We start from the raw sequence: 60,948 nt of genomic DNA on the forward strand, positions 1-60,948 counted from the left end.
AAACAGGCAAGAAACCAAAATAATTGTATTTCCCAAAATGTTAAAACTATTTCTGTAAGAGACTTTTCTAAAACTCCAGTTCACAACATGATGTCAAAGGAGGGTTAGGGTTAGGGTTACTTCTACGAGGGGAAACATGACTGAAAGATGACAGGACACTAAAGAACCGCATGACTGCTACAAGTCAACTGTTAAATCCTCTGGGGAGTACAACAATAAAGCATCTCTCCCAGATTATTGTTGGTCACAAAATTCACAAACTCAAGTTATCCAGTTACCAGCTACCAGCAACTGTTGTTGCCAGCATGGATTATTAAGAGAGCCAGACAGCTAGCCTGGCTGCCATCTTGTCCCAGTGACCAATGGTGGAACAAAAGAACTGCGACCCAAAAAGCATTTTTGCCTAAGATTGCCATTATAAAAGGCATGCCTGTAAAACAGTTGACATCTCCAACGGTAAAACAAGGTCAATTACTCTTTGTATTATGACCTTTTAAACCAGAAGCAAACCAGAAATCGGTAAGCTACAAGAAGAACCACTTCATTTATATGTGGAGGGTGAAATCAAAGAGCATACTAGAGAGATCAGACAGGCCACTTGTACTCTTTAACCGGACATATTATACACACCCACACGGAATATGTTCTCTTTGCAGGACCCTCGGGAGGTGCACTCTGGAGGAAACCTATTATCAGGTCAGGAGCAAACACACACACACACCACCACCACCACAGAAATAAGGCTTTCATCATTCTATTTAAAGCTCTGATACAGCTGAATGAACTAGAGCGGAGCAGAAAAACAGGCAAACACACACACACACACACACACACATCATTACACAACCTCACAGCCGATCCCCATGGAGTTGTGTACGTGTGTGTGTGTGTGTGTGTGTGTGTGTGTTCATGTGTCATAGCACAGATGGTACAATCAGCCGCTGCAGGTGTGAGCCATGGCAGCACGCTGATGATGTCATATATGAGCCCAGCATAGACTGTATATAAAGATGGCCGACGCATCTCCGCCACAGACTGTATATAAAGATGGCCGACGCGTCTCCACTTCCTCCCACTGTACAAACATGAAGCCAAACTCTCCTGGATACGGCCGCTGCCATTTAGCGCTGGTGACGTCATTTGGAGCCAGAGTCTGCGCAGTGGTGATCAGGGGATGGAGTCACTGTGTCAAGGTCCCGCCCATACACCCGCACAACCCAATCACGAGCACACCACAGTCAATCATGACGTCTTTTCTAATTAAAACTAAACTTATTAGAAAAATGAACACTTGAACAAACATCAGTGTGATAAGAACTACCTGAAATGACAGAAACCATCTTTGGGAAAAATTTGATTTGTACTTTTTTTTTAGTTTGGCCCATGTCCCATCCGCTAACATGGAGGGGGCGGGGCTTATGACCTATACTGCAGCCAGCCACCAGGGGGTGATCGAGACGTTTTGGCTTCACTTTTGGGGAGCTATCATGTCGTCCCTCTTTATATACAGTCTATGATATATACACATAGATACCGCATTGGCCGCTGCTGTTCATTATAGCGATGCCATATTGGTATGAGGAGGCTGCCCCTCCTAATGTATGTCTATCAAGGCCGAAGGTTCCTTGGTTTGTTACAAATACCAGAGATGTATGATACAGGACACTAAAAAAATTAAAATGCGTTTTACGCAAAATACCATATTTTGTAACAGTATATAATATATAATTAAAATTTCAATGTGGTGGTGGCAGTAGATGAAAAGTCAGAGGATCACCAAAGTTATTAGGAAAGATGAATGTCTGTACCAAATTCAGTGGTGATTCTTTCAATATTTGTCGAGATATTTCAGTCTAGATCAAAGTTGTGGATTGATTAACATCATCATCCCTTGGTCCACGCCTTTAGCATAGCTGAAAATATAAATCAGACTACCAAAAAAACAATTCCACAGCTGTAATTCAGTGGTTATCAATATTTTAGAATAATATAAATTTAGTTTTACTACAGCGGAATTCAATGGCAGTTCTCCAAATAGGAGAATGTTAGAATTACTACTGTAATCATACATTTCACTCTTCATTGTGTCCTTTCAGACAGCTACACACAAAGAAATCTACAGCAGCTGAAATCTGGACTAAATGTGATAAAACAGATCTGTCTGGGACATGAAAACGTTTAAGAAGCATGCAGTAATGGGGGAATTGTCATTACAATTTGTCACTCCCACCTGACATGCTGGTCTTTTTTGCCCCCCCCCCCCCCCCCCTTCAGTCAGGTCCGGTGCTGGGATGTTGATTACAAGCCCAGAAGTAAGAATAGCACGCAATGCTTTTGTGTCTCACTTCATATTGTTTCTGGCGTGTGTTTGTGCCTCTATGGTTTGAACTCAATAACAAACTTGATCACATTTAAAAAGAATTATCAAACAACCACAAAGCAAGATATTATTGTATGATTACTGTATATAGTAAGAGTGTGTTGAGTATCTTTAAAATGTTGGAAATGTGTGTATGTCCTTAAAACTAAACTCACACACTTGTATTTCTATTGTTATGAAAGTGGTAGGCTACAATGCAGTTTGTTTGTCTGTATACACCATTGGTAAGGCTTTCCACACTAGCACTGGTTGTTTGTTCATTTTAACACTGATGTTGTCCTAACTAGGACCTCCTGTGACCATGTTCTAGTTATGTGATTATGTTGTTTACATCTCATTTTTTTGAATGTCACATTTAATTGTCACTGTAAATGTTTTCTCCCGCAGGTACTGTCACCTGACAACTTTCATCTCAATACTTCATTCATGGTTATGTAGCTGACCTGTCTCCACACTTGAGAGAAAGGTCTGGCTCAACCCATTGTCATTTTGGGATGGGGTTGGAAAAATGTCTTTTTAGGCTTCAAGTCTATTTTACTCTGTTTTGTGCTCTTAACTTGTTGTGTATTGGACTCCGAGCGCTTCCAAAACATGAGTGTACGCACAGGAGTACCATGTCTGAACACATCCTATGGAGACGACCTGCTTCCACTTTGGCACCTGTGTAAACAAGGAGTAAGCGTCTGTTCAGCCACCCACAGTCAATATAGGTGTATTTTAAACATGTCCCAATCTTTCTCTAACCTTAACTCAGTAGATTTAGCTGCCTAAATGTAACCAAACATTAACTATGGTCGTGGCAGATCAGAAAAACAATATTTTCTTCTTTTCTTTCTGCAGGAAATGCAAATTTTCTAGTCTGTCTGGTTTCGGAAGGCACTGACAAATGATGTCATCCTGATAGGGGTGACAGATCAGAAAATACTCATATGGGTTGTTCTGGAAGACAATTACAAATGAATTGTTTTGTTGTTTAGGCTGGGAAACTTGTTGTCATTTGGAGGCCTTTAACTTGAATTGGTTCTAACATGTAAATAGTAAATGATCTCACTTATATCGCTTTTCAACCTTCGCGGTTCCCAAAGTGCTTTACAGCTAAGTGTCATTCACCCATTCACACACACATTCACACACCAATGGCAACCGAGCTGCCAATGCTTTTCAGAGTGCTCCACCTTCAGATGCATAGGATTTTTACAGAAACACAGAATTTTTGAATTCATACAAACATATGTACTATCTGTACAAATTAACAAGTCCAAACATGCTGTTGGTTTCAACCTAACAAAAGTGCCTATCCAAACACTCAAAACTGCCCTCGGTCCAACTTCCCTCTTATCGTCTTTGTTTCCTTTGTCATTCTGCCCGTCCCTCGGCTGGATGAGTCTGTGAGGGCAATGTACTCAATGAAATCCACATGCAAGGGCACACACTGGCCATTAGAGCACGAGTGACCAGTGTGGTGTAATTGAGAAAAGATATAAATGAGAAGTCCTTGGAGAGGCCTGGAGGCCTTCAGACGGCAGAGCTGCTGAGCTGGACTCACTGCAGAGGACATGTCACCTCAGTCTGAGTCACTTCAGTGAGTCATACAGTGAAGCTCATGTTGACCAAACCACACAAAGCCCTTTCCGCTGTTTCACGTAGAATACAGGATATGTATTTTTAAACCTTTATCTAGGGAGGGTTAAAGCATGCTTGCTCTTTTTCAGCTTTGCTACAGTTCAAACTGCAGTTTGACACGCGAGTTTTCTGAAGACTGATACTGATGGTTTTGGATCAATGGTGCTTTTATTTTAGAGCAATAATTAATACAGTTATATTTTCATGCTAAATAGAACAGTCAAACTGTTTCCATCAATGAGAGTAAAGTGAAACAGTAAATGGGGATTTGCCATCTTAGTAATTCATGCCCATGCTTAAATTCTTGAATAAATTGGCCAGTAGTCAATATTTTATGCCAATATTCAATACCAATACATTTTAAAAAGTAAACAGTTAAAGAAAAGCTCAAAATCGATGCATCTGGCGCCTACATTTACCACAATGCAACGCAAACCACCGACAGTGTGGACAGAGATTCAGGTGTGTGACGCTTGTAGCCTCAAGCAGAGATGAGACGTCATACTTTTTTCACATATGAAGCTATTAGTGTAAGTTCAAGCAGGAAGCCAACTGTCTTTCATCATCATCACACAACTACTATCCAATTATTTCACTGGGTTCTGTGTATGGGATTTCCTATCATTGGCTGCTCTTTATGGGGCTCTATTCCTACATTTCTCTCATAGGGTGATGCAGGGATGACATATTTTTTCTATGAGATTTTGGATTATTGCAAAAAAAAAACTCTGTAGCAAACAAAAGTTTATGATACTTACATGTTTTGTTCAGCAAGATAATATCCACTAATGAACACCACTTTTATGATTTCAGATTTCAGACTATGAATGAACTACAGCACGGTTGCAGTACTTCAACGTCACCACCACTAAGCTTCATTTTGAAGAGAATATAGATAGATATAGATATATAGATAGATAGATATAGAGTATAAACACAACAAGGCTGTAAAGGCGGACTAGTGAGTAGATGACTTTCCATGTTCGGCATGAAGACATTAATGTCCGCGACAACCTCTGTAGTCTCATTTAGCCACTTGTTAGCAACCGCCTTTTTTATGACACATAAAAGCTTCCAAATTCCCGAGTGGGGTATCTACTGACGTATTTTATGTCGTAGAACAAAACGTGGAAATCTCTTCAGCTTGTGTTAACCACAGATCTTATTTCAGGCATCTAACCAAAAAACCCATTGACCTCCAGACGAGGGAACCGGGTTTTAGGACTCCGGACTTTGTGCAGCACTCTATTGATGTGTGAAAGAGTTCCCCTTTAACACACAGACATGAGATTGATATCGATTTGATCATCTCACTTTTGGAAAGAAAGCAAATGACTGTCCTTTCTAAAATATTGAACTACTCCTTTAATACAACTTCTACTTGTATTTTGTCTTTTGTATTTACATGGAATCAGATCAATATATGTCATTAAAAGTTCAGTTCAGGTTAATGTCTCCCCATAGTCAACCAGTAATGAATATTCCAGCAGCCAAATGTGCATTACATGACTCATATTGTAATAAAAGTTTAATAATAATATCACTTGCTATCACTATCATTGGTATTAGTCCAGTCCCACCTGAAGACCTGTGTTTGTTTCACATATTGTTGGAAAGTTCATCAGTTTGAACTTGTCTGCTATTTGTTCCAGTAAACGTGTTTGTCTGTCCACAAGAGCAAGAGCAGGATATCCTGACGTTTCCACACACATACACACAAATGCACAACCTCCAAAAACACAATGCACCTTTCAGACTCCGGCCGACTACATAGTTTCTCCATTATCCTGCCGGACAGACTGAACTGTTCCACCCTAACAAACTCAATGCCTGCTCTATCTTAAAGGATACACTGTCGTCTATATCCACACACAATTAAGACCTTCCCATGCACTCTTTTTCTTACTGTCTGTCACCAAGTATGAAAAGACCAATCTCTGTCTCACAGTCTGCATAACACAGACAGAATACACAGCATCACTTGAGCCGACTGGCTAAAAATACACAACCTTCCTTTCTCTCAGAGCGATGCCCTCTCCCTCATAGCCCAAAATACTTGCCTCTTCATTTCACTGGGTTTTCTTTTGCACAAGTTACACTGCAGCCCCTCCCCTGAAAGCCCCCAAAATTACACTCCACCCTCTCCCCTATAAATTTTATGTGTCTTTGAAGCTCTTCTTCCTTTTACCCCCCAAAAAAACCTCTTTGGATGTATTTTTAACCCCCCCAAAAAATAAAACTACACTAAGTGTAATATGAAAATGCAGGGAAGCTAAGAAAGCAAGAACTTTTTGGCAGCGACTGTCAATGTTGGTACTGTGACTTGGTAATATCTAGTTTGTTATAGCATTTAAATTCCAACAACCTAACACTCATTTGTGATTTCTATTATTATTCAGCGACAGCGATGTGATAATCAAAATAGCGACTACTGCGGCCCTTGTGTTTCTCTCTTGAGAATGAGACCCTGTGTCTCAATGAGATTACCTGTTTAAATAAAGGTTAAATTTAAAAAAATTTAAAAAAATTACATTTCCTTACACAAAAAGTTTTGAGGTTTCAAATTTCAGTGCAACTTCGAGGCTCTTTAGCATTTGGTGTGCTTTAGAGGTTGAGATTGCCAAGTAAATTTGAAATGAATCGAATGACCACAAAGACAGTGACAGTCTGGAGGGCCTTTGGGGCCTGAGGATCTTGCACCCTGCCCACTTTTGTCCACTTGGTAATCCACATTACATTATTTTTGAGTAATGATGTACTCAGAAATTTAAAGATCGTGGATTGCCAGAGTGCTGCATCGCAATTATTTTTTCAAGCACTTTATTCCATTTACACCATGATTATGGTGTGGTTGTACAGACATTAAACCGACTGGGAAACAGATCGCTCACATTTTAGCTTTCTTCTGTTGATGCACTCACTTTGAGTTGTTCTGCATAAGAGCTGCAGGGATGCCTGTGCGTTGAAGTGAAATAACTCCAAAGGCTTTACTTTAGGAGTGTTTACACCTCTGTCACACACTAGATACAAAGAAAGGACAAGGGGCATGTTTTGGTCTGAGTGTGTGTTGATTGTATTCCAAACACGCCTGTTTGCTTGTGCACTCAAATACATGTTGGTGTGTGTGTGTGTGTGTGTGTGTGCCTCTCCTCACCTGGGCCATGGTGTTCAGTAGGACTTCAGCTGGCTCCTGGTCCTCAGCATGGCTTGTGAAACCTCAGGTTGGTCCTCGGTAGATGATGCTGGTTTTGTTTTGATGATGATGATGAGGTGGGGGGAGTTCACTTCACACACATACCTCGGTGTATCACTCGTGCCACTGGTGTGTTGCAAACCCACACGCTCACACACACACACCTCCTCCTCCTCCTCTGTGACAGCGCCGTCCTCTGAAGCGATTGCTCGTGGAAATACTGTACTCCTCTTCTTTCTTTTTTCTTCCCCTGCTTCTCACTATTCTTCCCTCTTCCTGGCCACAACTTGCATGTAATCCCCTCTTTTTTATTTTCAACTGACACAGAAGGAGAGAATATGTCTCAAGAGCTTGTATCCCTTAATGTCTGTCCTCCATGCTCCCGTCCTCCCTGCTTCAGTATCTGGTTGGTTGTAATCTGGGCTCACACCGCTCACCGCCTCTCCTTTCCCTCCTCCTCTTGCTTGCTCGGCTCTCTCTCTCCCTCTCAGCTGCCCCCCCCCCCCCTTCCCCCTCCTCCTCCTTCCTCTAAAACCCTCCCGCTTTTTCCCCTCCCTCAATGTACACAGCATTAGTGAAAGACAGAAGGGGAGGGGAGGGGTGGAGGATCAGAGGGATAGAGTATGTGTTTCTGTGTGTACCATGTGACCTTATGGTAGGATTCCTCCAGCAGCTGTCGCACTCATTCCTTCGTAGTGTTTCTCTGTGAGCTTTATACACATATTGATGACCAGTGTTGGTAAACTGTCAATGAAGCAGGGATACTTAAAACCAGCTGAGTTCCTGCTGCAAAGTGAAGCATAGAGAGAGCTCTATTGTTGTATACTCTAGGTCCCACCCTGACAAACTAATATGTCGAACAGACAAAGTTGCACTAAATCACTACATGTAATCAGAATCAGAATCAGAAATACTTTATTGATCCAAGGGGGGAAATTGTACAGTACCGGTGCTCCCATTCAAGAGTAGAAAGCAGCATAAATTTAGAAGTAAAAGTATGTACAAAATATAAAAATAAGAAATAGAAAATAAAAGTATGCACATTTACAATATTTAAGTGAAAGTAAAAGTGAAGTAAAAAATATACACAATAACAATGTATATGTATAGATATATATATATCTATACATAGATATGTAAGTATTGTACTGTTGTGTATGACTATATATGTATTGCACTGAAACGTTTAAATAATAAATAATAGTGAGGTAGTATGTGTTGTAGTAATGTGAAAGGTGACGCTGATAGTTACCAACTCACAAAGAATTATCACTAATAATCCTAACCCTAACTCAGTGCAGCCAGATATATCCCCCTGGGCGTTGTTGGAGACCAAATGAGCAAACATAATTTAAAGGTCCCATATCATGCTCATTTCAACCCTAAATTTTTATTCTGGGACTCCACTAGAGTAGCTTTGCATGATTCAGACTGAGTGGGCGGGTGGATGAGCGTCCCTGTACTTGGTGCGTGGTGCTGTGCCTGGATCAGATGACCTGCTGGGGGTGTGGCTGACTGCGGTGACTGTATAGTTGTGACATCACAACCTTACAGGAAGTCCCGACGGCTCGTTTAAAGGCACAGTGTCTGAATACGGGCTGTGTGCATTTCTCCGTGGACTGAGCGTTTTGATCCTTTCACAGTATTTATACAGCACCTAGAGCTGCTTTAGAATCAAACAAGACATGGAAACCTCACTTTCTACTATATGGGACCGTTAAATTACATTTGTTAGGTGACAGACTCATAAACAGACAGACAGACTTTAAATGAATGCTAATGTTGCTATGTGTCTGCTGGAACTTTGCCAACGTTTTATAAGGCAATGATATAATTTTGCGTTTACAGATTGTTCCACTGCCCCCACAATTCATTACAGCTGCTTTAAGTGTGCCAAAACTATCATGTAAAAGAATAATGAAGGTTTATTATAGCATGGGTCTTAATTTGTAGTTTTATTAACCTTGATCAACATTGAAGCAATAGAATAAGTTTGGCATCTTATTTTGTGAATTGTATGTGTCGTCATTCACAGGCAGAGGTCACCCTTAACAACAAAAGTTACCAGATAAAGATCAATGACAAGAGGAGTCAGTGAAACACATCCTCACCAAGATTTGATGAACCCAAACTTTCTTTCACTAGTAATATTAGTACTGCTGCAAATGCATCATAGGCATTTACCCTCGCGTGAAAACTGATTTAAAAGTTGTATCACAAAATCCTGTTTAAGGGCATCCTTTAGACAACTGACAAGTGCAGTATTGATCATTTGTACAATAACTATGTGATCAATCAGACTATATTATATCAAATATAGACCAGGTAATACTGACTGGATTAGATCTGGTTTTTGATACAGAGTGTGAACTTTAGGTTTAGGTTCAGGTCATAGTTCCATATTCAGGAGGCCCATTTGATGCATCACTGCAACAAAAGAAAAGCAACTGACAGAAATCACAGAATATTGACACATTTGAAACATGTGACCCATTTTGTTATTTAATAGAAACACAGTAACACACGTACACAGAGTCATTCCATCCTTGAGGAATGAGGAAAAGGACATCCTGTGGTGCTTCCCCTGAGCTGTACAGCTGGAAACTCCCAGCCCACAACAACAAGGACGGGCAGGCTGGCCTGCCACAGCGGCCCACTGTTCCCCACTTCACAAATCACTCTTCTTACTACTGTTTGCACAGTAGTTTAGTGCTCACAGGCACATGGCCTGGAAAATAAACGTCCACCAGACTTATTTAATTCATGGCTTTTCTCCTGATTAATTATTGCTACTAGACACTATAGCTCTGAAAACATTATTAACATTATTCGGTTTACTTGGGATGTATTTAAACAACCTGCGAGTTCACCAGTTAGTTGTTGGGGTGAAACACCCAAAATAATCTGCGATGCTTTGGGTGTGAAAATGTTACTCAGAGTAGAAACTATGAAAGGTGAATGGCTCCATCTGGTGCACAATACACGTACAAGGACTTGAATGCACATAGATTCCATGAACTTAGAGTCAACAAATGTTCATTATTATTAGTATTGTGAACGCAGTTCTAAAGGTCACCAGGCGTTAAATAAACGCCATAGAAAAAAAACGCACTTTTACACTTGCCAAAAAGTGACTGCAGCTCCTACCTCGTAACTGAAAGGTTGTTTCTGCCTCAGAATAACTTGATGTCATTCATGAGGGTTATATGTGACAGATTAAACTGGATGCTATTCAATACTATTAGCAATATTTTGTCATACAACGAACTGTCACTGTCTCCTCAGTTTATAACGTGAATCATGATGTGAAACATATCTCAGTATGTTGATGCTGTTGAGGATTCAGCACGCATTCAACATTCAGAAATACTGGAGGTGGGCAGTAGATGACGGTGATGTTATTGGTGCGGCAACCGAAGAAGAAGAAGAAGAAGGAGCTGCTGGAGCGTCTGTAAACGTTTTTAGCATTATGACATGTCAGCATGACCCCGGACACTGTACAACATAAAGCTGGATAGTTTGCCGTGGAGCTTTTAATGATTGGCAAGCCGACTGCACCCTCTGAAAGTACAAAATAGCGGTCCTCTGCTTGTGCTCTGTAGTTTGTTGTTCTCACAAGCTCTTATTTGTATGAACTGGTAGCTCAGCCAGCTAGCCTTCCTTAGCCAAAGCTAACTCTGCTAATTCAACAGTAGTTGAAAGGAAAAGGAGTGACACTGTCAGCAAGGTAAGTGTATTGTGGTTGATAGAAGATGGGAACAGCCCAATGTTAGTTCAGGTTATGTTAGGTTAGCTGTTTGGCTAAGCTAAATGATCTCTGACAGGTGTAGCTAGCTATACAGGTCATGAGAACAGCTAACTACGCCAAACTTCATTAAAAGTCCCGAACATGTATGAAAAATCTGATTAGACGGTAGCAGTTAAAGTATTTGATGTATTATTCAGTATTTTATGAAACAACAACCTGAAAACCTTGATAATTTCCCCCCAGTAAGTCTTAACCCACAGTAGATTTAGTTAATGTGTAGTAATCTGTATTAAAACCTGTCAGTGTATTTGGGAATAAGAGAATTAGTAAAATCATGTGCATTGTTACAGCAGCATACAGGATAGTGCAATAGCAAGAGACATAAGCAGGGTAATAGCAGGTTCTCTCTGTGAATGGATAATTGTTTTGTTTTTTCATGAATATTGTAAACAATACTTCTCTGATTATTAAGTGGAGACTTCAACTTGAGTCAAACCATGTTATAAAGTATTCAGTCCCAGTTTTTAATAGAATAACAGCAGCATTCAGGATTTTAGACTCAAAAATAACTGAGTCGACATGGTCACTGAACTGCCTCATATTTTAGGCTTTGCATACTAAAGCTCTATAGCCATCACTCATCATCATTCGAGGCTTTTTACACAATCCCACTCATTTCTTTTAATATGTTGCCGAAATGCAGACAGACACACAGAATAATGTAGTACAACAAACTGCAAGCGTGTGTTGTGGGGTTTTGTTTTGTGCACATTTTTTGCACCACGTCTCCAACAATTATTTTCGATATCGCTAGATCTGCAATTTCTTGTCTCAAATTTTTCTTGTCTGAAAAATGCCCATGTCAGTTGCCCAGAGCCCAAAGTAATTCAAATAGCTTGTTTCATCTGAGTAACAGTCCTAAACCCAAAGATGTTCACTTTACTATCATCTATCTTACTATCAAAGACCAGCAAAACTAGCAGAAATGAACATTTAAGAAGATAGAACCATATTAATTGGAGCATTTTTGCTTGATTTTCAAAATCGTTGCCAATACATTTTCTGTTGATCAACTAATCAATGAATCAACAAATCGTTTCAGCTTTACACCATACACCACCAAAAAGATCAGCTTAAAAAAATCTTCCTAATATATATTGTTTGACTGCCCAGTATTATTTAAAACATGTTATAAGGTACAGGAGCTCCTTTGCCTCGTTTATAAATGAGTAAAAACAGGAAGTTTTACTGGTTTTACTAGGAATAAACATTTCCAACCTTAAATCCTATCTCGCTGTGCATTTATCAGTTCCTCTACTTTGTGTTTAGGCCTTTTGTACACATTTCCATGAAGGCTTCAAATACACCTTACATGCTGTAGATGTATTTATTTCCTTCGAAATGATCAAAAAAGATCCAGAATCTTTCATATTGCTGCTTATTTGTGTAATTAATTCAAAAATTCAACAGTAAACCCACTTGGCAATAAACCAAATTCTGATTCAAATGTACCTCATTTGAAATAGACACTAAATCAAAGCCACTTGTGAAAGCTTTATTCATTTATTCTTATACAATTCTCACCCTCAGATCTGAATGAGCTTTCTTTCATCTGAATAAACCGTAACATTACTGTCGAATGTCTTTCAGTTCATTCTCCCGATTCTTGCAACTGAATCAGAAGTTGTCTACTGCCAGTAGAACAGTATGTTGTGTTTGCCAAGGTGGGATCTGAGGACCAGTGTTGGGAATAACGCGTTACAAAGTAAGTCACTTTTGGCAGTAATTAGTACTGTAACACATCATTTTTTCAATGAAGTAACTAATTAACTAAAGTAATTACCGTTACTGAAAGGCTCTTTATTTTTTATGTAGCTAACATTTAGGTAAGCTAATTCATTTTGGCCAGCTGCATGGATGTGTAGTCTACACTTCCTGTTTTATGCAACATGCCTGCACAAAGAAAGTGGCTAAAGACGCGGGCATATCTGAAGTCATTCAAGTAACTCCACCCAGGCAACATTCGGCTCAGATGTTATTCCATACTGCAACAACAGTACTGTAATAAAAGCTATAGGCACATGACCAATGGCAGCATTTCAAAGTAGACATTAAAAAGGAACCAACTAAAAATTACTTATCACAGTAACAAGTAACTTTTTGGTGGTAATCAGTAATGTAGATACTTTTTAATGAGCTAACTAGTAACTGTAACTAATGACTATTTTTCAGTAACTAGCACAACACTGCTGAGGACACAGAGAGTTCCTGATCAGAAGTGACAAGGGGGCTCAAGGGCTCATGTCTAATTTATAAGCAACTCGCATCCCGCAACTCTCGCTGTGGAACACATCAGCATGGTGAAGACAGCAAAGATGGAGCTACTGAGAGCGCTCGTCAGTGAGTGTTTGTCTGCCGCCGCCGAGGAGATCTTCAAGATTGTACAGAGAACCATCATAGAGTATGAAGAGGAAATGTCCTGTTCAAAGTGGGTGGTGGACAGCCACCGCAGACTGCTGGATGTTGCCAAGTCACATAGTGAAGGTCAGTTTATCAGAAGCTTGCTTTCTATGAAGGAAATCATGACATGGATCAAGTTCAAAAACACAGAAATGTCTGACGTTTGAAGTTTTCTCCAGGATACAGGCATGCAAACCTTTCAACTTTTCCAGCAGAGAGGGTTTTTTTGGTTGACAGAATGCTTTACTTGTTGCTAAAGTAATCGCTAACTACTGCTAATTGTAGCTGCCGTTAGCTAGTCAGCTCAGTTAGCAGTTCAGTTAGCAGTGCAGCTAGCAACCCTATTTGCTTGCTGACTCTGCCTGCCTGGGAGCTCAGAGTCAGGGCCTGAAAACCTCCTCCTCCCGGGAGACCATAGCTCCAGTGCTAGCGGTGAAAAACACCAACACCCCGGTGCTCCGAGCTCCCAGTCTGGGCAGAGTCAGCTAAGCTAACGGGGCAGGTAGCTGAACGACTGACTAGCTAATGGCAGCTACAGTTAGTAGCAGTCAGTGGTTAGTTTAAAGCTATCAGGAAACTCCATAAATCACAGAGAGTTGAGGCAGAGCAACCACAGGACATCAGAGGGAAAACCAGGAACTTCATAAAATATGATCCAGTTTCAACAAAATCAGCAAACAAAAAAATCAAACGGCCACTGAGACAGCTAAGGAACAAATCTTATGCGGGGAAAATAAGTCCATTGTCCAGGCAAACATAATGTTTACCATTTAAGCAAGCAAACGAACACACAAAGAACGATGGTGTCTCCAGCAGCCTCTCTAGCCCTTCCCGGTGCCTGGTCGTCCTGTGCCTGCCTACCCATATATGTAGTTTCACCTGTTGTGCCCAAGCTGCCCAGTACCTTCAAAACAAAAGCACTAACAAGTATTCAAATGAATGAAAATAATGATACTCATGTTGTTATCAAACAAACTCAGCCGTGTTCTTCAAATACAACAGCAACAAAATAAATACGTGTTTAATTATTAAATATTACAAAACAATGAATAGCTCCAACACTAATTCTTGTCTCATTTGTGGTCTGAACAGTAAATTCATCAAATCTCAGTGCCCCATATCGCTTTTTTCCAAGCTAAGTTACTGTAGCAGTCATATGCTGTCGAGCATGCCAGCAAAAGGATAAGGCTTTCAAGAAGTTAGCCAATCAGAAGAAAAGGGGCTTTTGGGGAGGGGGGCCTTCAAGAGACAGGGCCTTCAAGAGACAGGAGCTAGAACAGCTTGTTTCAGACAGAGGGTGAACTGAGGGGCTGCAGAAAGGGCCAGGACAAGATACATAAGGACTTTTTGAACTGTGAATCATGCAAAGCTGCTCTAGTGGAGTCCCAGAATAAAAATATAGAGCTGAAATGAGCAGAATGTGGGACCTTTAAACCACAGTGACGGCTATCAGAGCAGACAGGCCGTCTCCTTCCCTGGCTTTTCTCCTAATCTCCCCCTCTCACTTTAACTACGAACACACAAAAAAGTTTTGTTGTGTATGCGTGAAGACAAAGCCAGAAACAAATTAAATGAATCATTAAAATGTATTTAATTTAATTGCCAATAAATACAGGCATTAATATACATTTGCAAGATAATTTCATGCTTCAGAGACACAAGCTGCTCCAGCAAAAATCGACCCAGTGCGTGAAGGTAGCGGAACAGGGAAAGAGCCATACCTGAGACACTCTGGTCATGGACCCGAAACACACACACACCGGCTACAATGTCAGCACATCAACTTGCTGTCTTGCTGAGTATTGAACACACCAACTCGAAGTGAAGCCATCGGTGTGTGGGCTTTGATTTGCAGTTTACCAAGCAGCCCTAAAAATTGTCTAGTTGCAATCTAAGTTGTGAAAATTTAAATAAATATGGTCTTCTCCTTTTATTCAGACTCTATCCAGATGTCTGCCACAGATGTGAAGTTTCAGTCTGGTCAGCAGCTGCCTGCTGCCAGTGTGAACGTCAGTGTGTGCTGGGAGGAACCAGAAAACACCACTTCAGAGCCAACAGAAGCCTATTCCGACGTGAACGACACTCATCCAGAATCCTCCCCTGCCAGTGAAAATTATCAAAGTGGTCAGGAGATACTGATTGATATTGAAGATGATGGCGTGAAGCAGGAGTGTGACCTGAACATGCCTTTGAAAATCCTCAAACTAAAGAAACCATTCAAGTGTCCTGTTTGCTTAAGCGGGTTCTCGTCCAAAAAGACGATGGTAAGACACATCAAAAAGCATCCGGAGGACAAATTCTCATCGTACCAGTGTCAGTTCTGTGACCGCTACTTCTGCCACAAGTCTGAATTCATCATTCACACCAGGACACACAAAGGCGCCAAACCATACAAGTGCCAAGACTGTGACAAAGGCTTTGACCAGAGGGCCAGTCTGCTTATCCACAGACAAAAACACACTGAAAAGATGGACGCTGAAACTCACCTCAGATCAGTGACACCTGCCAGTGACATTGAAGAAGTGCTGGACTCCAGACAGGAGGAATCTGGCATTAAGACATTTCCACTTAATATCACTCCCTATGATAAAAATGAGTTTAATCAGGAGTCTCTGCAGCCCCTGTGTCTTTACCAAATCCAGACCGTTGCTGACATAGATAAAGACTCTGCAGCTGCAGTTCCAGTTGATCGCATTAAAATGGAGCCACCTGGAGGTGATGGTGGAGTATCAGACAGCACCACAGATGATCAGCTGCTGCTGTCAGTGAACCCTGGTAAACAGTGTGAAGGCGAGCCAGAGCCCAAACATCTCAACATACAAAACATCCTGCCGAGAAGAACTTCGGGAAAGTCCACCGAGCTCATTGTTCAGTTTGAAGCAGGAACAGCACAGAAACCCTACAAGTGTCCTTGTTGCACCAAATGTTTCTCCTTGACTAAGACTTTAATAAGACACGTAAAGATCCACACAGACGACAAACCGTATCGGTGCCAGTTTTGTGGGAGAAACTTCTGTCAGAAGTCAGACCTGGTCAATCATACGAGGATACACACAGGAGAGAGACCGTATCAGTGCCAAGAATGTCATAAATCCTTTGCACAGAAAGGCAACCTGGTGGTTCACATGAGGAAACATTCAGGAGAGAAACCGTATCAGTGCCAAAAGTGCAGCTGTAGCTTTGGTCAGAAGTCATCTTTAGACTGTCACATGCAGAGCCACATAGTTTGAAGAGTTTGCAGCTTTGTCCGAAGGGCTGGGTAACAAACTTTTGTTTTTGTACTGAGTCAAATGTGTTTGTAGTAAGTACTGAAAGCTGGAATTGACTGTCTGGTCAGACTCCCCATCTTACTTATTCTTGGATCATAAAGTTTGGATTTAAATCAAAAGTTTGTCCAGTATCATGGAATTGTAGATGCTAAAATGTCCACTGTTCTGAGTGCTTCAAGGACTTCTCATTCATGTTTGCTGGAAAGCTGAAATTGAAAGTTCAGTTGTTTTCAAGAATAAACTTTGGAACGTCGATGAGAAGTCCATGAGGTGCTCTGAAAAATCCCATGACGACTGGGCGAACTCCATTTGCTACAGAAGATCATTTGATGCAATTGAAAGCTCCAGAACAGCTACTGAGGATGCCTTGTTAGCCTGGTTCCAGACCTTTGGGGCCTCATTGACTTCTGTTTTTTTTTTTCTGCTAAGGGAACCAATTGACCAATCATAGCTTAGTTGGTGGGATTTACAGTGGGCTCATCATCTTTCTAGCTAGACAGGTAGCTACCTTGCTTCATTCATTAAAAATCGCTTCAGAAAAATGGCAACAAGTGTAGATTAGGTCCAGGCTGCTGTACAGATTCATGTACAATACATCACAGAATTAACAACCCTTACATCTTTGATTATTATAGAAAACAACAAGACAGTGATGTGCTCAACAGATGAATCTTGAGATGCACTTAAACAAACGCGGACGCTGTTGAAGTAAAATCGCAAAAGAGCAAGGACTTTTAATGCATTCATATATTATAACTTTATTATACATATACCTTTTTTTATACGTTAGTTTAGGTGTGGCCTGGTCAGGAAATTACAGGGTTCCCATGGGTCCTTGAAATCCTTGAAGGTGGGGGGTCAAGGTCTTGAAAGTTTTTTGAAAATGGACATAAGTAGACATTGAATTTATATATTTTGTGCAAAAACAGAAATTGAAGTAGACATGTTTTGTGTTGTTAGGCTGGTGCTAATGAAATAAACGAGGAGTTACTTAGCTCTTCAACTCGTAAATAAGTCTCTGTCTCTATCGCTCAACTTACACAACATATTGTTTTGCTGTGCTGTGTTGGAGAAGGCCAGAGAGACCACACAGTCTGCCATCAGTGCAACGCAGCAAAAGAAGTGTTCACACATTCAAGCCTCTCTGTCTTTTTCACTGTTGCCTGTGAGCTTCTGTAAACCAGTTCTCATTCTAAAAATTCTCAGTTCGTGATCAGTGTCTCAAACTACGGTGCGTTGGGTCCTTGAGGGAATTTGAGGGAATTGGGCCTGGAAAATCCTTGAAAAGTCCTTGAATTTGATGTTTAAGAAGGTGTGGGAACCCTGTAATTAAGATAACAGTGAATGAGTGTAATTTGGGGGATGACTTCCCCAAGATTTCACAAACTGATTTCAAAACCCTATGACCGTAAAAACAGATTTTCTCTTTTGCACACTTTTTTCATAAAAGCAATAAACTTGGTACACTACAGTTTGGGGCCCTGAACAAATTCAGAAAAGGGAGCCATTGCAAAAAATGTACTTTTTTACTTTCTGCCATAACTGTATTGTGTATTTTGCATCATATCTCATGAACCAAAGATGATAACACAGAAAAGGTGATGTCTACCCCTGTTGTATGGTCAAGGATTACAATGACACCCTGTACAACATCATAAAGTGTTCAGGTGAATACTTAATGGTGAATTCAGTGATGCCATGAGAAGGAAATCACAGTATCTGAGAACATTGGCTAGACTGTATAATATGTCTGTTGCATGCATGTTGTGTAGTTTTAAAAGCTTTATCCTTTTGTTCACTATATATATATTAACATATATTCCCAGCGACCGTTATGCAGCCTCTGTGTCAATTGAGAATGATGTTGGCGGATGTTGACAAATGCGTCACTCGCTGCCGATTGCTTAGGGCAAGACAAAAGAACCTTCCTTCCCAACAAGAAAACAATGTCAGAGTGAATGAATGAAATTAAATGAAATGGCAGTTCAGTCTGGTTATCAGGGTGCCCTGTAGTGAGATTGTACTGTCAACTGATCCAAGGTCAAGAAGGTGGGAGGGACTGAATTTAACTTCATCTGAATCATAGGGTTGGAAATGGAAAACGAGAAGTTGTAGAGAATGGAATTATTGATTTTTGTGAGGCTTGTATTGTAATTTTACAAATCCCAAAGAGTCCTAGGTATCTATATTTTATTCAAAGATTTTTGTTTATTATGAGGTTATAAAATTGTCTGACCCAGTGTCCTCTGTGGGCTCGTGTTTAAACTTCATAGACAATATTTATGAGACATTTCATGTGAGTCGTAATGTTGATGTGTGATGTGATTGGATAATGATTCAATTAAAATATTACTTTTATTACTTAGTGTCAGATAGAAATGTTGATATCATTTTGATTGTCTTTGTAGTGCCCATCACCATTTTTCTCTATTCTTTACCTCTCTTCTTACCTCACCAATGTGCATCTCACTTGAGCATATAGTTTTGCTGCAAAACTTTAAAAACTGGAAAACTGAGTGAAGAGCTTTCTGAAACACCAGTGTCATTTGAAGCTTCAGACATCACCATATGATATTCTTCATTTGATGTATGTATTGAAATGCTCTCGGAACAGTATTTATTGAAACTTCAGGGTGAAAAACATGGGAATAGGCCAATAACTAACTTATATAGAATCCATAGGCTACCACTTGACCCATAAAACATCTAAATATTAGCCGTGGATTCACTGGAAGTAGAGGTGAGTGGAAATGCCTTCCTCCAATGGAGTGAGGCCATCCTGACAGCAGAACACCTCAATGGTCCTCTGGAAAACACAAGTATGGTCTTTAATATTATTCAAAGGCATATAGACAATGGATACTCACACAAGAGTCACAAGCTGCCTCACCTCCATGCCTGTCAGTAGCTCCTCTCTGTGTGTGGTGAAGAGAAGCTCGTAGAGTGTGTATTTCTGAAACAGACTGCAGCCGACAGAATACACAGTTGTGTCAATCATTGAAAAAACAATATAGCATATACATATCTATCTTAAATGATACAATAAAATCACAATATACTGATAGTAATTTCAAGTAAGCATATTTTTTTCCTCAGCACATTAATGTGAACAAAATGAGTGGTAAACAAAATGAATATAAACTAATTGGTTTGCAGTGGTGGAAAGTTTAAGTGCATTTACTGTACTCAAGTACTGTAGTATTTCCCTTTACATACATTTCAGAGGAAAATATATTTTTGGTAACACTTAAATTAAGGTACACATATTCACCATTAACTAGTTGCTTATTAGCATGCACAGTAGTAGTAGCATATTGGCTCTGTATATGAATTAATATCTGCAATATGCTTTGCTCAGTATGGGCCTTATAAGGTGGTAGTGCCACAAGGAGGCAACTTTAGAATATGACACCTGTGTGGGTAAATAAGTGACACTCTACTAGTGAATTAGACCTCGTTTTACAATGGAGAACATATTCTGAGTTAGAAAGACTTCATTTACAGTTATTTGGACACTATTAACACTAGTTTTGTGTTTTGTTAGATAAGAATAGATTATATTTATTAAGTGTTATTAAAGGAGAATGAATTTTCTTGTGTATTACCACCTTATGAGGCCCATACTGAGCAAAGTATATTAAGATCGTAATTCATGTACAACAACTTCCCTACGATCGATAAGCAGTAATTAGGAAGTTATGGAGGGAAAACTCTTAAGTTTATGGCCTAGTAGTTGCAGAATATGGTCATACAGAATAAGGCATTAATAAGTGCTTTATAATGACTAATAAAGAGCCAATATGCTACTAATATGCATGCTAATAAGCAACTAGTTAATAGTGAATATGTGTACCTTGATATAAAGTGTTACCCCCAGTACATACAATATACATATTCGAGCTGCAAAAACGATTACTATTATTCGATTGAAAGAAAATGAGTTGCCAATTATTTTGATAATCAATAAATCATCTCAGTCATTTTCTCAAGCAAAAATGTCAAACGTTTGCTGGTTCCATCTTCTTTCTTTGTATATTTTTTTATGACATTAAATGAAGAGTCTTTGAGTTTCGGACTGTTGGTTGGACAAAAGAAGCTATTTGAAGGTGTCACTTTGGGCTCTGGGAGATTGTGATGAGCATTTTTCACAATTTTCTTACATTTTATAGTCCAAACAATTGATCGATTCAGCACTAATACATATAAAGTACAACAAATGAGCCCACCCTGACCAGCTACAACATTAAAATGCTGCTTACGTGGTCATTAATCAATAAAAATAACCCAAAAGTATAATATATAATATCATAATACTCTGCAAGGGGCCAGTCTGCATAATGAGTACTTTTGATACTTTCAGAACATTTTGATAATGCTTGTGTTTTAAATACCAATGTATTTTTACTTATGTATAGTTTTGATTGCAGGGCTTTTACATGTAACTGGGTACTTTTTGGTACTTGTCTGTCAGGTGTGTCTACCAGTGTCTCCAGGATTAACCCAGTCAACATATCCACCCACCACAGTTAAGTGATACCCTGGCTTTAAGAAGAGTCTATGAGCTCCATACACAATACTGTATGCCACCTGTGTGCTGCAATGTGGGTTACAGGTATAGTAAGAAGCCCATGTAAGCAGTGATCCTCAGGACCTCTTACATTATGTGGGCTAATGATTGGGCCATTAAGGGGTACAAAAAGGGGTCCCTACATGCAAAACCCGAGATCAGAATTTTATACACAAACTTTCTGCAGGTATTAAGTTCACTATTTAGGTTAATTGTAACTTAATTGTTCTGTGTTGTTATTGATTTGTATGCAATGGATATAATTAAATATACATAAAGATATTTAAAAAGAAGTAGGTTACTTTTACCCATTTTTTGTGGGTGGGGGTGGTAGGGGTCGTCAGTGTATATACAATGGTAAAATAGGGGTCCCTTAAGAAAAAGGTTGGGAACCACTGGGTTAGAATGCACTACCATAACCCACATGGGGTGCAGCATAGAGCTTATGGATGGACAGAATTTATATCACTAACCTGTGATTTTTACAGTAGGTATACATTTGTAACCTTTGAGTCGTCTCTTAAATATATAAATTCATATCCAGATTTTACCTGTGAATACAAGACCATTCTCTTACCTGTTTTCAATGTAAGTTATGAGTGACGTAGCTTCTTCTCTGTCTAGAAGTGAAGTGGTGTCCTCCTCTGAAGTTGAGCACTGACAGGCAGCACCTAAGGCCTTAGCAAACTCCATCAAGTTCTCCACTAAAACCATCCGTTTCTCTGGAATATGAAAATAAAGCACAAACTAGTGCTGCGTATACCTTTCCGATATATTTGATAGGGTACGTTTTCTGCATTGTGGCTCATTTATTATTATTAATTCAGATTTTTTTATACTTTCTCATCTTACATTGACATCCTGCCATGAACAGTCTGCTGCAATCTACCACATTATCCCTGCATTCACAAGCCCTGAAAGAGCTCGTATCTGCCTGCAGCACTCCACATTTTATAGAGAAGAAAACTCTGTGTGGCTGTCAGCAATGACCAAAATGATTAGTAAATATCAAATCTCAATTTACTGCTCACTGTTGAGTGTCTATTAAAGAGGGACTCGTGAATGAGTGAACAAGTTAGAAAGTTTGGACTCAGCATAGGTCTTATTTCTTTGAAGACATTTTGACACAGTGGGAAAAGCATAGATGTAAATAATAAAATGAATAGTTATTTCTAATTAGTTGCAGTTTAAGGGTCCTGGTATTGTGCTGGCTCGCTGTCACACTGCCATGGCCGACTGGGACACTTGAATAGAACAGAGCCATCATTAAAGTTATTAGCACCTGTGCTTTTCATACTACGACAAGTCAAATGTCTGCAGGGAAAAAACATATCATTTTGATACTTACAAAATCTCATACTTTTCACATACATTCTATACACACACACACACACACACACACACACACACACATATACAGTCATGGAAAAAATTATTAGACCACCCTTGTTTTCTTCAATTTCTTGTTCATTTTAATGCCTGGTACCACTAAAGGTATATTACCTGAAGAATACAATGAACACGACAAAAAATGCAGCTGATTACATAATACTTTATGTCCTATTTGACATGCTTAAGCTTAATTGTATTCCCAGGGTATATAAGAGGCCATTTCATGTCATAAGCAGCACTGCACATGCAAAGGCCTGGAGTGGTTTCCTGCTTACATTCAAGCCGTAGCACAACGCAGAAGTTGTCAGCTCTCACATAATGCCTAAAACAAAAGAATTATGTGAAGCCACAAAGGCAGCCATCTTGGCACTGCTGGAAATTGGCATGAGTGAGAGACAGGTAGCCAAAAAACTGAAGATCTCCAAGACAGCCGTTCACTACACCAAGAAAAAACAAGCCGAACATGGTACTACCAAATTGCTAGCTGGTCAAGGCAGGAAACGTCTTTCTACCCCACGAGATGACCGTGCACTCATCCGTTCTTGTGTCAGGAATCGTCGTCAGACCTCCAGGGACCTTAAAAATGAGTGGGCACTGTCGAGAAATGTGACTTGTTCGGCAAGGACAGTTCGAAACCGACTTCTTAAAGCCGGTCTGAAGTCACACAGGGCACGGAAGAAGCCCTTCATCAACGAAAGGCAGAGGAAGGCCTGATTACTCTTTGCTAGGGATCACAAGGATTGGACTGTTGATGATTGGGCTAAGGTTCTCTTCAGTGATGAATCCAATTTTGAGTTGATGCCCACGCCAGCCAACTTACTGGTTAGGAGGAAGCCTGGAGAAGCCTACAAACCAGACTGTCTTGCCCCTACAGTAAAACATGGGGGTGGATCAGTGATGATCTGGGGTTGTTTCAGTATGGGTGGAACAGGGCAAATGCAATTGTGTGAAGGGCGAATGAACCAGGTCATGTACAGGGCTACTCTTGAAAACAGTCTTCTTCCATCAGCTGGAAAACTCTTTCCTGCCTCGAATGACTGGATTTTCCAACAAGACAATGCCCCTTGCCACACGGCAAGGTCAGTTAAAGCCTGGATGGAGAACCAGAACATTCGAACCATGCCTTGGCCTGCTCAATCACCAGATCTAAATCCGATGGAAAACCTGTGGAAAATCATCAAACTCAAAATGGAGAACCACAAGCCCAAAAACAAAGCAAATTTTTTTGAATTTGTGCAACAGGAATGGGCTGCTGTGACACCAGAACAATGTCAGAAGCTGGTGGAGAGTATGCCAAGACGCATGGCTGCAGTCATCAAAAACAATGGTTATGCAATCAAGTACTAAATCCTGTGTGTATCATGTGACTAAAACAGACAGAAAAGAAAACATGGAATGCCTAAAAGCACTGTTTTTGGCAGTACAATGCCATAGCTATTGATGTAAGAACTTAAGTGATTTTGGTTATTATCAAGAAAACCATGGAAAATGGCTAGATATCAGCTCTTAAATTAAACTCTTATGAGCTATTTTTGTTGTTATCATTATATTTGTCCAAACAAATGTACCTTTAGTGGTACCAGGCATTAAAATGAACAAGAAATTGAAGAAAACAAGGGTGGTCTAATAATTTTTTCCATGACTGTATATACATACATATATACATATACATATATATACACATATACATATACAGTATATAATTTCTTTACATATAATGAAATCAAATACATGTTGTAGAGTTGTATATTTCCATATGTAACTGTCCTATCATTAGTAGCCTGGGTATCCATTAATTTCCGTACAGTATGAAAATCTATTATCAGACTCTTGAAAGAGTTTCATTATCGTTGCATGTCTGCCTGTCATCCTCTTTCTCTGTGTGTCCTCCCCACCTATTATGTTATCCAGCAGCAAGTGCAGTACAGCCATGGTGAAGGAGGTCTGTACGGGGGTGAAGTTGGCCTCTTTTGCCCACCAGAAACCACAGACATAGTAATCCAGCAGGGCAGATTCCCTCATACAGGTCTGATAGTTCCTAAAGGCCAGAATCCGTTTTATTTCCCTACAGACAACAGAGATCATGTCTGGATGAATACTAGTTCAGTGCAGCAGTAATCATGCACTGAAAGTCACTTAAATGCTGATGAAACATCTGGGCCATGTCTACCATTGAGGAGGTCACATCCTCAGCAGTTTGTTTTTTTCTTTTTGGTGAAAAGAGTTTACATGCTACTATAAAAACTTAGACACAGTGGGTATTTTTAGGCCACCAAAATGATAAATAAGGAAAGACTTCAGCATTACTCCCTCAGAATGTATTTCCTAGCAGGCCTTGAAACACCATTTATCCCATCACATCCCAATGAAATATGGAAAAATCTAAATTTTTGATCAACCAAAAAGAAAGTCTCAATACATGACAAGGACTCCTGACTTCAGCATTTCTAAAGTCCTGGCTCCAGCCATGATAGTTTGCTTATCGGGTGTTACCTAGACATCTCAAAAACAGAAGTACCCCAGTCGACCTGACCTGCAAATCATCAAAACCAGCTTACAGGGTACCTATAACTAGCCGTCAAACTAAATAGTTAGGAACTTCAATGCTACAGTAGGCAATATTATTGAATAATAATTTCTGAGTCACTCTCCAATCCAGAAGGTGGAACCTTATGTAGAAGCCCTTGTTTGTACAGAGTCGATGTGATTGGCCAGTTACATGCTAGCTAACCCTGATTGGTTGTTTGATTCAGACCTGGTCCAGTTTTTTAAAGACTACATACAATATTGCCTACTGTAGCTTTAATACCTACATTGGGGAAATTGTCTTCGGTTTCACCACACAGAGGTAAAAACAATACACAACAATTTTACCATACTATACAGTTGATTAAAACAAACAGCAACAAATAACATGATTTAAAAACATAAATACAGTAAAACAACAAAGGGAGAAGTGCTGTATGTGGAATACATGGCAGTGGCAGACATTTTATGTGGTTACACTTAATGCTAGCCCACATTTGGCTAGCCCACATTTGGCTAGCTCAGTTTTAGCCAGTTATGTTTAACGTTAGCTTATTGTGACGCAGAGATATGGTGCTAACGGCTGCCTCGCTGAACTGCCGCTTCGCGTATGCGTGTGGTGTCCACACAGACCAGGGCGCTACTGCTGCTGCTGACAGCCCTGTCTTTCTACATTAACTTTGTCTTTGATAATGGTTGTCAGTAATAGAATGTTTCATATCATTTCATTATAAATGTAATCTTTAGTTTAGACCGAAAAGTGTTAGGAGGTGTGTGTTCAACTTTAAGTGTAGAGTTTCGATTTTGTCATGCCTGTGACATATTCTACGGATACACACATTGAAACTGTAGTGAAATGTGTGTAACGGCCGGGCCACACATTCTGCGTGAGCGTCGCGGAACCTCGCGCTTTTTTTCTGGCCCCCATGTTAACAGATTAGAGCAACCACACAACCTGTGTGGACACCACGCGAGATGACACGCGCTGCAGACGCACCTGAGACGAAAAGCGAGAGGTTCCGCGACGCTCACGCGGGATGTGTGGCCCGGTCGGAACGCTACTTACGACTGAAGTTCATCCTCACTTGTCTGCAGCAGGTCTTGGATTTGTTGGTGTGGCAGCGCCCACTGGAGGAAGACAGTTTCCTCTTTCTTACGAGGAGGGGAGAAAAACATGCTCTAGTTGTGTCAAATAAGCAAACAAACACGTGTTTTCCAGAAAAGTGGAAAACCATTATTCATTATTACCTGTAGCTTGTTGTCCTTTACTTTTGGTTGCTCTTTCTTTTCACGACGTGTCGCCCCTGCGGACATGTTGACGCTCTGGTCGTAACCAGGGTAATACCACATGAGAGCAGGCATACGTCACTCTACTGTCACCAGAACGACCACGCCCCCTTTGGGTGAAAACGGAAAACAATATATGGCAAGTAATACATCATCAGTAGTAAGCTCTTTAGAAAACGGAGTACACAGTGTAAACAAAACGATTACCTATTAAAGGACAAAAATAAAATACATTAGATAAGGTAACTAAGGCATCGTTAATGTTCAGTAGTTTTTTTGTTTTTTCACATTCTTCAGAGATTTGTAGTACAGTGCCAGTTCTTTCATAAAAACCACCAATAAGGGTTGTGTCTCAAAACATTTACATTTATGGATAAAGACTTTACCTAGAATAAAGTAAAGTATTCAACAGAAATTTAGTTTTCTTATCCTCCATTATGATTCCAGTGTAATATCACTTCTGGTAAAATGGAAGAGAGAAAAGATTTTTGATTCCAGCCAATCATACATATCACACCAGAAAGTACTGCTATAAAGACAAAGGAGATAAAGGAGAAAAAGTGATCCGTAATTTACGGAAAAAGTAAATTCACAAGTATGTGCACGTTATAATATAACTGAAAATGATGAACACATAATAATGTGCTGTGTCAAATATAATGAAGAAAGGGTACGTCTGCAAAGAGAGGTCGGAGGTGGATGGAAAGGGATACTAGGAACAAATGGAGACAAGGTGTGGGAAACACAGATAATTAATATTAATTAATAAGAACCGGATTGTATAATAGAATATAGTTGTTTTTTTAACTAATGCAAACGGGTTCTTGTTCTACATGCTCTGATACGGTAGGTGGCGGTATGCACCTACAAGATGGTGTTGCAACCTGCCAAAATACGCAAGGAAGAAGAAGAAGAAGAAGAAGAAGAAGAAGAAGAACGACAACAACAACAGGATAGTAATATGGCTGCGGACAGTGATGTGAGTTTATTTAGCAAAGTAACTCAGTACAGGAGGTCAGCGTAGTTGTCTAAGCATCTCATAACAGCAGAACTGAATTTATGTCCAACATTATCCTCTTCCTGTCTTTTGCAGCCCGAGTCAGAGGTGTTTGAGATCACCGACTTCACCACCGCGTCAGAGTGGGAACGGTAGGCGAGTTTATGTTACTTTGAAGACTAAGACCGCTAGGTTAGGATACCGAATACACACAGAGTTATACTTATTATTGCGAGTAATAAGTACAGCAGCAAGAACGACAACGTCTTGCTGGCATAATGACACTCATCCGCCATGGTCCCGGGTCGGTCCGCTTCAGCCACCCGTGATGACATACGTGTTCACAGCAGAAGATATCCGCGTTAAAGATGCTGCTGTGGTAGCAGGGGCGTCGGCGTCGGCCCCTGCTACCACAGCAGCATCTTTAACGCCAACCCGGGATTGTTCTTGCCTCAGCTTCGGCAGACAACCTCGTGTGTCTGCACTGAAGACCAGAAAGATCTGTTTTCAATAGTATGTCTGCCTTTTGTAGCTTCTACCTGCAGCTGTGTGGTTTGGAGTTTAGTTTCACTCCTGTTCCTTTTTGTACTGTCAGACATCTGAATTCTTATTTCATTTTAAAACTTTTTATTTGTTATTTATTTTTCAGTTACTTTTACACTGAACAAAACGACCTTAATGACAAAACTAGCGGGGTCCTACTTTCTCTTTACACCCTTTGATCCATTCTTTTCAGACTAGCTGAGAACAGACCCATCTTTTCCATTTCCCCCAGTGTTGTTCATGGGTCCCAGCTTTGGTCCTTAGATAGTGAGTCAGTTTTTCCATGGAGTATGTGTCCTCTGCAATGTCCAGCCACTGTCCTGGTCTTGGAGGGTCACATTTCAACCAGCTCCTAGCAATGCCCTTTTTACATGCAAGCATCAGGATTTTGAAAAAATAGATGTCCTTCTTTTGAATTATGTCTCTGGGTATCAATCCCAGGCACACAATCCAGGGGGCCCCTGGGAATCATAAAGTCTCCTCAAGAATCTGGATAACCCTGTCCCAGAATATTTGTATTTTTATACATGACCAGAAAATATGTGAGTGATTGGCTTTTTATCTGCACCACACTGTCTCTTGCTGCTGTTTACTCAATTGTTTATTTTTTTATGTGGGGTTTAATAAAAACATTCTTCCATCCTAATTCCCTCAATCGTTTAGAGCTAGTGGAAGTGGAAGATAAATGTATTATCTGTCTCTCCAGGTCTGACTTTTTACTAATTGACCAAAAAAAGGTATCTCGGTCAGATAAAAAAAATGTTCAAGTAGACAGCCAGACTTACACTAGTTCACACAGCCCACTATGGTTAGGGTTTGAGATGAGTTTTGCTTGTCTTGAAAAGTGGATGAGAGCAGGCGGCTGCTGCCATGAGAGGAGACAAGAAGCTGCAGTCAAACCAGACAATATAATATTATTTATTAATGTAATCTGTCATTTAATCAATTACCAGTACATGAGTACTTGTACTTTGTTATTGAGTCCCATCACCTGGTGAAACTGGTATGCATGGTCTGTGAGTACCAACAGTCTAAAAAGCATATTCAGTTTACAATGATATAAAACTGAAAAGCAGTAAATATTCACGTTTGAGAAGCAGGAAAAGGAGAATATTTGGTATTTTTGTTTGATAAATGACTTAAATTACTGATGTCACTAGCTCATGTCCAGTGTTGTTTGTTAACAAAAGTCAGTTATCAATGCATTATGCCATAATAGGCTACTGTGTATGTCCAGCCAATCTCTGACAGCATAACTCATCTTATCTACTTGAAGGTTTGTGTCCAGAGTCGAGGAAGTGCTAAATGACTGGAAGCTGATTGGGAACTCTGCAGGAAAGTTGTCCCCAGAGAAGGTATTCTGCTCTCATTAAGCATTCAGCTGAATAACACCAGTGGAGCTAGCCTGGGAACCAGACGAATCTGCAAACTCATGTTTTATTTACTCTGGCAGATGCATCAGAAAATAACCTGTTAACACGTCCATTTTGAACGTCTGAAGGCGTTTACAATTGGGTGCTACCACTTCATCAGTTTCTGAGGGGGAAAAGAAAGAATTTCCCCTCAGAAACTGAAGACAGTAGTAGCACCCAATTTTAAACGCCTTAAGATGTTCAAAATGGACAAATTTGACATTTATGCGGACGCTGATCTAGACATAATGGTCCAGTCCACGGTCCTTATCTAAATCATGTCATGCCAAACGTCTGTGTATTATGTTGAACTAGAAGCCATATGAATTGGATGTTGGAACTAGCTGCCTAGCCTTGCTGCCAACCGCCACGTCCCACACATTTCATTGCTCTGATTGGTTGTAGCGTCCAGAGGCATTTTGGTCTGCGCCCGTTGATAATGTCCCTTGGAAATCAAAAATGAACGGAAAGGTTCCAGACTAATTTGCATTTGCGAATCAGTATGCTGCCAGTCGCCTGTTCACCTTCACTCTGTTATGATGCTACATTATTTGAACACAGGGTGAATACACCAGTGGCACCTGGGGGGAGAAGTCTCAAGATATTAATTTTGCTGACTTTAAGTTCTCCATAACTCACTACTTCCTGAAACAAGAATGTGGGAGGGACGACGGGAAGGACGAGCTTGTGGAAGGTACGGCCATGTCTGGATGTGAATGTAGATTACCTGATGAGTTGATAGCAATGTTTTAGCAGTTGCATTGTAACTTAATGTTTACAATTGTATATTGTCACGCGCTTTTAGTTAGACCAGTGTGTATGCATTTGAAAAAAAGAAAATCGGTTGCAATGATCTCTCTCTTCCTCTTGAGCCCTAAAAACTCACAAAAGGCACTAAAAGGTCATCAGACAAGTCAAAAACATTCCAAATTAAATGTAATTCATCCCTGAATTCATCCCTCCAGTAATTAGTGTTTGAACTCCTTGATTTTGTGTCCAGATGCCTTCCCCTTGGCAATGCAGGACCTTCTGTGTATGAACAATGACTTCCCACCTCGAGCCCACTGCCTGGTTAGATGGTGAGTTCATTATGTTTGCAAAGAGAAACCAGATACATGCAGCTTATTTTGGAGCATGGCTTACTTACTTTAACTGCGTTAGTGACTCAAGACACTGCTTCCTGTCTATTGTTTTTTTTTTGTCAAGCATTGTTTTTCCTTAGAGCAGAATGTGTCTGAATTTTACAGTCAACTGTGCAGCTGTAGAAACTGACTTATTTAAAGGTCCCATATTGTAGAAAGTGAGGTTTCCATGTCTTGTTTGATTCTAAAGCAGCTCTAGGTGCTGTATAAATACTGTGAAAAGATCAAAATGCTCAGTCCACAGAGAAATGCACACAGCCCGTATTCAAGAGGACCTATTATGCTTTTCCTTATTGAACTGAGGGGCTGCATGAAGGGCCAGAATAAGATGAATAAGGACTTATTTGATCTGTGAATCATGCAAAGCTACTCTAGTGGTGTCCCAGAATAAAGATATAGAGCAAGACATGAGCATAATACCTCCTCTTTAATGTATCATAAAATACTGTATGAAGCTAATGTTAACTATGACTAAATATACGCTTGATGCAAACTGGTTGGTAGACCAGGTGCAGAAAATAGCGAAGCAGCTAGACTGTGATGCTGATGGTGTATGTTTCTGCTGAAATTGTGTCTGTGGTGACAGGTACGGTATTCGAGAGTTTGTGGTCATCTCCCCTGGGACCAACTGCGAGGCTATCATCAGCGAGTCCAAATGCAATCTTCTTCTCAGCTCCATCTCCATCTCTCTGGCCAACAGTGGCTGGTGAGTCCCCTTCATCACTCAAGGCATTGATCCACATATAAGTTTTGGCAGTTTTCTCTGTTAGTCCAATGTGGAAAAAGGATGTGGATTTGTGAGCAGTATCCAATTAAATGAATTCTTCGTAGTAATGTTTGTAGGGGTGTGTATTGATTGTATTGAGTATTGATCTTATAGATTATTAATATTGCAAATACAGTCTCTGAAGGGGCTGCATAACTTTTTTTGCACAAGCTGCATTGTTCAAAATTAATAATAATAATAATACATTTTATTTATAGAGCGCTTTACATGGCACTCAAAGACACTTAAGTTAAAATGGTGATTAAAAGCAACATATCACAAACAAACCCATAATAATCACACGTTACTCACACATTAAAAGCAGTTTTGAAGAGGTGAGTTTTGATTAATGGTTTGAACATGGGCAGTTTGGTGCAGTCAGGGATGTGTTTGGGGAGAGAGGTCCAGAGGGAGGGGGCAGCTATACCTGTACAGTAGTCCACACACGTTTGCATTTAGTTAAATTGGACTGTGCAGACTGTATTACAAACAGTTCAGTTTTTCAGGTGCAACATTTATGGCAGGTGTTTCTGACAGTGTTGGGCAGTCTGTCTGCTTAACAATCCCATTTTGTTGCAGTAAAAATGATTGAAGTGACATGAACAGACTGAAAACAGATGTTGACAAAGTTGTTCTTTGGGAACTTAATTTGCTGTCGAAAAAAGGAAATAAATCCAATAGATAGATGTTATCACAATACTCAGCATATCATAAAATGTTTAAAATTGCAAAATCATCATATTATGACTTAAGTATTGTGATAATGTTGTATCGTGGGGCCTCTGGTGATTCCCACCCCTGACTGTCTGCTCCTCTTTTATCTTGCGCACTCAGCCAGGTGCCCATGTTTGTGCAGATCCAGCAGAAATGGAGGCGGATGTATGCTGGAGAGTGCCAGGGACCAGGCGTGCGCACTGACTTTGAGATGGTCCATCTCCGCAAGGTGCCAAGCCAGTACAACCACCTGTCTGGCCTGCTTGACATCTTCAAGTCTAAGATAGTAAGTGCTATGGAACCAGACACATTAGGAAAACGACTTCATGGAATTAATCTGATATATCACCCAGCTCTAACTTGGTCAAATGCTCAATTAGCCTTTCTCTTTTATTTATTTTGTATTTTGCTCCCCCCTCCAATAATTATGCATGAACAGGCAAGGATTTGGTCTTTTCCAGGCAATGTTTTATGATTTTTGGGTACTTTTTACACCTAACTTGTATGATGTGATCAACTGTACTGCTTTCTTGGTCCGCTTTGTTTAGCCTGGTGTGATATGGACACTTATTCATGCAGGTCCCGACCAAGCAACAGCACTGACAATCACTGGCAGATTAATCGCTAATGAAAATAATCGTTAGTTGCAGCCCTAATGGCGATGTGGCGTACATTGAGATGTGGAAGGAGCATCTGGAGCAGATAGGGCTGTTTGAGTTGCTGAGAAAGGCAAATCTGGTGGTGAATTTATTCAAATGTGAGTTTGGAAAGGGGAAAGAGACGTACTTCAGGTGGGCTGTGTGGCTGTGCTCTTTCGAGCAGCCAACCTATTGTTGACTTGCCTGAACACAGCTCATGCGTTGTTTGCGTATATGTGGGTTTTACTGGCTCTTTGTTCCCAACTTTCCTGCCATTACAGCACCATTGACATCTGTTTTGAAAAGAGCTGAAGTGGGTATGGTCTAAAGAGTATCAGAAAGCTCTAAGCTTTGACAAAGGTGGGCGACACACGCAAAGTGGTAGGTATTCAGTCAGTGTCAGTGTAATTCCTTTGGGTCCATAGTCCTGCAACAGATTGGTCAGACAGGGATAAACTGTGTTTTGCCATATATAAATAGTACAGACAGCTTATTTTTTCTTTTTCTTTTTTTCCCCTCAGGGTTGTACCCTGTCCCCTCTACCTCCAGTCAACATTGCCATCCGTTTTACCTACATTCTACAGGACTGGCAGCAGCATTCGTGGCCACAGCAGCCTCCAGGTACGCACATGCAGAACAGAGGATGATGATGAACATTACCAAATAATCTCATTGATCACATACTGTCGGCTTCATAACAGGGCTGTCATGATATCCAAGTACAATAATAGTACAATATTGTGGCTAAAAATATAACAGTCATTTTGTCAAGTCATGATATTGCAATGATGCCCATCAAGGGACTGGTGTTATATACATGATTACAGTACATTGGACACTGCTTCTGCAACAGGCAATGTTTCTCTGTACCCCTGTCCCTTACAAATAAACTAATAATAATTTTAAAAAATCATTATTAAACAATGTCAAATGTAGAACATTCAGATAATAGTTTCAACATACAGATGTTGGCTTGCTAAATGAAATTTGGAGACAGCAAATGTCTGTATGTCACAGCCATCGTAGCTTTGTTTTTTCACTAAACAAGCTTCCGTTTTGATTTGATTTTGAAAGTCTCCCCTTGTGCCTTTTTGACGAACACTGGCTGAGATGTCATGGTTTGCCAGCCACAAAGCTGCAACTTCTGAAGCAGCGGCTGGAACTGCATGCATTGTCCAAAATGATCCATTGCCTACACAAAAAACACTTTACTCTATGTGGAGTAGTGTGTAAGGACATTTCAGATACTTTACTTACTGCTGGCATATTTATTTTTTCATTTCGGCCTACATGACCTTTCATCATGTACATTAACAGGCATCACAACATCTCCTTATACATACAGTAGGTGCTGCATATGTTATCCAATCACAGGGCCACAAAGAAATCTATAAAACATCACACGGTCAAACGTTTAGAAAATGTTAAATAAGGGCAAAAGTGCAACATTTCAACATCCATATGACAACCTCAGACTGTCCAAAAACCACAGTAGATGAGATATGTAATCCCTCCAGTGGAGGGGGCAAACAGAGGCAGAGCAACCAAACAAATCTTTATTATGTTTGGATGAATATTTCTGAAAATATGAACGAATGAGTAATATCTGAGAGACACTGACACTATTCTTCATTCTGCGTAATTCTTAGTCATTGCAAAATACAGTCCATATTTTTGACATTTTTAATACATTTCACACATCTTTTACACTAATGACACTGAAAATGTCTGAAGGTCAATTTGTGTGCACAAGGTATTTAATAGGGAGTGATGTCACACATTAGTATAGTAAATACTAGTTAATATTATATTGCTATATGAAAGTAAATAATTGTTAATACTATATTATATATGTTATACTATATTAATACTATATTATATACTACATGATAATAGTAAACACTAGTTTTTGATGATGATTTACTGCTGTGCAGTGCAGCTGTTTTTTTTTCTATGGTCATTTAATATGATTTGACTTTCTGGCAGACTTTGACACACTCCTTGGAGGTGAGGTGGGAGGGGTGGAGTTTGGGAAGCTTCCATTTGGAGCCTGTGAGGAGCCAATCAGGTAAAGGCATTGGTAACTCATTGGTACATCCCATAAAACGTGTAATGAAATTGCAGTGTCACTGGGCTTTGATTGCATTTCAATTCTCCACAATGTGTGCAGTGGGATGTGAGAACTTTATCACACATAATAATGAATGTTTGATGTCAAAAAGAAAAAAAATCCTGGCTGGGTTTTTAGCACGTGGGTGGGGTGTCGCTGTGGATTTTTGTATATTTTTGTTTCTGTATGCTTATGTGTTTCCCTTTTGCTATGTTTACGTAGCAATAATACAAATAGTTGAACACAATGAATCTCTTAAGCTCTCTGCAAAACAAAAACAGTTGTTTTGTCTGTTTTCGGCTGTTGTAGTGAGCTTCATCTTGCAGCCACTTGGCCTCACCTGACGGAAGGCATAGTCGTAGATAATGATGTCTACAGGTAAGAGTGTGGAGTGGATTCTATATCTGGGCTGTCTCTGACTCCCACTGTAACAATGACCTGCTGTCATGCTGTTTCTTGAAAGATTTCATACTGTTTACTTGAAAAATATAACTCTGCCCTCTTTTAACAAAACATCTGGGAAAAATAGGCAGTGCTGTGGCTGTTATGCCTGTCCTAAACTAAGGAAAATGTGATGATATATGAATGCTGCAGCAGCCACAGTATATGATGACCAATCAGCCCATACCAGTAACCCTAACCAGTAGGTCTGAAATGATGTTTTCACAAAACAAATGTTCATATATGCTTCATACTATGAGCATGGAAATTATTGGAGCAAACCTAAACCAAACTAAATTACATGTTTTTATTGCTACAGCAAGGGCCGCATACCTATATGCTTTGTCTGTATGCTTTGGGCATGTTGGGCCCTTTTTGAAAAGCAAAAACAAAATAAACATTGGAGATTTCCGGCTCAAACATGTACACTGGCCCGTCCACTCAGTCTTGGAAGATTCTTATTTCTGATTCCTCCTTTTTTCTTCGTTTCAACAATGAAAAAATATTAATAATAAACTTGATCTGAAAATCGATTCGACATGATTTGTAATTGGGGGAAAAAAAAGAATGACTTTTGTAATTTCAGTGTAATTTCAGTCTGACTACTGTAAAAGCCATGTGCATATCATCTGTACAGATCTTATTAAACCTTAAACCTATAGTAGATTTAGTCTGTGGGCCATAATCTTGACAGAAATGTGATTTAACCATATATGCTCTGTTTTTGGGATCCGGCAGTGACCTTGACCCTCTCCAAGCTCCTCACTGGTCAGTCCGAGTCAGGACAGCTGAAAACCCTCAGTGTTTACTGGGTAAGATGATTCAATTTCTGTACCTATTAAACAGTGCAAAAAAGATACCAATGTTGTTTCAAGAATTTTCTAAAAGCAAGTGTTTTATTGAAGCAAGTGCAGTGATCTGCCTTTTTCAAGACATTGAAATATTCCACAAACTAGGGAAGAATTCTGGGAAGTGGAATTATCTACACCCAATCACAATATATTTTATCACTTTTCTTATCTCAGTTGTTTACAAAAATCAGTAAAACATAAAGTAATTAAATGGATTGATAGAAATAGTATCTTTCTATAAATCATTTTACCATTCTAGAGGTTTCTATTGTTCCTCTACATCCCAAATAATAAAACAGGGCTAATGCAAAATATTAAGGGGGTTCCATTGGGATTTGTTATGTGGGGGGCTCTTTGTAGTGTTTCCCACAGGATTTTGTGAGACTGTGGTGGGTGGACCTTGGACCCTAAGATTTTGTACATTTTAAAGTTAAATGTATCAATCTGGTGCACATCTGGAGAGAACGACTAAGTTTCGTGCTCTTGTAAACCATTCTGTGAGAGGCAGAATGGGGAAAACGGGACTGAGGCAGCTGCTGTGACAGTAAGTGATGGGGGACAATATCCACAGTCCTTCTTTTGAGCCACAATGTATTCAAAAGTTTATCTGACAGTTCATATGAGGCTTCAGACATCTAGATTAGACTAGTCAAGTGCATATCTTCCAAAGTTGCAGCCATTTTAGTATAAAATTTCCTCTTTGCGTTTCCCTGGACACCATTTCTCTGTTATGCTGCTTTGGAGAGATTTATCTTGCATTATTTATTTATTTATTATAATTATTATTTTGCATGGAGTGAGGACTGGATTTTGTTCCCCGTCACTTCACATAGAAAGCCCGTTAGGAAGAGGTCTCTTAATGGCCAGTATAAACAGGGGGAAGGATTACAGCAAGCAAAACCTGTTTCTGACTATTGCTTTAAGACAGATTTTAAAAGTTGCGAACCCTCATTTAAAGCATAGGTCAACAGGTGAACCGCGGTCCGAGTCCGGACCCAGACGCTGTCCTATACGGACCCGGACCTATAATCAATAAATTATTATGGGATTTAAAATTTTGACGGGGCGCTTCCATTTTAACCGGCGCAGCTTTTCTAGTCTTTACGGCACTGGTTCAGCGGATCAAGAAACTCACAGACCAATTGCATATGAGTTAAGCCAGCCCACGTGATGCTACTCAGCCAATCAAATCTGTGCATTCCCGGCGCTAAACATTGCAAACAATAATGACAATAAATATTGTCAAAATGTTTTTGAATGGTACTTTCTTTATTTGATTTGACAGTCAGTTGTTGATTAAATGCAGACGTTGATACAACTACTAGGCTACTTCAATATACACTATATTGCCAAAAGTATTCACTCACCCATCCAAATAATTGAAATCAGGTGTTCCAATCACTTCCATGGCCACAGGTGTATAAAATCATGCACCAAGGCATGCAGACTGTTTCTACAAACATTAGTGAAAGAATGGGTCGCTCTCAGGAGCTCAGTGAATTCCAGCGTGGTACTGTGATAGGATGCCACCTGTGCAACAAGTCCAGTTGTGAAATTTCCTCGCTCCTAAATATTCCACAGTCAACTGTCAGTGGTATTATAACAAAGTGGAAGCGATTGGGAACGACAGCAACTCAGCCACGAAGTGGTAGGCCACGTAAAATGACGGAGCGGGGTCAGCGGATGCTGAGGCACATAGAGCGCAGAGGTCGCCAACTTTCTGCAGAGTCAATCGCTACAGACCTCCAAACTTAATGTGGCCTTCAGATTAGCTCAAGAACAGTGCGTAGAGAGCTTCATGGAATGGGTTTCCATGGCCGAGCAGCTGCATCCAAGCCATACATCACCAAGTGCAATGCAAAGCGTCGGATGCAGTGGTGTAAAGCACGCCGCCACTGGACTCTAGAGCAGTGGAGACGCGTTCTCTGGAGTGACGAATCGCGCTTCACCGTCTGGCGATCTGATGGACGAGTCTGGGTTTGGCGGTTGCCAGGAGAACGGTACTTGTCTGACTGCATTGTGCCAAGTGTAAAGTTTGGTGGAGGGGGGATTATGGTGTGGGGTTGTTTTTCAGGAGCTGGGCTTGGCCCCTTAGTTCCAGTGAAAGGAACTCTGAATGCTTCAGCATACCAAGAGATTTTGGACAATTCCATGCTCCCAACTTTGTGGGAACAGTTTGGGGATGGCCCCTTCCTGTTCCAACATGACTGTGCACCAGTGCACAAAGCAAGGTCCATAAAGACATGGATGAGAGAGTTTGGTGTGGATGAACTTGACTTGCCTGCACAGAGTCCTGACCTCAACCCGATAAAACACCTTTGGGATGAATTAGAGCGGAGACTGAGAGCCAGGCCTTCTCGTCCAACATCAGTGTGTGACCTCACAAATGCGCATCTGGAAGAATGGTCAAAAATTCCCATAAACACACTCCTAAACCTTGTGGAAAGCCTTTCCAGAAGAGTTGAAGCTGTTATAGCTGCAAAGGGTGGACTGATGTCATATTAAACCCTATGGATTAAGAATGGGATGTCACTTAAGTTCATATGCGAGTCAAGGCAGGTGAGCCAATACTTTTGGCAATATAGTGTATATCACACTAAATCACAACGCAAGTTAGACATTAGGATGTTCCGGACCTTTGCTTGAGGACATTTTCTCTAACTGGACCTCTTCGAATTTTAGTTGAATACCCCTGATTTAAAGCGTAGTTTAGGGAGCAGTGTTGGGCAAGTTACTCAGGAAGTGTATTATGTTACTTTTTACTTATTACTCCTCTAAAAAGGAATAATATTACTTTGCTTATGACTTGGTATCAAAAGTAATAGTACTGCTATTACTTACGTTACTTGTTATATTACTGTATTACTTTTGCTACCACCCCCCCTCCACCACCACATTCCGAAAAAGTGACATACAACTTGTTTAGCCAGCTCCTTTTAGAGCTGAATCCACTTTATTGGAATAATAACTAACCTTTCAGGAGGAGTCATCAATCAGCCAAACTGCAAACATTAAAGTCTCTCAAACCTGATGGGATACAGTATATACATGTATATGTTTATACATACATAAACCCACCTTCTTGAGCTTCAGCAACCTAGCAAAGGGGACAAATGACGACGTGTCACTGTGACAGTATAGATGTCATTGCAACTTAATGTCATTGATGTTTTTCTTCATTTGCTGAAAAGCATAACAAGGGAAACGTTTTGGCCTAGAGATTACCCTAAAAAGCAAAAAGGTCATGGGAATTTTTTTGTATGTCTGTGGTAACAATACCTTTAGCAAGACAAAAGATGAATTCAGTCTTTTTCTTTTACTTTGCCCCTCAGCTGTGTGGGGCAAGTATTTGACCCATACTTGTCTTCTCTTGCAGGTGACTTTCTGACAGAGTTCTTTAAGCTCTGCTGCAGGAAGGAGTCTACAGAGGAGGTTCTGGGAAAAGGATTGGCTGAAGAGGAGGGCAAAGGTTGCTGGCTGTACTGTTTTAACACTGGAGTGGATGGCATTGTTTCTCACAATGATGTCACTAAGCCCACCATATTCTAAAGCATGGGGCCTACTGCCTCTTTCACTGGCGTTTGTGAAATGTTAACATAGAGCCTCCAATTACTTATCTCCACAACTCTATGCTGATGTTCCCCTCAGAGATACAACATACAAATACATAATGTATGGGGATAGAATATGAAATGTCATTTTTTTCCCCCTGCAGAAAATAGTGACATCAGCTCTGCTTTATCCAAGCTGACAGAGCCAACGGCAACGGTGCCAATCTCCAAACTCTCTGTCTCCAATATGGTGCACAGTGCCCGAAAGCACATCCAACGCCACCGACGCATTGATGAGTCACCACTCATCACTGATATACTCAATTCTGTCCTTCTGGTAAGGGTTATTCATGCAGACTGTTGTATATGGGTATTGTTGTCACAGAGAACAAACATGAAAAAAAGTTACTTGTTAAAGGTCCCATATTCTGCTCATTTCAGCTCCATATTTTTATTCTGGGACTCCACTAGAGCAGCTTTGCATGATTCACAGTTCAAAAAATCCTAATGTATCTTGTCCTGGCCCTTTCTGCAGCCCCCCAGTTCCCCCTCTGTCTGAAACAAGCTGTTTTAGACAAACTGAACAACCTCCAAAAACCTGAAGAGTAGTCCTGAGCAGAGCGCTCCAATAACTTAGACAGACTGAGCGGGTGGATGAGCGTCCCTGTACTTGGTGGGTGGTGCTGTGATTGGAGCAGATGACCTGCTGGGGGCGTGGCTGAGTGCAGTGACTGTATAGTTGTGACATCACAACCTTACGGAAGTCCTGACGGCTCGTTTAAAGGCATGTCTGAATACGGGCTGTGTGCATTTCTCCATGGACTGAGCATTTTGATCCTTTCACATTATTTATGCAGCACCTACAGCTGCTTTAGAATCAAACAAGACATGGAAACCTCACTTTCTACAATATGGGACCTTTAACAGAAGTAAACATAAGAAGTGCCATAAATCAGAAAAAAAAATTTGTGTTGCAAAACTGCAAGCACAGCCTTTTCCAGTTCAGTACAGCAAACTTCATTCTGGACACTTCTGCAAAATGGCTTAAAAGTAGAATCTCAATATATACTCTGCCCTAGAAATAGAACCCATCCCCTTGACATAATTAGGCACCACCCCCACCGCAGATTCCCCACTGTGACAGAATCAGGCCAGGCCCTGAACCGAGCCAGATTCCACCTTGTAACCGTCTGTGTAAGACCCTGCCTCTGTGACTGAATCAGATCCCACACACGCATCAGATTTGTCCCTGTGACAGCAGCTACCCGAGCACCAACCGCCTCCATCCTCTGTTAGAAACCCCTACCTCTGACTGAAGCAGGCTTCGACCCCAGCATGAGTGGTCACGACTTTCTTCCAAATAACAATTTTGCCTTTAAAAAATCAGTATCTTTTACTTACTTACTTAACTTCACATCACTTCCATCTGGCTCCAGCTACAGGACTTTAAAATTGTGGTGGAATCTCCTTGGCAGGAGTTTTGTCTGTCATAGCAAAAACACACTGAATGCTATTTATATATGCGTGTACGTTCTGACTTTTAGAGATAACTTACTTCAAGACTGTTGGAATTAGGGTTATATATATTTACTTTTCAAATAGTGTGCTTGTATGTACATGGGATTTATGTAGGGGCATAAATGTATATGTTGATATATGACCATGTATTCATGGTATTTACTGCATGCATCTGAATATTTTTCCTGTGGGACACGACCATGTGCAGGCTTTAAAACCAATTCCCCTCCTGTGACAATAAAGATATCCACCTTTACAAAGACTTGATTTGGCTGGGTTAGACCAACATTCAATATGTATGATGGGCAAGAGATTTGCACACTGGTGGATTGGTTTTATGTAAATTTATGATTTAATTGCACTTTTTCAAGTGTTTTTTTCCTGCATGTCTCAGTATCTCTTCCCAGATGCTGCTGTGGAGAAGTCATCAGAGAATAGCAAGAATAAAGCTGCACAGTCAAACGCCAGTGCGAAGGCCGAGCAAGATAAGAACTCTGACTATGTATGTTTGCCCTTTTATCACTTACACACTGTGACAAGTTTGACTGGGGTGCCAGTAAGGTGGTGTCTAAGGTTTGGCATGTAACATATGCTTTCAAACACTGCAGAACCATTATACACTGCAAACATTGGAAAATAGCATTTCACAAATGGCAACAACAGTAACATATTGTGCAAAGCCTTGGAAACGTGTGTGCACAAATTCCCCAAGTAACTTTGCAATGGACACTACTGAATCCTCAGTGTTTCTAGAAAAGTTGAAAGGAGGTCCCAGGAGTTAATACAGCCCCTAGTAATATGGTGTCAGGATGCCAATGTGCATTCACTTCTGAATTGAACTTTCCATAGACTGTTTAGCCATCATTCTCCCTGCTTTCTACCCCTGTGTCCAGAACCTTTTTCTCCAGCTAAAGTCAGCACCCAGTGACAGTCTGACCTACAGGCTGGCGCTGTGTGTGTGCCTGGTCAACTACAACCACGGCGGGCTGCGCGCTGTCGCCCACCTCTGGCAGGAATTTGTCCTAGAGTTGCGCTACCGCTGGGAAAACAACTACCTCATCTGTGGGTGGGTATGACACACACCTGGGCTGCTCATTAGGCTTGTTTGGAAAGGGCTATAAGCAAGTACCATACATATGGTTTAATTTTGACACACCCGTCTCAAAGAACATAGCCACAACTGCCTTGTACCTTTATGGGATCTTCTTGACTCACTTCTCTGATGTAGATTTTATTTCACATTTCATCACAACCTATTTTGAGTATTCCTACACAGACTGATAAAATACAGAAGTGTAATACATCAAAGATACAAACCATATGCAAGGTAATTATTTTTGCAGCGCCGTACTAGTTGAAGCAGTTGATCTAGTTGCTCAATCTTTTAATATAGTCATGTTCGCTCATATCCATCTTGTCTATCTCCATATGCTTCCAAATCTACAGACTGGCTGGAGGACCTCCTGATCTTCGCTGTTGTCTTTTGCATCAGAAGCTCCAGGTAACCATTTATACAAAAGCACAGGTGGTATGCTCAAAGTAAATCAAGGTTTTAACAAACTATGAAATGCTGTGTATATGAGCCCATTTTACATTATCGAGGAGACTCTTCTCATGTACGATCAATCTATGACAATGGTCACAGTAATAGTCAGACCAGCTGTCTCCCTGAATATTTTCAACTTTCATCCATGCCAACTTAATCAATGAATAAATGAATATCCAGCAAAACGCTTTAGATACATGCACGCACATGCTGTAGCAAATAGAAGTTAAATGAGAGTTTCAGTTTTATAAAATTCATAGGAGAATTCTCTATCTACTAAATGATGAAACTGATGAGGAAACGTATCCGTGGAGTCACTAGAGGGGAAACAGGGGCTCCCGATTTTCCCAATTTAAGGCTTCAACTGCCAAAATCAATAAAAAATCTTCTTCCTTTTATATAATTCAACTTTAAGCAGTGGCACCACTCCTGCTTGCTCTTTCCATAATTGTTGTGTCATGTCTGAATAAAGCTGTAAGGAACAAGCCATCACTTCACAGATATGATGAAGACAGCAATGTGAAGTATTCCATTTCTTGTTCTTACGTAGATGCTGAACTGCTGCATCGAGAGGAAGAGGGCCAGGGATGAAGCTCGCAGGGTGCTGGAGGAAAGCAAAGAGAGAGAGCGCAGGGTGTCTGGTGGCTGCCAGAATGGCCGCCCCGTGCCAGAGTTGATGACGGCAACAATGAGTGCGTCCGCCTCAACAAGGGAGGTGTCTCCGGGTAAATCCTGGGACTCGTGGAGCGACAGTGAGGATGAGTTCTTTGAGTGCCTGAGTGACCAGGGGGAGATAGAGGCTCCACATACTGAAGGAGAAAAGGATGGCAGGAAAAGTAAAGCAGAGGGAAGGCTGCACCCCTATAACAACATGACTCTACTTAACTCTACAGAGTCTCTCTACGTTCCTGTCACACAGGTCAGGATCTCTCTGTATCCATCTCTTTCACTCACTATATATAGACATGTATATACGTATATGTATATTTGTTATCATATTACCATTTATTCTAAATATAGCATATATTAAGAGAAAAATTATACATACATAGAATGAATAAATATAACATTAGGATTATAACGTTAGTTGGTAGTGTTTGAAAAGCCAGATTGCCAAATGCTAAAGTGCAAATGCAAAATAAAATTTGAATTAGCTTTTTCAATTTCCTTTTTCTTTTTAAGTTTAATTATGGCCTGATAATTCCTAGTAGTGTTGTGAAATAATAATCTTTTAAATTTCATCTGTTTTAATTTTCTGGAATTTTAATAATGACCAAAAATATCCTCCATATGTTAGATTAGATTTCATTTTTTTAACTGTAATCATTCACAGTTTGAAATTTTGAGCTTTAAAACCAGCGCTGCATGCTTGAACCATAAATGAACAAAAACTCCTGTGCAAATGACTGAGTCAACTCTAAAATGACAATAGTGAATGGAAGTACATTGACTGCTGGGTGTGCACTGGATTTTCAGGAACCCGCTCCCATGACAGAGGATCTGTTAGATGAGCAGTCAGAAGTACTGGCCAAGCTGGGCACTTCAGCTGAAGGTACCCACCTCCGTGCCCGGATGCAGAGTGCCTGTCTGCTCTCTGATATGGAGTCCTTTAAGGTGAGCAGGCAGACATACACACATTCAATCTATACATGGGCTGTATTTATTGTGATGGAAATCTGTAAGCTGGTTACTTGTTATTGAAGAAGGTTTCAGGAGACTTGGATGTCTTGCGCAGAAGCATTTATTGAAGCTCGGCTGAGGAGAATAGAGAAAAGCAGTGCAAGTGAACACAATGTAATGCCACCCAATTCTAAAGGTTACTTCCTAGCGAGGAGACATACAAGATGTGTGAAGATTCGATTGTATTCTAAACAAGGAACTATGCTTACCCTAAGTTAACATAAGTTACGTTGTATGTCACATTCAGTGCATATCTCAGAGGAAAAGAGGACACAGCCTATCAATGTGGAGTCTTGGCCCATGGGCCATATTACCCTCAACCTTGGTCTACTAGGCGAAAGAGGAAGCCTTGCCTTCACCCTGACCAGCCATCCTTGGAGACAGAGAGTTCCACGATTGCTCTGAAAGAGACAATAGGCAATGACCTACTGCTTTTAAGTTTACAAATGGCCTGAAATAGACCTGGGGACCACTGTCCTTTTAGCCTAAAGAAGGAAAATTCCTTCACAGGGTTCAGAGGCTTCTCTGAGAAACACTCTGAAGTGGTCAGAGATCTCTTAAGACGTTGTGATGTGGCAAAGGATCTATGGGCTATCTATAAGCCTAAAATCCCACTTCCAATTGACGAGAAATGGAACAAAAAGACCTAAACCGACTAACTAACACTATCCAGACAGAACAAAAGGAAAAACTCTAAATGGCAAAAGAGGAAAAACCCATATTGCCCCATAGGTGATATAATGATTATACACTGCTCAAAAAAAGGGAACACTTAAATCACACATAGGGTCTCAATGAACAAAATACATATTCTAGTTCAAAATCTTTACTGTACATTGTGTAATTCATTTTATTATGACTTAATTAAATTAAATTAAATGACGCAACAACGGTCAATGGAAACCAAAATCACCAATTTATTGAGGGCTGGATTCAAAATCACACCCAAAATCAAAGTAAAACATTGAAATCAACTGCGTGATCCAACTTGCATGAATTTCATCACGGCAACTCATATTGTGACTCAGTAGTGTGGATGGCTCCCACGTGCACGTTATGTACTGATACATAATGTCCCAGAGGTTCTCGATTGGATTAAGGTCTGGGGAACGTGAGGGCCAGACAATGGCATCAGTGCCTTCATCATCCTGGAACTGCCTACACACTCTGACCACATGAGGCTGGGCATTGTCCTGCACAAGGAGGAACCCAGGGCCCACTGCACCAGCGTAAGGTCAGACAATGGCTCTGAGGATTTCATCCCAGTACCTAACAGCAGTCACGGTCCCGTTGGCTAGCACGTGGAGGTCTGTGCGACCCTCCAAGGATATGCCTCCCAGACCATCACTGACCCACCGCCAAACCGGTCATGCTGGATGATGTTGCAGGCAGCATGACGTTCACCACGGCGTCTCCAGACTCTTTCCCGTCTGTCACATGTGCTCAGTGTGAACCTGCTCTTATCTGTGAAGAGAACGGGGCACCAATGGCGGACCTGACAAGTCTGGTGTTCTCTGGCAAATGCCAATCAAGCTGCACAGTGCTGGGCTGTGAGCACAGGGCCCACTAGAGGACATCGGGCCCTCATGCCACCCTCATGGAGTCTGTTTCTGACAGTTTGGTCAGAAACATGCACACCAGTAGCCCGCTGGAGGTCATTTTGTAGGGCTCTGGCAGTGTTCCTCCTGTTCCTCCTCGCACAAAGGAGCAGATACCGGTCCTGCTGCTGGGTTGATGCCCTTCTACTACCCTGTCCAGCTCTCCTTGTGTAACAGCCCATCTCCTGGTATCTCCTCCATGCTCTTGAGACTGTGCTGGGAGACACAGCAAACCTCCTTGCGACGGCACGTACAGATCTCCCATCTTGGAGGAGCTGGACTACCTGTGCCACCTGAATGGGCTGCAGGTACTGCCTCATGCTACCAATAGTGACAAGGACACTAGCAAAACGCAAAACTAGAGAGGAATCAGTCAGGAAGGATAAGGAGAGAGCAATTGTCTGTGGCCACCACCTGCAAAACCATTCCCTTTTTGCGTGTTGTCTTGCTGTTGCCTCTCCAGTGCATTTGCACCAAAACAGGTGAAATTGATTCACAATCGCTTATTACTTTAGCCCTGAAGTTTAATTGACTTGGTGATACACTGTCATGATTAAGTGTTCCCCTACTTTTTGAGCAGTGTACTTTATTATAACCAACAAGTAAAAACAACCTGTTAAGCATTTATGATATGATGGTCCAAGCAATGGACTTCATCACATTCCTAAGTAGCAGAATAGCATTCTATAGTTGGATACAAATGGTTTAGTTAAGGGTATTAATACTCTCATCATAGCACAATACATAACTCGATTACTGTCGCTCAGAACACGTTACGGTAATGTGTAAGAAGAGATGTAACTTTAGATTCCTTAAATGTCCATTGGTGTAGATCTTACAACTGAGCACTGTTTACAACATTCTCAAGTAGTACATTCAAACACATTAGTTATCAATGATTTTACTTTTTGAGCTTTATTGCATACCTTCATTCAAATAAATCGAAATAGAAAATGACTCAAATTCAAACAAATCAGTGTCAACAAATGATGATTACTGAATATCTGATATTTGTGTCAACTACTTCTCCCTTGGCTCCCAATTCATTTACAAAAGTAACCAAGGATCAAATATTCTCTTTTAGATTGCTTTTAGTAACTAATAACCTTCACTTTGGAATCTGAATCATCCTCTGAATAACTCTATATTACAGGAGGACAGGAAATTAGTGTTTGATTCTGATTAGGGGAAATCCCAATAGTTTCTGGGTTTGAGGTTTCCTTAACCATAATGTTAGAGCGAGTAGGTGTGCTGAAATAATTGTCTCTGGGTTCTGATGAAAACACCTATGGTGCGTGCATAAGCGCATACATGTGCGGTACACGTAAGGGTCCCTGTTTGGGGGTTTGAAAATATGGTCATCCTACCCCTAATCCACCGAGTTAGATGTGAAAATATTCTGGGTCTAACGTTCCACACTGTTTTCCCCTGCTGCCTCTCTCTGCCATTGCTGGTCTCTTTATGCTTCTGGGTTAGCTACTGGGTTAGCTCACTGAAAGAGATTACATGCTGCATGCCGCATGGATGTGGTGTTGGTTGCTTCGTAACGTTAGCTGATTAAGTGGTTTGCAAACGGCCAGGTAGCCAGTTTACCAGCCAGATCAGCCCCGGGAATCTGGATGAATTAGCTGACATTACCCACTCAATACAGTATTTTGCCACGTTAGCTAGCTAGCAATTTGTCCGCTTTAGCAAGTAAGCTACGTGGACTTTGTGTTTTGGTGGGTGCCGGTCGTTTGTTGTTGTTAGTGGACTCCATTTTGAAGCTAACGTTAGCTAGTGTTGCACACTGTTTGCGCTGTAGGGGAGCTGAAAATGGGGCTGGAGAGAGGCTCAAGCACTCTCTAGCGTGCACAACACCACATCCTTTGGGTTTTCCCGGAAAATTCGTCCCGAGTCCTTTACATAGAAATCAGTCCACAGGCTGTTATAGGCAACCGTGAAAGTCGGGGAGGGTCTAATTTAACAAGTGACGTTACAACCCGTTGACACATTGGCAATAAAAAATCATATAAATTATTAGATATAGTAACTTTAAACTAGTACGGGATGCTTCATGGATATAAAGTCCTGCATTAGAAATGCATCCAAACCATCAAAATGAATGGCCCTATCTAAATACTAGGCTACCGTTTGGTAACAGCTATCAAAATAAAACATGCAATAACGTATGATGAAAATGTTTGCAGTGGCAATACAGCTGAAATTCCTAATCAGGTCTCAGAATCAGATTTTTTCTTGTAATGATGATGTACGAAGGTCATAATTACAAGATAAGGTCTCCATTTTCTTTTCTTTGGTGAATGCACTGCGCTTCCGTAACGTTGATCCCATGGTGATAGACCCGTATGTATATCAGATCAGTTACACTTGAACACAGACTGAAATAAAACAGTTTTCCTGTCTCTCCACAGGCAGCCAACCCAGGCTGTGTCCTGGAGGACTTTGTGCGCTGGTACTCGCCTAGGGATTACGTGGAGGAGGAGGTGATCGACGAGAGGGGTAACACAGTGGCGAAAGGCGAGCTTAGTGCCAGGATGAAGATCCCAGGCAACATGTGGGTGGAGGCTTGGGAGACAGCCAGGGTTACACCTGCACGCCGCCAGAGAAGACTTTTTGATGACACTAAGGAGGCCGAAAAGGTAATTTTCAGTAGAGCTAAATTTAGTGCCCTGTACCATGTATTTTGCTAAGAGGCATGTTATGTTAGCCTGTGCAGACATAACAGATATAACTGAGAGAGAGCAGTAAGAAGCAAACAGAAGGCAGATGAATGGGGCAAGCTAAACCTGGGTTTTTGACTGTCTTTTCAGGTTCTGCACTATTTGGCAGTGCTGAAACCTGCAGACCTGACCCGCCATCTCATGCCCTGCATACTCCATGCTGCTATTCTGAAGTTGAAGGAGGAAGGTGAGTCCAGATTGTTTTGTCTAAAATGTATTGTGACATCAAACAGTAAAACATATTCTTTCTGTCATGTCACACTGTATTCTTGGGAAAGGTGTTCTTAATGCTCATGCCTTTTCCATCTTTAAAGCAAAATCACCCACAATTAGAGTTTGAGGCCCAATTGTTAGCTTTCTCTGTGGCCTTTTGCTTTCAGAATTACTCTCTGGGGTGCGCTCGTGAGTAGGCATTGGCGTAGGCTGTGTTTTTGACATGCTCTGCTGAAACTCAGTTTAAAAGTTATGTTACGGCGCTCTACACCCGCAAAAGGCTACGAAACACTGTTCTAAGTTTGTTATTTTGACCTTTCATTAGTTTAGTTTTAGAATTGCTGCGCCAATGGCCATCAATTTGCAAAAGTGCAAATTCACTGGAGGAACTTCCACTGCTGGGCCCAAAGCCATGAGCAAGAGTGCCTAATCTACAGGAAGCAGTAGTGACTCCCCCCTTCCAGATGACCAAATGGAGGCAGCAGACCTGAAAGCCAAAATGCTCACCTCGTTGAAGAAAGAAATCACTGTGCTGTTTAGGTTTGAAGCTAAAGACTGTGCTGACCTAGGAATTTGAGGCTGTGAAATCCGAACTGCACGCAGTAAAAACAGAGGTGGCAAATAATACTGCTACAATTCACTCCGATGTGGAAATGATGAAAACAACTATATCAGATGACGTGGATTCATTGCAGACTAAGGTAGGCAAGTTTGAGACGGAGGTAACCTGTCTACAGGAAAAATGCCTTGACATGGAGGGAAGGATGAGGTGTTCCAACATCTGAATACTGAATGAGACCCCTGGCTCAAGCACTCCAGCAGCAATCTCCATACTGAAAGAAGTTTTGAAGATGGACAAAGATGTTCTGATTAAAACAACAGGGTTAGGGGTCTCCAGGCAAGGAGACCAGATGTAAGTACGCCCTGTGTCATTGTGGCGAAAATACATTATCATCAAGCCTGTGTCGAACTCCTTCTGCTATGCCAGAGAGTCCGGTCCTCTCCAGTTTAAAGGAAGCGGCATCTCCATATTCCCAGATTAGGGAAAATGTACACGTTTTTCCTTGTAAGGATAACTGCTTCTTCTGACTCGAAAGGATGTGGAGGATGCAATCTTTGACGTCTCCATATAGCACTCGAATTATGAACGGGTTTTGGTGCCAGTGAGCAATAAACATGAAATGTCCTCGAGATCCAATATCTATAGTCGCACAGAACTGCCGCGGGTTGCTCCCTTCTTTGCCTTCCTAAATTTCAACTATGCAGATGTTGTCTTGTTGAGAACTAACGTAGTATCCATCTTCGTACTTAACGTCTAGCTTCGCTAGGTGCCTCTTTGCTAGCTTCGCCACTCCCCAGGCTTTTGGGCTTATCATGATTAAATGGTCTCACTCATAAAGCACTTTATACATTCACCCATTCATTCACACAGCGATGGCAACCAAGCTGCCATACAAGGTGCTGGTCTCCATCTGGAGCAAGTTCGGGTTCAGTGTCTTGCTCAAGGACACTCAACATGATGGGGGGTGCCGGGGATCAAACCCCCAACCTGCTCTACCTCCCGTGCGATAGTGTGCGTCACCATGCTGCCCGATTAGCCATTATTAAAGGATGGATTACCGTGCATAAACATTCTCCTTTCGCCTAAATTATTTCATCGAAGTTGACACAATGCTATATAAATAATATATAAATAAGTTTGAGTGTATCACATGCTAAAATAACTATAAATATGAAAGTTGTCTGCAGAGCTCAGGACTTCTCAGCCTCACAAGTCGAACCTTTCTGAAGCATATCCTCATTATGCACATGGAAGGTAAACCAAAGGTATCTTGTCTAAAAGTATTAACCTAGTATGTCATAAGTTTAAGTAGAAGTAAAAACACCTGGTATACAATATCATTTAATGAAGGCTGTCATCCCTGAAGAACAACTAAATTACTTTAATTTAGGGAAGGAATAGAGTGTGTGGGACACCAGGAGTGTGGGAGTTAAATTATATAGTAAAGTTTATTCTGATGAAGCAATATTGGGTGTGGGTGTGACATAACACATGGAGGCCACATTGAGATCATTCCGTATTATCCCTACTTTAATCTATCACCTGCTTACTATTACTCTTACAACCTTTGTTTCTTTTCTTTCTCCTTCTCTCCTCTTGACCCCCTCCCTAACAGAGGCAGTAGAAGACATTCCATCAGTCAAAAAAAACATTCAGCAAGCTACATGTCAAGCCAGCAAGCTGCTTCACCCCCCCAACCATGACTACAAGAAGTTAGAGGTCAGTGACTGGAAATGAACACAAGCTTCTTACTAGGATGAGACGCGTTGTGTTCAGTTATTCCATTGTACTCTGTGTTGGCACAACTGCTCTGAAATTGATTGTCCTTCAGGACCAAGCAGCAATTACTGCCGGATGCTGAAGCCAATGTGGAAGTACCTTAAAGTGCTGGCTCCAACTGACTCCCATTCACTCATTCACTCCTATTCAGGGGGCTCAGTCATATAGCTGTCATGTAGCTGTCATATGCCGTCGAGTACACCGGCAAGAGGATGAGGTGGTGCAGGCTGGGCTCTGGGCTTAGGGGCACTGGGTGCTACCCCTCTGTAGGCTCCCCAGGAAGTTAGCCAACCAGAAGAAAGTGGGCTTTTAGGGAAGGGGGTGTTAAAGAGACAGGAGCTAAAACAGCCTGTTTCAGACAGAGGGTGAACTGAGGGGCTGCATGAAGGGCCAGGAGAAGATAAATAAGGATTTGTTTTAACTCTGAATCATGCAAAGTTACTCTGGTGGAGTCCCAGAATAAAGATATAGAGCAGGAAATAAGTCCTCTCTAAGGTAATGTTAGCAGGATTTTGGGACATAACTCCCCAAAAGCCTGAGATGTGGTCAGTAGATCAGAAGAAAATGTGCCTCATTCATGATTTTCTTCTTATTTTATAAGAAGAAATTTTATAAGTGGGTTTATAAAAACAGATTAAGTGAAAAATAAAACTGTACATATGATTCATTAAAATGACATTGGGACATTGCAACCCCCCTACTTTTTTTTTGCCCATTACATTTTCATTCCCTATAATTGCGAATATAAAAAGGGCCATTCGCCCTCCAATTTAAAAACAGAAATTGGCACTTCAACATCATAGTCATTGTGTAACCTCAAATCCAACATGCTCAAGTACAGAATGAACAAAAACTAAAATAATCCTGATACATACTGACTGCACTCTACCTGTTACTGTGTTGGAGTCAGAGCATATGTCATGTGAAGTTCCTCCAGCTCCTGCTCTGACAGCATTGATGTGTGATCTATTTTTATCCTAGGATTTCATTAACCAGTTGATGGCCATGGAGATGGTCATAACCCGAGCACGCTCGCTCCAGGCCAAGTTTGCCATTTGTGAGGGTGAGAAGGGAGAGGACACAGAAGAGCTAGAGAAGTAAGTTCCACACGGTTTTATTTGAGCAGCATTTCAGTCAGAGACGCGTCAAGGAACTTACCATTACTATTTATTTATTTATTTATATTTTGCAATTATTTATTTATTTATAACAGTTGAGAACATTTCACGGCACCAGTACAACTGGATTTATATTTGATGTCTTTCTCCAGGTTTGTGAGCTCCCTGCTGGAAGAACCAGAGGTGGTGGTGATCGGAGCTGGCCAGGGGCCGGCTGGCAGCATAATCCACAGGCTGTTTGTCAACGCTCAGAGGGTGAGCAATCTCAATCTCACTCTTCTGCCCCCTTTGACTCTGTTCACCAGTAGGCTAGTCCATCTTAACATGTGAAAAGACCAGGTACGGTATGTTTTTCATATAGGCAGGTTTCATTTCAAGTTTGGAAATGGAAGCAAAATTGGACACTAGTGACACAAAAAGGTTGCTTCAACTGATTATTATCTGCTATCTATCTGCTTTGTGAATGTCTGTCTGCCAGTGGTTTGGTGGCATCACACTGCTAACAGCTGCAGAGACAGAGATTTGCTTTTGAATTGTAGGACTGAGACTTGCTCAGGCCTCACCTAGCACACCAGAAGACAGTCAATCTGGTGTCTTGCAGCCAACTTGGAAGCACAAATTCATTTCTCATTACATGGTACATGCAGCAATGATGTTGCAAATCCTCTATGGGCTGTGGAGCACATCTCAATGGAGAACGTTGAATCTTCCAATTCTTTCCACTGTCTATTTTCCTTTTCAGCGACACCTCCTGTTAATTTATGTGCCCTCACAGATGTGAGAAATAATTTCAGCTAGTTAACAAATATTAAATCCCAACTATAATTTGAAATAAATCGATACAGTTCAAGAACCTAATATTTGATCTCACCAGTAATTTGTTGGCAGCCGTAGCCACGCGAGCGGATTACCGCAGAGATGGTTGTTGTTTCTGCACAGAATGCTTTCTCATATCGATATTTTAATAGTCACATTATCATCAAGAGTTCCCAAAACACCTCTTACATATTGTTTCTGCCTGCGTGCCATCTCCTGCATCATCCCCCTAACAGGTTAGGACAACTCTGGAGTGCCTCTAAATATCAGAAGAGATGGAGTTGCAGTATTTGCTCCATCTGAGAGTCCTGTAGATTAATACAATCACAGAGGCTTAAGTCATTTCTTCTTTAAGGCTGTAGTGGAGAGAACATTAGGATGTCTCAAGGGGAGATGAAGATGCTTGTTGAAGATTTGCACATTGACACAATCACCATACTATTGTTGCATCCCATACACCTGCCCGACCCAATCGCGAGCACGCCAGCAGTCAATCTCAGCTGTCAATCATGACGTTTCACCCCCTATTTATAGCATCAAATAACTAATTAAAACCAAACTTATCAGAAAAATGAACACTTGAACAAACATCAGCTGATAAGAACTACCTGAAATGACAGAAACCATCTTTGGGAGAAATGTATTTTACGTGTACTTAGATTTTTTAGTTTGGCCCATCTGCTAACATGGAGGGGGCGGGGTTTATGACCTATACTGCAGCCAGCCACCAGGGGGCGATCGAGACGTTTTAGCGGCAGTTTTTGGGGAGCTGTCATGTCATCCATCTTTATATACAGCCTATGATGTAAACGCCGATACTGTAGGACAAGCTGTATATGAGGCAATTGTTTATTAACTTGGAATTCAAAGACTAAACAAGTATGCAGGTAATTTGACAGAAATATTAATTCAAGGTTACTATCTTTTTCCTGAGCTTATATCACAGTTTAATATGTTGAATTTAGAGCCATATTCTGGGAAAATCACTACTAGATGGACTCATATTTGGCATAACAGATTACTCTACCTGCAGCTTTGAACGAATTACCATTTCATTTCAGTAAGTAAAGGTGTAGAAACTGTCGTTTGGTTTACATTTGAAGTTACACTGTTGAAATAGATTATCTACAATGCTTTGAGGACAAAGTAGGGCATTTATTTTGTTCACCTTGGCCTGATTCTCATTCTGCTTATCGATTTTGTTCTGATTCTTGGCATGGCATATTATTTCAGCAAAATAAAACATGAAAGAAACCATATATGTTGGAAGCAAAAACTCCCAATATTTTCAGCAGATTTGGGTTGCCAGAAACAGTCGTAAACAGAGCAAACAAGTCCTCTCTGAGTAGAGCTGTGATATTGTGATGCAGCTGACAGCTGATTAAGCTTCCATTCTAAAAGTTCAAAGTCTTGTGAAACTATGCTGCTCCTTAGCATTACAGAATATGTGTATGTGTATGCTTGTGAGGTAATGGGCAATCAAGCAGTTCCCCAGACCCTCTTGAGACACAAATATGTGTTTTTTTCTTTTTTGTTGTCCATTTCCTCCATTCGACTGTGTTTTTGTGTCGTTTCTCCCCCTGCTGCTTACGTCAAGCTGGCTGACTTCACCAGTGAAGAGGTAACCACGAACAATGAGACGTTTCCTCCCTACTGCTAGTACACCCCTACGGGTCTACAGTTCCTCAGTAACATCCCAACAACAAACACACACACACAGAAATACACAAATAAGCATATATAAAAGTCTGTGTGCGCTATAAGCAAATTCTAATTATTGTAAAATTTGGGGGTTGCATTGTGACACAACATATGAACTTACTTCCGTATTTACTGTCGTAGAGTATGTGCTCCTTTCAAATCTGTATATTTGGGTTTAGTCTGTAATTACTGTAGTATGTAAACATCTTATCCTGGTTTCTGATCGCTGTCTGCCAATTTGTATCTTTGACTTATGTAATGTACATAGAAGAAACAGCAGGTCGATAAACAATATATTGATGATTCACATAGTGAAAATTGATGATGAGGAGGATGATGGTCGAGGTCTTCACAGGTCCTTAATTTTAAACCCAATCTTCAATGAACAAGTGGAAAACCTACCCAAACCCGACATACATAAGTTAATGTACAAAAAAAGAGGACCCAATCCTATGTGACCCAAAGACTGTTAGACCCTATCTGAATAGACCCGAGGATAATTAGATTCAGGGGCGGCATGGTGTCTCACAAAATGTCAATTGTAAAACATAAGGGAAGAGGATGGATCCAGGAGGATGGTTGAGCAACTTCAGAGGCTCAGGATTTGAGGTTAGCGAAGTAACTTCAGGTTTAACCCTGGGTTTTCATACCATGCCAGTGTGGGGTTTTCTCTAGGTGATCCGGCTGTCTCCCACAGTCCCACATGCAGATTAGGTTGATTGGTGACTCTAAATTTGCCGTAGGTGTGAATGTCAGCGTTAATGGCTGACTGTCTCTGAGTCTGCTAGGACCCACTCGGGTACTAGACATATCGGCACACAGGCACCAGACCTGAATAGACTGAATATAATTTGGACCCAGCCTGACTCATGTTTTAGATCTGGTCTTGAAAACCAAGAATGACCAAGGAGGACCCTTGAAGATCTTTAGAATACAGCAGTAACATGGAAGATACTTTGAGTATTACTTGTTTGTCTAGCATTACTGGTGTTATGATGAAGAAGCCGAAACTAGCAGATTGTTAAACTGCAGCACTATCTGTCCAGCCAGAAACCACAGTGTCTTCATCCTCAGCTGTTAAGAAAACTCAAGTCAGTGTTGAAGACAAACACTCGGCAGACAGTGATGAGAAACATGGATTTAAAAAACTGTATATACCCACATGAATCGGTTACCTGTGAATGTCATATTCCAAATATGAAGACCAAGATCACATTACAGGGGGTCTAGTGTGCATGTAACCATGCATGACCCTGTATTTGTCTCTCAAGTAAATCCCCATTTCTGCTTCATCAGTACCAGAAATACTTTATTGATCCCCAGGGGGAAATTACACAGTTACAGGTGCTCCCATTCAAGAGTAGAAAGTAGCATACATTTAGAAATGAGAAATATGTACAAATATAAGATATAAACAATAAAAATAAGAAATGTATCATATACACATTTACAATATTTAAGTGAAAAAGGTAAAAAAAAAATATATATATATATATATATACACAATAACAATGTATATGTGTGTGTGTGCATATATCTATAGATATCTATAGATACAGATAAGATATACAGTGCATCCGGAAAGTATTCGTACCGCTTCACTTTTTCCAGTTTGTTATGTTACAGCCTTATTCCAAAATGGATTAAATTCTTTTTTTTCTCTCAAAAGTTTACACACAATACCCCATAATGACAAAGTGAAAAATGTTTTTTAGACAATTTAGCAAATTTATTAAAAATAAAACACTCAAATATATATTATAGTATCATAGTTACTATAGTTAGTTTACTATAGTATTATAGTAAATGGAAGTATCAGTTTAGGAGATCAAAATGGTGTACGTCCTGTACCATGGTGGACTAGTCTACTGTAATTCAGCAGCATGTTGCACCAGTTAAGATGCTGTTTCAGCATGGGTGTCATACTTTACTTGAAGAAATATAACCAATTTTCTACAAAACCTTTTTGAACCCCAAAAGAAGCCAAAATTCACAAATGTTAAACATCTAAAAACAAGAAGCTGTACAAGAACTCAATCAATCAATCAGTTTTATTTGTCACATGCAATCGTACAGGTACAGTCTCAGCAAAATGCAATGCTAGTTCCCACAAAGAGTTTCAAAAGAATAACAATTGAACATTTGAACATTCCTACAATTGACTCTGACTCTAAAGCAGAAATTAGAACAGAACTTCTCTTACCAAGATATCCTGGGTATGTTGAACTTGCTTCATAGTACAGGCCCCAGGTCCACGTGGCCGGGATCGCAGCCGGTGTTTAATGCCTCCACGTTTTCTTCAGTGTTTCCCCCAGTGTTGAGGTGGACGCAGAGATGTTCTTGCTTGTCTATGTGGTTGGGATTATAGCTGCTGTTTATCCCCTCCACTGCACATCACATCAGTGACTTGGAGTTATATGTTCTCATTGTCCCAATTAATCACAAAAGTATACACAAGTATTAATAAAATAAAATTAATAAAATTAAACGTAGTGGCTCTTTCACAGTGTTTCAGGGTTTTCATGATGAAATGCTTCTAGAAACATTTCTAATAGTGGTTTCAATAATTCTGGTTTAAATGTTTTGTACAGATCTATGGGGAAACCATCACCATTTTTCCAGATTTCATGTTGTCAGTTGCTATCCCAATCTCTTCGAAGAATCGTACCATTAGAGTCGAAATAGTTCATTTATCCAAGAACCTACTTTGGGCTTGTTTGTTCAATTATATCTCAGATTTATATTAAGTTTAAGCTTTCTAAATGATCTGTTAATTTTCATTTCAGGATCTACTGCTGTTTCCCTGTTGTCATCTATGATTGGTTATTAATCTCTTGGTTTGTCATTGTTTAATCTGCCATGCTAATAATTTACCAGGGTTTTCCCATTGAGTATAAAATGTAATATAAAAGTCTGAGGAGACTAGAGGCTGCCCTAGCAGCTAATAATTTATTGTGTTCTGCTCTCTTTTTCCACTGAAGGAGTTCTTTTTCTAATACCTTCTTATGAAGATTTTGTATCTTTTATTACAGTTGCATATTTTCTAGATTAACTTCTAGTCGTATAACCTACTATGTATGTAAGAAAGGACTTAAATACATCCATGCATCCAATACATGTCGTATTCGTTTTTCACCAAACATGGTGCATGATCCAATATTAATATGCATCGTAGTAACAATCATGTATCTTCGAAGTTGATCCTGCTAAAATTAAAGGGAGTACCCTTTATGGGTTGGGGTATACTCGATCAGAACTAGTTCTTAGGACGTGTTGTCCAGTAATATTGTTTAAATATGAGGATTATGGTGCACATTTTCAGCGACTCTCTCCTGGAAGACATTCACAGTGTTGCACTTTGTTGTACACACGAAAAGTGACAGAAGTAGTTGTGTCAAGAACAAGTGGGCGTGAAGTGAGGGTTAAAGAGGTAGTGCACACTTAAACGTGTTTTTTGTGCTGTAAAGTAAATGATATGACTGTACTGTGATGAAACACATCAATACTGGTATTAATATTGACATTTCTTACCAAATGTATAAAAATCAGCATTTCATGGGTTGAAAATGGCCCAACATGCCATCTACTGATTAAAATCAGCCCTGAACCTTGCAAGGCCAATGCTGACATGGAGTCCACTGGTTCAGACTTCTCTGTCATGAAATTTCTATTTAAAAGAATGTTAATGCTGTCTAATCAGAGGTGGGTGGGCCACCTCCCACAGCCCTATGCCCTTGAGCGGGATGGCTAAGGCTATGTACTGCCACACCTCCACAGAAACACACACCGCGGAGCAACTCATAGTACAGCCACTAGTTCAGCTACAACACAGGTAACCACAGAGTAACTCTCTCAAAGGGCCATAAATGTACTTCTACTCAATTCAAGTTCCACAGAGATGTAAATAGTAATGGTAATCAATCAGTCTAACTTTAACAGTGGATCCAAGGACCTCCTCATCATCGTAACACTGATTACCGTTTGTACCCTAAAACTTTTCAACCTAAATACTTGATAAACGGAAACATATTTCAATTTCAATCATGTTAATACCACTACCATATACTTTTAAAAAGAGGGTTATTTCATTCAAAATGCATTTGGACTCATTTATGCTTTTCAAGTAATTGATCTTAAAAGCTTCCAGAAAATGAACAGTAGTAAGACTGGCATAGTCCTAATAAACCCAGACATTTGAAATGACTTTCAGTAAGTGCTTCAACTTTAAAATGATTAACTTATTGCTACTTATTGAAATCAATCACGCAGTGAAAAGCCGCTGTGGCGTGGCGCAAGCCATTGGAAATAATGGGTTTCAGAGTGCAGTGGTGCTGTTGTCGCGTTCTGCCTGAAAGGACCTTTAGTCCAACAGCTTCTGCCCTACTGGTAAGGCCACTTGTTGCAGCTGGGGCAAAGGGATCCCACACCCAGTCCCATGTGTTCAGTGCAGCGAGGTCTGTTACTCTGTCTTGTATCCTTCTGACATCTCACTGTGTAGTTCAGACACCTGCTGCAAAACTTCACCATGAGAGAGCCATTGCATTTCAGAGTGATATAGCAGTGCATCATGCCCAGCATCCATGAAGAACCCTAATAAACCAGCACAAAAACAATAGGGTTTCAGCCCTTCAGGGTTAGAACCCTAATGATAAACTTTCACCTTCTCTCCACCCTCAGGCTGCCCTCCTGGTACCACTGGATGAGGACTTGGGACGTGACAGGAAGCTGACTGGCGCAAGCAACAAAGTGCCTGACTTTCCTTCTCCAGCAGGCCGGGAAATTCTGTTGCGTACGTGTGTCCCTCGGCCAGCACCATACTCCAAAGCTCTGCCTCAGAGGCTTTTCTGTGTGTTAATGAGGGAGGAGTTCAGGCTGGCAGGGGCATTCTCTTCAGACACTTCCTTCTTCTAAGGTTTAAAAAAAAAAAAAAAAAGTTGCACAGTAGGGGTTTACTTATCCCACTTGTTGATGCTGTGCTGATGGCATTGCAGCACAGGTGCTGATTCCTAAAATGAGAGCGTTTTGCACATAAATACATAAAATGCAATCACACATCAATAGCTTCTGCTCTGAAGTAATTACATTCTTAATATTGGAAAAATATAGATTTACTTATTACAGCAGAAGCCAGCGTGATCACTCTTACGTTTGCATTAATTCAATGGAAACAGTTGTATTATCACTTCAACCAATGGTAAATGCTTTTTAGTTTCTACAATGATGGTCATTGATGTAACAAGTGATGTGAGTGATCTGTGTATGTAGGCAATGTGTGCACAGTACATGTTAAATGTTGGTTCAAATTGTCCTCTAATCTAAAAACAATAAACACTGTTCATCTGTCTCAATTGGTGCCTCTGGTTTGGCATCTGAAACCGTGTTCCATTTGTATTAATGATCATTTACACTTTGAAGCCAGAACTGGATGAGCGGCGAAAGACACATGTTCAAAACAAGAACACATGACATAGCTATATACAGTATCTCTGGCCAGCTCACTAATGAGCATTGCTATCTGAACAAATGAGAAAGATATTGCAGCAATAGCAATAACAACTATAATAATAGGAATATGACTAATAATAGTAGTAACAACTATTATAAAACTATTTCACAATAAAAGCCTTCATTTACCTTCAGAGCTTATTGTTTGTGCATTTCTCAAATTAAAATGTCTTCTGTATCGTCATTATTATCGTCATCATTTCTGCCACATGGTTCTCTTGTTCTATCCTGCTTATTACTGACCACATGCCAAGTTATACATTGGAGATGAAGCGGCGATACCAACCAGCCAAATCCAAAAATGATCTTATCTTCCTCTTGGTCATTGGAGCAAGGGCTTCAATCTTATTCACATGAGGGTGGATGACACCACCCCCAATGATGTAACCAAGGTACCCAATGTGACATTGGCGTGCATTGATGACCAATCCAGCTTTCCGTTGTAGGACATCAGAAAGGTGTTGAATGTGATCCTCCCAGGTCTCACTGAACATCACAATGTCATCAATGTATGCCGGTGCATATCCATCAGCTCCTCTCAGGACTTCATCCACCAGCCTCTGAAACGTAGCTGGAGCT

The 60,948-nt window shown here is 40.6% G+C and overlaps 2 protein-coding genes across 4 annotated transcripts; one reads left to right on the plus strand and one right to left on the minus strand.

The window, feature by feature from the left end:
• Positions 1-19,283: 19,283 nt before the first annotated feature.
• cabcoco1 (ciliary associated calcium binding coiled-coil 1) lies at positions 19,284-26,473 on the minus strand. Its single transcript, XM_070927587.1, has 6 exons — positions 26,407-26,473; positions 26,225-26,310; positions 24,528-24,697; positions 21,818-21,962; positions 19,564-19,636; positions 19,284-19,479 (listed from the first exon to the last, which is right to left on the minus strand). The coding sequence occupies exons 1-6, from the start codon at positions 26,470-26,472 to the stop codon at positions 19,399-19,401; spliced, it is 621 nt and encodes a 206-aa protein (XP_070783688.1). The 5' UTR covers position 26,473; the 3' UTR covers positions 19,284-19,398.
• A 900-nt stretch (positions 26,474-27,373) lies between these two features.
• Positions 27,374-60,239, plus strand: rab3gap1 (RAB3 GTPase activating protein subunit 1). Of its 3 annotated transcripts, XM_070926750.1 has the most exons (25): positions 27,374-27,424; positions 27,539-27,594; positions 29,262-29,340; positions 29,959-30,091; positions 30,398-30,476; positions 31,126-31,245; positions 32,140-32,305; positions 33,179-33,278; positions 34,644-34,725; positions 35,077-35,145; positions 35,947-36,020; positions 39,436-39,528; positions 39,775-39,947; positions 41,523-41,630; positions 42,022-42,194; positions 42,575-42,629; positions 43,225-43,593; positions 44,151-44,288; positions 48,367-48,594; positions 48,766-48,862; positions 51,066-51,169; positions 52,211-52,326; positions 52,500-52,602; positions 54,761-54,784; positions 59,542-60,239. In XM_070926750.1, the coding sequence occupies exons 1-25, from the start codon at positions 27,407-27,409 to the stop codon at positions 59,773-59,775; spliced, it is 2,991 nt and encodes a 996-aa protein (XP_070782851.1). In that variant the 5' UTR covers positions 27,374-27,406; the 3' UTR covers positions 59,776-60,239. The 3 variants fall into 3 exon arrangements, with proteins under 3 accessions (XP_070782851.1, XP_070782849.1, XP_070782850.1); XM_070926748.1 differs by lacking the exon at positions 54,761-54,784 and having other exon boundaries at positions 27,389-27,424; XM_070926749.1 differs by lacking the exons at positions 52,211-52,326; positions 52,500-52,602; positions 54,761-54,784; positions 59,542-60,239 and adding an exon at positions 50,628-50,715 and having other exon boundaries at positions 27,389-27,424; positions 51,066-51,170.
• The last annotated feature ends 709 nt before the right edge of the window (positions 60,240-60,948 follow it).

The sequence above is a fragment of the Enoplosus armatus genome, chromosome 20 (genome assembly GCF_043641665.1).
Source record: "Enoplosus armatus isolate fEnoArm2 chromosome 20, fEnoArm2.hap1, whole genome shotgun sequence".
Taxonomy (NCBI): domain Eukaryota; kingdom Metazoa; phylum Chordata; class Actinopteri; order Centrarchiformes; family Enoplosidae; genus Enoplosus; species Enoplosus armatus.

Excerpts from the sequence above, each read along its gene's own strand:
- rab3gap1 (XM_070926750.1), top strand. Across the intron at positions 39,529-39,774 it reads GGCTGAAGAGGAGGGCAAAG|AAAATAGTGACATCAGCTCT; the intron begins GTTGCTGGCTGT and ends TTCCCCCTGCAG. Across the intron at positions 54,785-59,541 it reads CTGACTTCACCAGTGAAGAG|GCTGCCCTCCTGGTACCACT; the intron begins GTAACCACGAAC and ends CTCCACCCTCAG.
- cabcoco1 (XM_070927587.1), bottom strand. The coding sequence starts at position 26,472 with ATGTCCGCAGGGGCGACACGTCGTGAAAAGAAAGAGCAACCAAAAGTA. Across the intron at positions 24,698-26,224 it reads AGTGAGGATGAACTTCAGTC|GGAAATAAAACGGATTCTGG; the intron begins GTAAGTAGCGTT and ends TGTTGTCTGTAG. Across the intron at positions 21,963-24,527 it reads GCTGCTGGATAACATAATAG|AGAAACGGATGGTTTTAGTG; the intron begins GTGGGGAGGACA and ends TTCATATTCCAG.